Here is a 69,405-nt window from a genome sequence, read left to right as displayed (position 1 = left end):
GCATGGGCCAGAGTTTTGGCTTTCCATGGCGACATCACCATGTGTAAATTGGTTTATAGACCAACGACAAAGAGAGTGCCAATAACAGCTAGTTTTAATTTCCTCTCCACACTGACCACTCCCAGACAGTCCTAGCAAAATTATTGCTTGAGAAAGTTTTTTTTTGCAAAAAAATACATTTTTGACCATTTTCATCGTAATCTATTACAGTAAGGTACTTAATTGTTACCCAGAAATGATTTGATATTGATATAAAAACGTCTGCTTTGGGCCTTAAAAAGATATGTGCACTACATACTCAGAAATCACATATATTGACATTTTAGAATGTATTTTATCAAGAAAGTAAGTTATACATGTCTTTTTTAATCTTACTCTTAGTTGCAAATAATTAATTTGGCTGTGGTTCATTTGATTTTCAGCACAACCCTGTTTGATAACGTATAGTATTATAGTGACTTCTTGTGGTAAAATGTCAAACTCACAACTAAACTAATTAAAATTGAGGTTTTCTTTACCCTGTCTTATCAAACAGTGCAACATTTGACTGATGAAATAGCATTCTTCTAAAATTCTTACACTTCTAGATGCAAAATACAAGTCACTATTCCAATACTGTTTGATTCTGCCATTTTTTAAATACATTTAACATTTCAGTTAAAAACCCTTTGGATAATATCAACATTAATTACTTAACATCTTAACACATACACACCATGTAAATATCAATAAACAGAGGAACACATGCTACAAATAGTTAGTTACTACCTACCAGTCAATTAAATTAGATTATTCAGAAAAATAACATTGTTATAAGAGACAAATTGCCTTTAGACAACATAAATGACTGCATCTGGACACAGGTCAAAACTACTCTGCCGAGCTCAAGTTACCAGCTATGTATGGTTTCAACACTTACATTTATTGAGTTATTGAAAAGTATCCTACAAACATTGTTCGAATGTGAAAGTGATCAGGTTTTCTGAAACAGGTGTGTTTGTATTGAAGAACCCTGAGATTGTGGACAGTAGGACTTGTGTGAACAGGTGTGAACAGACTGAAGATAATGATGTTTTCCTTTCTCTGTCTTTCAAAACCCAGGAACAGTTTGAATGTTTTTTTATTGTAATTTAAACAATGGTATGGATGATTAAGCTGGATCTTTCTCTCTGAATCAGGAGTGCACTTTCATTCTCCCAATTTTTCCAAAAGCCCAATCTGAGCAACCTTTGCTATAAACCCTGTCTTTCCCATTGTTGTTTCAAAAGTGGAAAATTATCAATTCGATAATCACACATAATGGGCATTTCACAGCCAGGACTTTTGATCCTTCCCATCAAGGCCATGTTGGCCAGTTTAACCTTCACCCATTCCCTCTCTTCCGGAGTCCTCTTGGAGGTGCACTCCACAGTAGAGTCGGTCTCAAAGGAGATGGCTGGGACGTGAGTGAGCAGGTGGCCCCCAGCCTTCTCCTGGGCCATGGGCGTGGGAGTCTGCAGGACCAGCCCGTGCGTCTCTTGTTGATGTCGAAGGTAAAAGCTAAGAGGATACACACAAACATTGACCATATAATGTAATGTTGTTACATGTAACTAACTAGCTTGACTTGCCACCGTGTGAAACATGTATGCTACCATATGTTACTGAAAAGAGCTGACAATATTATAAAATGTAATCCAGGAGTTTGTTTGAATTCTGGTTCTCTCACAACACAAGTCACTCAGAAAAGCATCTGTAGGCAGAAGCATGCTACATGTACATTTGGCATTTGAAAAAACTACAGCTGTGCTATGCTACCGAATGCAAAATGTATCTATCGTAAAAGTGTAGTGCAATATTCCCTTCTCTTGCCACACACACATACTCTCTCTCTCACTAGGGACAAATGTTTTGGCTACTTGTCCAGAGAGGTTTGAGCTTTAGAAGTGGATCTGCAGCAAAAGTAGACCTTTATTGCCATCTACAGGTCAAAGGTCAGACTGGCATTCAGTAAAATGTAAACATGGGCGATCCACAGAAAATGGAAATGTGTGTGTTTGTTTGAGAAGTTAAACCAGTTAATTCCCTTATAACTGAGTGTCCTGCATCATGTATTATTTTATTGGTTGTAAATTAAATACTGTTTATTTTACAGTACATGTATTTTACACTGAATCATTGATATCTGGTTGAATGTTGGTTGTGGGTGTAACGGTGTAACTGGCGCCTCTGGGCTGAGGGGCTCTGGCGCCTCTGGGCTGAGGGGTTCTGGCGCCTCTGGGCTGAGGGGCTCTGGCGCCTCTGGGCTGAGGGGCTCTGGCGGCCCCTGGCTGACTGGCGGCCCCTGGCAGACTGGCGGCACTGGCACTCTTGAGCACCGAGCCTGCCCAACCTTACCCAGTTGAATGGTCCCGGTCGCCCTGCCAGTGCGGCGAGGTGGAATAGCCCGCACTGGGCTATGCAGGCGAACCGGGGACACCGTGCGCAAGGCTGGTGCCATGTAAGCCGGCCCAAGGAGACGCACTGGAGACCAGATGCGTAGAGCCGGCTTCATGGCACTTGGCTCGATGCCCACTCTAGCCCGGCCGATACGCGGAGCTGGAATGTACCGCACCGGGCTATGCACCCGCACTGGGGACACCGTGCGCTTCACAGCATAACACGGTGCCTGCCCGGTCTCTCCAGGCACCCGGTAAGCACAGGAAGTTGGCGCAGGTCTCCTACCTGGCTTCGCCACACTTCCTGTGTGCCCCCCCCCAAGAAATTTTTGGGGCTGACTCTCGGGCTTCCATCCACGCCGCCGTGCTGCCTCCTCATACCAGCGCCTCTCCGCCTTCGCCGCCTCCAGCTCTTCTTTGGGGCGGCGATATTCTCCAGGCTGTGCCCAGGGTCCTTTACCTTCCAATTCTTCCTCCCATGTCCATTCCTCTTTTCGCTGCTGTAGCTGTTGCCCGTTACCACGCCGCTTGGTCCTGTTGTGGTGGGTGATTCTGTAACGGTTCTCTTGCGGTGAAGGAGAGGCGGACCAAAACGCAGCATGGTGATGATTCATGTTTGTTTAATAAAGGAAAACTATACATGAATAACCTACAAAACAATGAAATGTGAAAACCTAAACAGTCCTATCTGGTGCAAACACAGAGACAGGAACAATCACCAGTCTGAAACTCAGAGACAATGACTAACACCTGCCTCTGATTGAGAACCATATCAGGCCAGACATAGAAATAGACAAACAAGACATCCAACATAGAATGCCCACTCAGATCACACCCTGACCAACCAAAACATAGAAACATACAAAGCAAACTATGGTCAGGGTGTGACAGTGGGACATATCTGAAGTACTATGTGTGTGAGCTCAATGAATAACACTGTGTGTGTGTGTGTGGGTGGGTGGGGGGGGGGGGGGGGTGCATGTTCTATACATTATTCAGGACAACATTACTTTGTTTAGCCTACACCGTGACTATGACTGCATAATAAACTAAACTAAATATACTATGTATTTTCTAATCAAATGTGTTAACAGGGCAACACTAAAGAAGACAAAGGCCATCAATTCAATGCAAATATTACTGTATTAAAGGAAATTGCTGTATTAAGCTTGCTTTGAAAACCGTTTGAATGGCTTGGATAGGCCTATGGAGATGGTGGAAAACATCCTGATTAGAAGGGGACGTTTGCGAGGCTTCTCCTGTTGAGAGGTGGAGGGAAGACCCTCTGGGAGTCCAAATGTGGCAGGATGTGCCACTATGTTGGGCGACAGAAGAGAGAGAGTTGACATGCACTTTCATTTAGAAATGATGGTATATTGTATTCTTAGTTTCAACTCATTATTACTTTCACAAATAAATGAGAACCAGAATCTTGAGATTTGGAAACTATAAATAATTTTACATAAGAGATTACTATCGATAATATATAATGTACTGTATATAGGGTTTAATATTTTTGCAATAGCAGCTTTGTACACCAATATCTCAAACAGTAAATGTCCTGCTGTATGGACTTACACATGATATCTTCAGCAGTAGTCTGGTCTTTGGATTCAGAATGGCGGGATTTCTTATTGGAATCCTTCTTGTTTCCCATCATGAATGGCTAAAACAAAAACATGTCAAAACAACTGTCACAGCAGAACAATCTCACGGTAATAACGATCACATCTTACACACCAGCACAACAAGATTTATAAATGGTTTTGGAATTAATGGATGATTTTACATTTTCTCTAAATAACAATGTTTACCTCACATTGACCAATTGTTAACTTAAATAGCTGTGAATGAAATGGCGGGAATTTCTTATTGAATCCTTCTTGTTTCCCATCATGAATGCTAAAACCAAAAACATGGCCCAGGAGAAGGCTGGGGGCCACCTGCTCACTCACGTCCCAGCCATCTCCTTTGAGACCGACTCTACTGTGGAGTGCACCTCCAGAGGACTCCGGAAGAGAGGGACGGGTGAAGGTTACTGGCCAACATGGCCTTGATGGGAAGGATCAAAGTCTTGGCTGTGAAATGCCCATTATGTGTGATTATCGAATTGATAATTTTCACTTTTGAAACAACAATGGGAAAAGACAGGGTTTATAGCAAAGGTTGCTCAGATTGGGCTTTTGGAAAAATTGGGAGAATGAAAGTGCACTCCTGATTCAGAGAGAAAGATCCAGCTTAATCATCCATACCCATTGTTTAAATTACAATAAAAAAACATTCAAACTGTTCCTGAGTTTTGAAAGACAGAGAAAGGAAAACATCATTATCTTCAGTCTGTCACACCTGTTCACACAGTCTACTGTCCACAATCTCAGGGATCTTCAATACAAACACACCTGTTTCAGAAAACCTGATCACTTTCACATTCGAACAATGTTTGTAGGATACTTTTCAATAACTCAATAAATGTAAGTGTTGAAACCATACATAGCTGGTAACTTGAGCTCGGCAGAGTAGTTTTGACCTGTGTCCAGATGCAGTCATTTATGTTGTCTAAAGGCAATTTGTCCTTCTTTATAACAATGTTTTTTTCTGATAATCTAATTTAATTGTCTGTAGGTAGTCACTAACTATTTGTAGCATGTGTTCCTCTGTTTATTGTATTTACATGGTGTGTATGTGTTAAGATGTTAAGTAATAATGTTGATATTATCCAAAGGGTTTTTAACTAATGTAAATGTTGGTGTCTGATCTCAGACATGCTCATATTTGTAAATAGTATTTCAAAAATGGCAGAATCAAACAGTATTGGAATAGTGACTTGTATTTTGCATCTAGAAGTGTAAGAATTTTAGAAGAATGCTATTTCATCAGTCAAATGTTGCACTGTTTGATAAGACAGGGTAAAAAAACCTCCATTTTAATGAGTTTAGTTGTGAGTTTGACATTTACCACAAGAAGTCACTATAATACTATACGTTATCAACAGGGTTGTGCTGAAAATCAATGAACCACAGCCAAATTAATTATTGCAACTAAGAGTAAGATTAAAAAAGACATGTATAACTTACTTTCTTGATAAAATACATTCTAAAATGTCAATATATGTGATTTCTGAGTATGTAGTGCACATATCTTTTTAAGGCCCAAAGCAGACGTTTTTATATCAATATCAAATCATTTCTGGGTAACAATTAAGTACCTTACTGTAATAGATTACGATGAAAATGGTCAAAAATGTATTTTTGTCAAAAAAAACTTTCTCAAGCAATAATTTTGCTAGGACTGTCTGGGAGTGGTCAGTGTGGAGGGGAAATTAAAACTAGCTGTTATTGGCACTCTCTTTGTCGTTGGTCTATAAACCAATTTACACATGGTGATGTCGCCATGGAAAGCCAAAACTACTCGGCCCATGCAAACCTGCTGATTAGAAGGTGCTGATAGATGTGAGAAACTCTCTTTTCATGGCACTTCAATATCGAAGTGAATTTTTCGTAGCAGGTTAGGAAACTGAGGTTAAGGTTAGGAAAGGGTTAGGGTTAGTGAAAATGCTCTCCAAACCTTCTACGAAAATTACTTTGCATTGAAGTGCTGTGAAAATATGTGTCCCTGCTCAGGTGTTGCATGCATCAACCAATGGTTGTGTGCCAAGTCATCCATTGTGTCATCGACTGACAGATTGCTATAACATATGATGTGGTTAGCTGACACACAAAATACCTATCCAGCAGTGTAAGATCTGGCAAGTGTCAGCAAGGCCTGGGCAGAGGAACATGCTCCGTATTTTCAACCAGAACTATCAGGAAGCAACCCCGATCACATTTTTGTAAAACACATTTACAGTGTTAAATTTCATAAGCTGTTGTACAATATGAAATATAATTATTTTGACTTCACAGGGCCTTTAAATGTAGGCAAACAAGTTTTCGGCATTCAAACTAATCTACCCAGCCAGATTCAGCACCATGGACAGTGAAGATCAGAATACCTGCGATCTGACGATTAGAACAACAGTGCTATTTTAAGTGATTTTCAAGACACCCAAAGTCAATTTAAATCCACAACAAAATCTGCAGGATAAAAAGCAATATAATCAAACATTCAAATAAGTAAACAGGCTATATTAAAGTGCACTAAACATAGAGACAGATTAACCATGGAGAACACGAAACATGATGACAGATTAACCAGGGAAGTGAATTTAACAGAGGTTAAAGCTAAAACAACAGAATCTGGGTACGTCTGTGTGAAGAGGTGTGGCTTTAGTGTGGATTTGAATAGTACACAAGTAGGCCTACGCTATTTTTGCACTGTAAAACTTTTTTTTTTAAGTGTTATGTTTTCCCAGATTCATAGTGTTATGCAGCCCAGGCCTATCTAGGAAGGCTGGGCATAAATTGTTTGCTCACAGCATCACATGATGACGTGGGCAACATAAACACTTAAACTCTGTAGATTAAAGTTAATAGTAATCAAAACTAATTTCACCACGAAAGGAAGTGCAATCGAAATGAATGAAGAAGACAAGGTAATTCTAGTGAGTTAATAAAATGACAAGGTGTTGCCTGTCAGCGTTGTAGACTACTGCCTCACAAGCCCGGGCTTTAGTGGCACTGGCATACGCGCTAGCCTCTGCACTGAAGGAGCCCACCGAACGCGTCCGCGTTGCAGCTCTCACTTTCTCCCGCTACAGTATGTCCTACAATGACATATTTGGTGGGGATTGGCAGCCAACAATATGATTGGATTGGGACTAAATCAAAGAATAAAACGATATTGAAATGAATATTATTAACAAATATTTCCCAGAAGATTTTGGGTTCAACCTAAGGCTGACTAGGACAGATCAATCAACTTGATCCGACACAGTAAGCCTACATGTCATACGTAAGTAAATCCACAAGAGAGACAATATTGCAAAGGCAGGACCATGTTCGATGGAAGGCGTAGGGGTAGGCAATCGAAAACGTTTGACGGGGTGAAATTTCTGTCAATATTAGCTAGTCCTACTGACGTGGGCAAGTAACCTTTCCCGCGCTCTTCCTAAAAATACTATTTGTGATGTCATAAAGGTCTAATGTTCCATGACGTAGCATGTAGCCCTAAATTACAGTCCCTGCTTGCAATATTGTCCTCACTCTCGACCTGAACTCAACTTGAATGTAACCAACACAGACAAGGACATGCTTTTTGAGATATAAAATAGCTTGAATGGATGAAGAAAGGGTAAGCTAAATTACTTCATACAATATTGGGGGAAAGTAAAAAAGGGTAAAGCAATATAAGCGGATATTTCTTGTAAAAAGCTATAACATATTGTAAAGCAAATGTACCATTCTTTATAAAGTCACCAGCTTAGCTCTGATATGGCTGTAGCTCTATTTATGATGTCCTCTGCACAGATCTACTCTGACATTGACATATTATTACTTATTGGAATGTCTGTCCTTCAGGTAGCACAGAGGGAGGATGGTGATCCTCAGAGGGAAGGAAAGGAAGTTGTTGAGGAAGAACGGTGGCCACGCCCAAAGAGGAGGCCAAGAAGGGAAGGAAGGTAAGATAGCAGTAGTGACAGAGCACATAATAGGCCTACTGGGTTACACTCTGTACCTGATAGCAGCCATACCATAGATATCTCTATATCTCAGATAACAACATACGTAGTAGCTGTTTTCAAAACGTGTTTTAAGGAGCTGCTTTGACCTGGCCCATAGCCTATTCATAAATTGTCTCAGAGTAGGAGTGCTTATCTAGGATCAGTTTTGCATTTGAGATCATAATGAATACAATTATTTGGGCAAGGTTGAGCACACACCTTATCTGATGAACTTTATGTATACGGTTCCTGGTGTTACTTGTCTGCCATCATTTGAGCTCTGGAATCTGTTCTGTTCTATCCTAGGCAAAAAGTAAGAGGAGTGGCAAGAAGTCAAGGAAGCTGGGCACTGACAACGATGCAGGTCAGAGATTTTACCTCTGTAGTACTACATTGTTTCTCTATTCTGCCTGTGATGTGCAGGTTGTATTATCCATTTCAATGAAACTGTAGTCTACTGTAATCAGTAAGAAAGGTCACATAGATAGCTTTATTAAAATAGGCCTATTCTAAAACCCTTAAACAATGAAATCAGAGTATTAAGAGATAAACGTCTGATTTCTCTTTAATTTTGTTTCTACTTCCTCTACGCAATCACATCTTAGTCTCCAGGAATAAACACCTGGATAGAGGATCTGTAATTGAGCTCCTGGAGAAGAAAGCTGTTCAGGCTGCATTTCGGCCCAGGCAACAAGGATGAGATGGAATACTCCTACCCAATCCTCATCTCATTCCTGCGCAATCTTACTGATGAGTATGTTAAAAGTTTTCCTGTAATGTTCAACATTTATGAAATATTGTGCAGTGGGAACTAAACACTAACTAAAACCCTTATTTTAAATGTCTAGGCAGTGGCAAGTGATCTACAAAGGACTAAAAAACCCTGTAAGTTTTCCTACCTGCCTTTGACCTTTGATGTGTCAATGATCTGTTGAATTCAGAGATTAGCCATCAAGTCATATTCTGTTATTCATGTTCTCTGTCAGACTTCATCAAACTTTGAATTCAGTCACAGACAAGAATAACAATGTTGATCAAATGCATTCTGTTCGATCTAGAATACTTTACATCACAGTTCCATTGAAAATACTGTTTTTGTTATGTTTGTTCAAATCAGATGACGAAGGAACAGCTTGCCAAATTGTGCAAGACAATTGTAACCTTCATCGCACAGACCACCCTGCAGATCCTGCTGCCAGCCCTGGCCCGCGTACTTGGGGTAAAGGACTTTGCTGACGACGACACTGACTCACCCAAGAGGGGTGGCAGTGCAAGATCCTTTGATGCCTTTGATCAGGAAAGACTGGAGCTCATCCAGGAAGTTAGATATCTGGCGAAGAAAATGTATAAGGGCGGCACAGGGCTCAACATCTCAGGTCCCTAACACCCTCTTCTAAGAGGTATGTTCCCCTCAAGGTTTTCATGTATGGATTTCACCGAGATCATCTATCCCAGTGTTAGCCAATGCAATTTACTCTATCTGATGTAGTTACAACATGTAATGTATCAGCCTTTGAGCATATTCAAATGAATGAGCATGTAAAGCGATCAAAAGGACATGTAGATATTTAGAATACTAAAATTACAACGCTTGACCGATTTGCCAAGTTAAGACAGGAATTATCATGCTTTGCTTGTTCGTTTTAAAGTTCCCAGACCTCAGTGAAGTCCTCCTGGGAATGACAGAGGACAGAATCATCAAAAGTGTCCAGGAGCAACTGTCTGATCATAATATCCTGTCCTCTTGCCCACCTGAGCTGACTGTGGTCTTATCAAGGTGGTGGTCGAACAGCTTAACTCTGCCCTCTCTGCGACCATCAGCAGAGCCATTTCAGGGCGGTCCTCCCCTATTTCTTCTGGTACCCAGGCCGCTGAACAAATGGTCAACATGGTCCAGAAATGTTTTGATGATCACACCACCCCAGAGGACCAGAGCTCTACCTCTGTATTAGAGTCATGCATTCCACCTGCAACAGAAGAAGTGATGACTGTTATCGCAGAGATGGTGGGTGAATTGGAAAAAGAAGATCCCGAATTGGCTAAGGTTTTTTCGAGAAGTGGCTGTGAAAGTTAAAATGTTGGCATCTGGCAGTGACCTTGTAGTGGAGCACCTGGATGTTGAAGACTCTCCTGTTCCAGAGGAGCTGAACATAATATGTACATCTTGCAAAGCAATGATGCCAAATCTTGGCACTCTGTTTAGTGTGAAGTTCAAGACCAAAGCCTCAAAGGCTGTGAGTGAAATTCTTGTGAGAAGGTTAATGAGCGATATCTCTGGTATGGTTCAACCTTCTCATTCGTTTAGTACCACTCCAAGCTTGATGAATGCATCTAGCCCATCTGACAGGATCCTTGATTCTGCGGCCCTGAGCTCATACAGACCAAAGTAGAATCTGAGACATCACAAATAATTGATAACTTTGTTGAAGATGTCAAGGACATTGTGCAGTATGCTGAATTATATCAGCCAACAAGCACCCAGAGAGATACCCAAGTGGGACACTGTACGACAAAGCGGAAACCCTTCCATGCAGCTCGTAGACTCTGCGAGAGACTTCAGGCAAAGCTGGAGACATTGTTCCTCAGAATGGGTGGAGCTCCAGTCCAAGGGGAAGAACTTATGGAAAAGCTGACTCCAGTGCTGTGCTTCTGGAGCATACTGACTCCAGTGATCTGCCTGTTTCAATCCTGAGCTTGCCTTCCCCATGTAGGAGTGAATCCCCTATATCAGAACGTAGTTCATCTTCTTTATCTGATGGATGTGATTCAACTGACTCTGTAGGAGAGAAAACACCAGAGCAACCTGAAACCAGTAAGAGTGAGGCAATACTGCAAGTGGTCAACTCAACAGGACTTGGTTCTCTCCGTAAATGCCAAAGTGAGAACTCTCAACCATTACTGTCTCTCTGTGATTCCAACATGGTGCCCTGCACCAAAGAGGTCTTGTCCCAGATTGTGACCATGTATAGGTCAGAGGTGGCAGATTTGGAATGCACATCATCTGTTGCAGAGGGTTCCTCTTACAACTCCCTTGAAGTCTGTGGCTTTTTGGACAGTGTCATGTCTTATCTAGAAGACATGCCTGTGTCTGGTTCTTCATGGTTGGAAGGATTAAGAGATACTCCAGCCTCAGTCATTGAGAAACTCTCCAGTGAGGAGTTCCAGATGAACGCTACCAACGAAGTGCGAAAAATACTGATCAAATCAGTCAGTAGCTTTCCCAGCAAAGTCAGTTCCAGCCAGACAGATTCTCAGATGTTGCCAGCAAAATCAACAATTTCCTTAAGGCATACAGATATAACTGCTTTTGAAATCGTTGGATCAATTACAAATGACATGAAGAGCCTTTTCCCACCCACAGAGTCTTCTACTACTCTATGGCAGGCAGACTCTATGCTTCAACAGAGTGATGAGAAAACCTCAGAGTACACTGAGGCCACACCCAAAGGCTCACAGTCTGGTTTGGAAGTATCTGAGAAGAAGATCTGGACAACTGCAAAGACTATTTACCACAATGTGAAGACAAAGATGAGGAATTATTTTACATGGCAAAATCAAGTCAAAGCAACAACGGCTCAAGCCAAAAAGACCCTCAGCCATATTCTGGTTTCAATTCAGAAAGAGCTGTCAAAATCTGACCAAACGGTGACTGCACTTTCACAAATAGAGAATGTGGTTGGAATGATGCTGAAGGATGTTGAAAGGGTAAGCAGTGAATGTGGTGAGGAACTGATCTATCAAGCGCCACAGCGTTCTTCCTCCTCGTTGTCATCCTCATCTGCCAGATCAAAGAAGTCAGAGTGGGAATTTTCACTCCCTGGCACTCCCATCTCTTCTGATTTACCAGAGAGTATTACTCAGCCCATTGTGAGATGCTCAGTCATCGACATGGGCAAATCTACTAAGCCAAAAACATTGGTGTGTGATGCCAGGGAAAGTATGTCTGCAATAGTGGATACCATCATAAAGGAGGTACATCCAGAGGAAGAAGGGGAGGTTGCATTCCACCCTGATCTAACAGCTGCAATAGCAAGACTGGAGGAGCTCATATCTCAGGGTAGGATTGGTGCTCTCTCACGTGATCTTACTCACCAAGTCAACCGCATCATTTCTGAGAGCAACTTGACCCCTCTGGTTCTGACAGTGGCGGCTGGAAAGAGTGCATCCGATACAGTCCTTACTGAGCTGAAGAGGAATGACAAGACGGTGGGGAAGCCCACAGCTTACAAGCTGGTTCAGCTTTTTGCAGAGGAGTCTGTGAAGCGCCTCTTGCTTCCTAGCCTTGTGCCCTCTACAGCTTCAATGAGTTTGGCTCAGGGAGTTAGTGTGCCGGCTAGCGTATCTGAAGATAGGATTTCATGTTCTTTTTCTACATCAGCATTTAGTGACACAGTCAGCCTGTTTACCAAAGTAATGGTAAGCCAGGTCATGGACTCTGTGGTTTCTGATGCACAAAGCAGAGGGTCATCTCCAACCGGAACTGTAACTGATATAGGCAGTCTACTGAGTGGTAAGTCCTACCCTCTGCCATCTTTCTCCGCCATCAGCATGACAACAAGTGGGACCTCCAATGCTGCACGAGGCTTTGAGGCCAACATAGATGCTGAGGAAAGGGATACCATCAGTTGTTTCGGTGTACCTCAGAGCATTGTTTGTGATCAGAATTCAACCAGCCCGGATGTTGCCTCGCTTTCAACCCCATCCACTGACAACTTAGTCGGTGATGATGACTTCACCGGCCTCATCAGCATGTTAGTGGTGAGACTTCTGTCAAAAATCCAAACCCAAACTGATCTGTACCCAACTGACGTCACACGCACGTCACAAGACCTGATTCCAAAAGTTATAGCTGCCTTCTGTGCATGGTCAGGCTGCTCTGAGACCCAAGCTTATCCCAAGAACCTGAAGAGTCACAAAGTATACAGCACCGTCTACAAACATCTGTTGAAGGAGTTTGGCTCAGAGAAAATACTCCAACTGGCCGTGTCGACTCAGGACTCCACTTTCAATAGGATTCTTGTGAAGTCATTGAGCAAGGAGCTTCTCCACAGTTGTAACGAGGCATCAAGAGCAGCCTCAAGAACATCTTTCGAAGCCACCAGGCCAGAAGCTCTTCTCATGGCTGAAGATGTGAAGGCTACCAGAGGGAAGCTGTCTTTCCTACAAAGGCTTGCCAGACTGAAATTCAACTTAAAGGTACATCACACTTATTTAAGTTAACAATTGTGTCAATGTGAGTAAACAATGTTATTTAGAGAAAATGTAAAATCATCCATTAATTCCAAAACCATTTATAAATCTTGTTGTGCTGGTGTGTAAGATGTGATCGTTATTACCGTGAGATTGTTCTGCTGTGACAGTTGTTTTGACATGTTTTTGTTTTAGCCATTCATGATGGGAAACAAGAAGGATTCCAATAAGAATTCCCGCCATTCTGAATCCAAAGACCAGACTACTGCTGAAGATATCATGTGTAAGTCCATACAGCGGGACATTTACTGTTTGAGATATTGGTGTACAAAGCTGCTATTGCAAAAATATTAAACCCTATATACAGTACATTATATATTATCGATAGTAATCTCTTATGTAAAATTATTTATAGTTTCCAAATCTCAAGATTCTGGTTCTCATTTATTTGTGAAAGTAATAATGAGTTGAAACTAAGAATACAATATACCATCATTTCTAAATGAAAGTGCATGTCAACTCTCTCTCTTCTGTCGCCCAACATAGTGGCACATCCTGCCACATTTGGACTCCCAGAGGGTCTTCCCTCCACCTCTCAACAGGAGAAGCCTCGCAAACGTCCCCTTCTAATCAGGATGTTTTCCACCATCTCCATAGGCCTATCCAAGCCATTCAAACGGTTTTCAAAGCAAGCTTAATACAACCATTTCCTTTAATACAGTAATATTTGCATTGAATTGATGGCCTTTGTCTTCTTTAGTGTTGCCCTGTTAACACATTTGATTAGAAAATACATAGTATATTTAGTTTAGTTATTATGCAGTCATAGTCACGGTGTAGGCTAAACAAAGTAATGTTGTCCTGAATAATGTATAGAACATGAACCCCCCCCCCCACCCACCCACACACAGTGTGATTCATTGAACACATACACATAGTACTTCAGATATGTCCCACAACCAACATTCAACCATATATCAATGATTCAGTGTAAAATACATGTACTGTAAAATAAACAGTATTTAATTTACAACCAATAAAATAATACATGATGCAGGACACTCAGTTATAAGGGAATTAACTGGTTTAACTTCTCAAACCAACACACACATTTCCATTTTCTGTGGATCGCCCATGTTTACATTTTACTGAATGCCAGTCTGACCTTTGACCTGTAGATGGCAATAAAGGTCTACTTTTGCTGCAGATCCACTTCTAAAGCTCAAACCTCTCTGGACAAGTAGCCAAAACATTTGTCCCTAGTGAGAGAGAGAGTATGTGTGTGTGGCAAAAAAAGGGAATATTGCACTACACTTTTATGATACAGATACATTTTGCATCCGGTAGCATAGCACAGCTGTAGTTTTTTCAAATGCCAAATGTACATGTAGCATGCTTCTGCCTACAGATGCTTTTCTGAGTGACTTGTGTTGTGAGAGAACCAGAATTCAAACATAAACTCCTGGATTACATTTTATAATATTGTCAGCTCTTTTTAGTAACATATGGTAGCATACATGTTTCACACGGTGGCAAGTCAAGCTAGTTAGTTACATGTAACAACATTACATTATATGGTCAATGTTTGTGTGTATCCTCTTAGCTTTTACCTTCGACATCAACAAGCGACGCACGGGCTGGTCCTGCAGACTCCCACGCCCATGGCCCAGGAGAAGGCTGGGGGCCACCTGCTCACTCACGTCCCAGCCATCTCCTTTGAGACCGACTCTACTGTGGAGTGCACCTCCAAGAGGACTCCGGAAGAGAGGGACCGGGTGAAGGTTAAACTGGCCAACATGGCCTTGATGGGAAGGATCAAAAGTCTTGGCTGTGAAATGCCCATTATGTGTGATTATCGAATTGATCATTTTCCACTTTTGAAACAACAATGGGAAAGACAGGGTTTATAGCAAAGGTTGCTCAGATTGGGCTTTTGGAAAAATTGGGAGAATGAAAGTGCACTCCTGATTCAGAGAGAAAGATCCAGCTTAATCATCCATACCATTGTTTAAATTACAATAAAAAAACATTCAAACTGTTCCTGAGTTTTGAAAGACAGAGAAAGGAAAACATCATTATCTTCAGTCTGTTCACACAAGTCCTACTGTCCACAATCTCAGGGTTCTTCAATACAAACACACCTGTTTCAGAAAACCTGATCACTTTCACATTCGAACAATGTTTGTAGGATACTTTTCAATAACTCAATAAATGTAAGTGTTGAAACCATACATAGCTGGTAACTTGAGCTCGGCAGAGTAGTTTTGACCTGTGTCCAGATGCAGTCATTTATGTTGTCTAAAGACAATTTGTCTCTTATAACAATGTTATTTTTCTGAATAATCTAATTTAATTGACTGGTAGGTAGTCACTAACTATTTGTAGCATGTGTTCCTCTGTTTATTGATATTTACATGGTGTGTATGTGTTAAGATGTTAAGTAATTAATGTTGATATTATCCAAAGGGTTTTTAACTGAAATGTTAAATGTATTTAAAAAATGGCAGAATCAAACAGTATTGGAATAGTGACTTGTATTTTGCATCTAGAAGTGTAAGAATTTTAGAAGAATGCTATTTCATCAGTCAAATGTTGCACTGTTTGATAAGACAGGGTAAAGAAAACCTCAATTTTAATTAGTTTAGTTGTGAGTTTGACATTTTACCACAAGAAGTCACTATAATACTATACGTTATCAAACAGGGTTGTGCTGAAAATCAAATGAACCACAGCCAAATTAATTATTTGCAACTGAGAGTAAGATTAAAAAAGACATGTATAACTTACTTTCTTGATAAAATACATTCTAAAATGTCAATATATGTGATTTCTGAGTATGTAGTGCACATATCTTTTTAAGGCCCAAAGCAGACGTTTTTATATCAATATCAAATCATTTCTGGGTAACAATTAAGTACCTTACTGTAATAGATTACGATGAAAATGGTCAAAAATGTCTTTTTTTGCAAAAAAAACTTTCTCAAGCAATAATTTTGCTAGGACTGTCTGGGAGTGGTCAGTGTGGAGAGGAAATTAAAACTAGCTGTTATTGGCACTCTCTTTGTCGTTGGTCTATAAACCAATTTACACATGGTGATGTCGCCATGGAAAGCCAAAACTCTCGCTCATGCAAACCTGCTGATTAGAAGGTGCTGTATAGATGTGAGAAACTCTCTTTTCATGGCACTTCAATATCGAAGTGAATTTTTCGTAGCAGGTTAGGAAACTGAGGTTAAGGTTAGGAAAAGGGTTAGGGTTAGTGAAAATGCTCTCCAAACCTTCTACGAAAATTACTTTGCATTGAAGTGCTGTGAAAAGAATGTGTCCCTGCTCAGGTGTTGCATGCATCAACCAATGGTTGTGTGCCAAGTCATCCATTGTGTCATCGACTGACAGATTGCTATAACATATGGTGTGGTTAGCTGACACACAAAATACCTATCCAGGCAGTGTAAGATCTGGCAAGTGTCAGCAAGGCCTGGGCAGAGGAACATGCTCTGTATTTTCAACCAGAACTATCAGGAAGCAACCCCGATCACATTTTTGTAAAACACATTTACAGTGTTAGTTTCATCAGCTGTTGTACAATATGAAATACAATTATTTTGACTTCACAGGGCCTTTAAATGTAGGCAAACAAGTTTTCAGCATTCAAACTAATCTACCCAGCCAGATTCAGCACCATGGACAGTGAAGATCAGAATACCTGCGATCTGATGATTAGAACAACAGTGCTATTTTTTTTTTTTTTTCAATTTAAAGTTTTATTAAGTTTTCTTGTTTTTCAATCAACCAACAAAACACATTCCACATTCACAGGCTTTAAAAAAAGAAAAATTCAAAAAATAATAATACATATGAAAAAATAAAAATACAATTAAAATGAATGATAAAGTCAAATAAAAGCATTTATTTTCCTTGGTGCACACGTACTCAAAACGAAATTAAAATAAAAACACACAAAAAAACATTTAACACTTGCAGCAGCACTATCAAGGTTCTTATCAGCTATTTCAAGCATTCGCTGAGACGACGGGCCAATAATTCGTTTTTAGGTTTTACAGTACCTTACACAACATGTATCTGCGCATTTCCCTAGTCACCCTGTTCACTCTGTCCAGTTTGAAATATAGTTGAATAGTGAAGACCAGAGTCTATCAAACTTGGGCTGTCTCTTGTGGAGGTCATAAGTGAGCTTTTCAAGAGGAAGAAAGTCAACAATCTGGTCAATCCACATTTTAAATGTAGGAGGGGTATTTGAGGCCCACAATAGAAGAATACATTTCTTAGCAGAATCTGGCAATCTCTCTACAGCTCCAAAATACATGCATATAGGTTCCACTTTCAGAGGTACATCTTTTACAGTTAGGAGACATATCTGTTTTCATTCTATGGAGTCTCAAAGGAGTATAATAAAATGTGTACAAAAATTTGTAATTAGATTCTTTCATTTTTACACTGGTAGAGGAGCAGTATACCCTGTCGCAAACCTCCGCCCATAACTCATCACTGATAGTCAGACCAAGGTCCTTTTCCCAGATTATTTTCAAAGGAGTAAAGGAGGAGCTTCCTTTCTCAGAAAGGAGTCTATAGATGTAAGATATTTTGCCTTTAATGGATTGTGCTGTGACAAGAAGGGTTTCAACTTCATTCAACTGAGTTCTAAACCTCCTCTTGGAGGTAAATGAGGAAATTACATGTCTAATTTGAAGATATTTGAAAAAATGGGATCTTGGCACATCGAATTCACTGCAGAGCTCTTGAAAGGATTTCAGTGTAGTGGTTTTCTGATGAAATAGGTCTGAAAAGGTCCTGATTCCTAGAGTATGCCAAAGATTAAAGTTGGCCTCCCTCAGGGCTTTTGGCAAGTCTGGGTTGCCCACTATAGGCGAGTGAGAACATATTTGGGAGGAAATGCCCAGGTATTTCTTACAGTCCCTCCACGCTAGTAGGGTGCTGTAAATCACAAAGGTTTTGGCTATGTTGCCCACTTCACTAAAGTTATTAATGAATATAATTGAGCTTAAGGGCAATGAACCACAGGATTGGGCTTCTATCTGAATCCACGTTGACTCTTGTCTGTTTGTGATCCATGTTTGCATGTTGCGGATTTGGGCAGACCAGTAGTACAATTGAAGGGAGGGAAGGGCAAGACCACCCTTAGATTCAGGTTTCGATAGAGTGGAAAACTTGATCCTAGGTTTTTTATTGCCCCATATAAATTTGGTGATGCTTTGGTTAGTTGTTTTGAAAAAGGAACCTACTGGGAGATAGCATGGGAGCATCTGAAATAAGTAGTTCAGTCTAGGGAGGACGTTCATACGGATTACATTAATTCTTCCTACTAAGCTAATTGGGAGGGAGATCCAGGTTTGGAGATCGTTCTTGATTCGGTCCAGGAGTGGAAGATAATTTTCCTTAAAAAGGCTATTCAGATCTGGTGTCATGAAACCCCTGTGTTTTCCATTGGAAAGGACAAAGTGTCTTCATAGAGCTGGTGAGTGTAATATTGAGAGGGCAGGCAGTGGATTTGTTCAAATTGATCTTATAACCTGAAAACTTGCCATACTGAGCAATTGTGTCTAAAATGAGAGGGAGGGATTTCTCAGGGTTGGATATGTAGAGCAAGACATCATCCGCGTAAAGCGAAATCTTGTGCTGCAGGCCGCCTGCAGAAACACCCATAATACTTGGATTGCTCCTTATCAGCTCTGCCAGAGGCTCCGCCCCCAACAAGTAGAGCAGCGGGGACAGCGAGCACCCTTGTCTTGTGCCCCGTTCCAGAGGGAATCTGTCAGAGTTCAGTCCATTAGTAGTCACCATGGCATTTGGATGAGAGTATAGTGATTTGATCCATTTAATACAATTTGGGCCCATATTGAACTTTTCTAAGACTGAAAACAGAAAGCTCCACTCCATCCTGTCAAACGCCTTCTCAGCATCCAGTGAAGCCAGTAGGACAGGGGTCTTCTGTGCGTTTACTTGATCAATAATATCAAAAAGACGGCGAATGTTATCAGAAGAGTATCTGTCTCTAATAAATCCAGTTTGGTCCGCTTTTATTATTTTGGGAAGAAGAGTGTTAAGTCTTTTGGTGAGCAATTTGGTAATTATTTTATAGTCGAAATCCAACAAGCTTATGGGCCGGAAGGACAAGCAGGATAGGGGGTCCTTGTCTTTTTTTAGCAACACTGTAATGCGAGCTGTGTGCATTGAGTCTGGGAGAACTCCGTTTTTGCAAAAATCCTCCAGCATTGGCATGAAGATAGGGCTGAGCTGGGGCCAAAAAGCTTTGTAGAACTCTCTGGGGAATCCATCTGGGCCTGGGGACTTATTAGGTGGCATGGAGGTAATTGCCTCCAGGATCTCCTCAGGAGTGAAGGGGTAGTGGAGATCTTCTTGGTCGGTCTCTGATAGTTTAGGTAGCGAGATTCCCTCTAGGAAAGAGTGGAGTTCTGCCTCCGTGTGTTTTCTCTCAGAGGTATATAGTTTGCAGTAAAAATCATGAAAAGTTAAATGGATCTTTTTTTGGGTCATATGTGACCTCGTCCTCTGCTGTTCGGATAGCCATGATTGTACGCTCTGACTGCTCCTTTTTTAATTGGTAAGCAAGCAATCTACTGGGCCTATTGCTATACTCATGGTATTTCTGTTTAGTAAAGAAAACTTTTTTTTTTATCTCCCGAGTGTAGTCCAAATTCAGTTTGGCTTTGGATGCTTTAAGATGACTCCAGGAGGTGCTGTCTAGGGATTGTTTATGTATTTTTTCACAGCATTCCAGCTCCCTCTCAAGATCTAGCCTGTGTGCTTCCATTGCTTTTTTCTTAGAGGAAGCATATGCAATTAGATGACCTCTTAGTGTGGCTTTAGCAGCGTCCCACATTGTGGCCGGAGAAACAGGAGAATCTTTATTGTCTTGTGTGTAGTTGTCTATCCATGTAGTTACCAATGTATGGAACGCTTCGTTTGATAGCATGGAGGTGTTGAATTTCCAGCTCTTTGACCTCGGGATGTTTTTGCAGAGGTCAAAGCGGAGGTGGACAAAGGCGTGATCTGAAAGTGCTATGGGTCCGATTGTACAAGTGGCTGAATTTATGAAACTCTTTGGGATAAAAATGTAATCTATACGGGAGTAGGTGTTATGGACATTAGAGTAGTATGTATAGTCCATAGATGAGCTATTAGTCTCTCTCCAGATATCTATCAGTCCCATCTCTTTAGTAAGAGAGTTCAACATCTTTGCAGATCTAGGATTTGTGGTGGGGACTTGAGATGATTTGTCTAGGGTTGGGTTAAGGGTACAATTAAAATCTCCAGCCACCACACCTATGGAGACACAATGCTCATTGAACAGGGTTATAATTTTTGACAATGAAGGCAGGCAGGAGTATCTGTGTTAGGGGCGTATATGTTTAATATAGTAATTGGTTGACCATATAGTGACCCAGTTATCAAAATAAATCTCCCCTCTGGATCAGATATGTTTTTGTCAATTATGAATGGAACATTTTTATGGATAAGTATGGCTGTGCCTCTACTGTTTGATTTGAAAGATGAGAAATACACCTGTCCCACCCAAGCTCTGCTGAGTTTGGCATGTTCAGCATCACAGAAGTGTGTCTCTTGTAATAGCGATGTCTGCTTTTTCCTTTTTTAGAGCACATAGTATCTTTTTTCGTTTTATTGCATGCCCTAGACCATGGCAGTTCCATGTCAATAGATTCAAGGTACTAGTCATCGAGCAGTAATCGAACTTTAGTGCAAGTCATCGCTGGGTAAAAATGGATGGTAATTACAGCTGCGTTCACATAAAAGGAAAATAAATGGTGTACATAAAATAATAATCTCTGAACACCCCAGCCGAGTTCCCAAACAACTCGACACATCCCGTTGGATCTATTACCCCCCCGCTCAGTCTCAATTCTGTGTTCCGAATAAAACAAAAACCGGGAACAGTTAGCAACGCACAACACCTCTCCCCACCAAAGAAATGCCACATCCTCTCCACCCCGCATTGAGTAAATAACATAGTTGCCCTCGTCCAGACCACAGTAAAAGAGGGGAGAAAAATAAAATCAATAGCCAAGCCTACATATACCTCCCCCGAGGGACATAGGGAACCCCAAGTAATAATAGCAGAAACAACAAAAAAACAGGGAAATAAAAGTAGGCTGAAACATTAGTAGGCCTAGGTTAGGCTATACAGCCCATCCCTCTCAGTTAAAGGAAAATAAATATAAATTGGACGGCTATAATGACCTTTAGGGGGTGGGTCTCTGGATATCGGCTATATGTCGTCTTACCTCCTTTAGTAATGGCATTAATCGCATTTAGTCATTGGTCTGTTTCTCATTGGCCAGGATTGTCTTTCAAAAAACGTTTTGCCTCTTCGGGAGTTTTGAAGTGTCGCAAGAAAGAATCCTGAGCTCGTTTGGGTATTTGAATCCCCTGAAGATGCCTCGGTCAATGGAGTATTTCTTCACTTCGTCAAATTCTCTGCGCTTTCGGCGTATTCCAGCTGACAGGTCCTGGTGTAAAGCGAGTTTGGCGTTTCCCACTGTGATTGTGTTGTTTTTCGCCGCCTGTAGGACTCGTTCCTTGTCGGTGAATCTCAGGAAACGTATGGTGATTGGGCGCGGTGGTTGTCTGGCTGCTGGTGGGGGCCTCAGTGCTCGGTGAGCTCTCTCGAGTTCTATGGGCCTGTCGGTGGACATGTGGAGTCACTCGGGAAGTTTGTCTTGCAGGTAGCGGATCAGTGGCATGTTTCCCTCTTCTTTTTCGCCCAGATTGAATAGAACACAATTATTCCTTAGCCCCCTGTTTTCTCTTCCAGATGCTCGATTTTCTTTTTAGCATATGCTATTGTTTCCATGGCATCTGTCAATAAGTTTTCCATGGATAGGATTCGCCCCTCTGCCTCGTCCAGGCGCCCCGCGTTTATGGTTATCTTGTTGTTGATGTCAGGCAAAGCGTTTTCCAGGATTGTCACCTTGCCCCCTATCGCACTGAGCTGAGAGTTAATGGCATCTAATTTAGTGTTTAGTTCTGTACGTTGGGATCTCAACTCAGAAAGGATGTCTTCGACAGAGTGCGAGGTTGGCATTCGTTGTGCCTCGTGGGGGAGCGGGTTCTCTTGCTCCTGGCTAATGGCGCTAGTTTTTTCTGAAGCTAGCTTCTTCTTGGAGGCTTTTTCCGTCGCTAATACTCGAGTCCGGGTAAAAATGTCACCTGTAGTGTCGCCGCCATGACTTTTTCTTACTAAAGCTAAATGAGTTTGAACTTGGAGTGGAGGTAAGATTAGGAATTGGAAACTACTTGTGCGGAGCTCTTAGTTCATGCGGCCATCTCGTCCAAGGGTCACGTGATCCCCAACAGTGCTATTTTAAGTGATTTTCAAGACACCCAAAGTCAATTTAAATCCACAACAAAATCTGCAGGATAAAAAGCAATATAATAATAAAAGCAATATAATCAAACATTCAAATAAGTAAACATAAGTAAACATATTAAAGTGCACTAAACATAGAGACAGATTAACCATGGAGAACACGAAACATGATGATAGATTAACCAGGGAAGTGAATTTAACAGAGGTTAAAGCTAAAACAACAGAATCTGGGTACGTCTGTGTGAAGAGGTGTGGCTTTAGTGTGGATTTGAATAGTACACAAGTAGGCCTACGCTATTTTTGCACTGTAAAACTTTTTTTTAAGTGTTATGTTTTCCCAGATTCATAGTGTTATGCAGCCCAGGCCTATCTAGGAAGGCTGGGCATAAATTGTTTGCTCACAGCATCCCATGATGACGTGGGCAACATAAACACTTAAACTCTGTAGATTAAAGTTAATAGTAATCAAAACTAATTTCACCACGAAAGGAAGTGCAATCGAAATGAATGAAGAAGACAAGGTAATTCTAGTGAGTTAATAAAATGACAAGGTGTTGCCTGTCAGCGTTGTAGACTACTGCCTCACAAGCCCGGGCTTTAGTGGCACTGGCATACGCGCTTGCCTCTGCACTGAAGGAGCCACCGAACGCGGCCGCGTTGCAGCTCTCACTTTCTCCCGCTGCAGTATGTCCTACAATGACATATTTGGTGGGGATTGGCAGCCAACAATAGGATTGGATTGGGACTAAATCAAAGAATACAACGATATTGAAATGAATATTATTAACAAATATTTCCCAGAAGATTTTGGGTTCAACCTAAGGCTGACTAGGACAGATCAATCAACTTGATCCGACACAGTAAGCCTACATGTCATACGTAAGTAAATCCACAAGAGAGACAATATTGCAAAGGCAGGACCATGTTCGATGGAAGGCGTAGGGGTAGGCAATCGAAAACGTTTGACGGGGAAATTTCTGTCAATATTAGCTAGTCCTACTGAGTGGGCAAGTAACCTTTCCCGCGCTCTTCCTAAAAATACTATTTGTGATGTCATAAAGGTCTAACGGTCCATGACGTAGCATGTAGCCCTAAATTACAGTCCCTGCTTGCAATATTGTCCTCACTCTCGACCTGAACTCAACTTGAATGTAACCAACACAGACAAGGACATGCTTTTTGAGATATAAAATAGCTTGAATGGATGAAGAAAGGGTAAGCTAAATTACTTCATACAATATTGGGGGAAAGTAAAAAAGGGTAAAGCAATATAAGCGGATATTTCTTGTAAAAAGCTATAACATATTGTAAAGCAAATGTACCATTCTTTATAAAGTCACCAGCTTAGCGCTGATATGGCTGTAGCTCTATTTATGATGTCCTCTGTACAGATCTACTCTGACATTGACATATTATTACTTATTGGAATGTCTGTCCTTCAGGTAGCACAGAGGGAGGATGGTGATCCTCAGAGGGAAGGAAAGGAAGTTGTTGAGGAAGAACCGGTGGCCACGCCCAAAGAGGAGGCCAAGAAGGGAAGGAAGGTAAGATGGCAGGAGTGACAGAGCACATCATAGGCCTACTGGGTTACACTCTGTACCTGATAGCAGTCATACCATAGATATCTATATATCTCAGATAACAACATACGTAGTAGCAGTTTTCAAAACGTGTTTTAAGAGCTGCTTTGACCTGGCCCATAGCCTATTCATAAATTGTCTCAGAGTAGGAGTGCTTATCTAGGATCAGTTTTGCATTTGAGATCATAATAAATACAATTATTTGGGCAAGGTTGAGCACACACCGTATCTGATGAACTTTATGTATACGGGCCCTGGTGTTACATGTCTGCTATCATTTGAGCTCTGGAATCTGTTCTGTTCTATCCTAGGCAAAAAGTAAGAGGAGTGGCAAGATGTCAAGGAAGCTGGGCACTGACAACGATGCAGGTCAGAGATTTACCTCTGTAGTACTACATTGTTTCTCTATTCTGTCTGTGATGTGCAGGTTGTGCTATCCATTTTCAATGAAACTGTAGTCTACTGTAATCAGTAAGAAAGGTCACATAGATAGCTTTATTCAAATAGGCCTATTCTAAAACCCTAAAACAATGAAATTGGAGTATTAAGAGATAAAACGTCTGATTTCTCTTTAATTTTGTTTCTACTTCCTCTATGGCAATCACATCTTTAGTCTCCAGGAATAAACACCTGGATAGAGGATCTGTAATTGAGCTCCTGGAGAAGAAAGCTGTTAAGGCTGCATTCGGCCCAGGCAACAAGGATGAGATGGAATACTCCTACCCAATCCTCATCTCATTCCTGCGCAATCTTACTGATGAGTATGTTAAAAGTTTTTCTGTAATGTTCAACATTTATGAAATATTGTGCAGTGGGAACTAAACACTAACTAAAACACTTATTTTAAATTGTCTAGGCAGTGGCAAGTGATCTACAAAGGACTAAAAAACCCTGTAAGTTTCCCTACCTGCCTTTGACCTTTGATGTGTCAATGATCTGTTGAATTCAGAGATTAGCCATCAAGTCATATTCTGTTATTCATGTTCTCTGTCAGACTTCATCAAACTTTGAATTCAGTCACAGACAAGAATAACAATGATGATCAAATGCATTATGTTCGATCTAGAATACTTTACATCACAGTTCCATTGAAAAGACTGTTTTTGTTCTGTTTGTTCAAAACAGATGACGAAGGAACAGCTTGCCAAATTGTGCAAGACAATTGTAACCTTCATCGCACAGACCACCCTGCAGATCCTGCTGCCAGCCCTGGTCCGCGTACTTGGGGTAAAGGACTTTGCTGACGACGACACTGACTCACCCAAGAGGGGTGGCAGTGCAAGATCCTTTGCTGCCTTTGATCAGGAAAGACTGGAGCTCATCCAGGAAGTTAGATATCTGGCGAAGGAAATGTATAAGGGCGGCACAGGGGCTCAACATCTCAGGTCCCTAACACCCTCTTCTAAGAGGTATGTTCCCCTCAAGGTTTTCATGTATGGATTTCACCGAGATCATCTATCCCAGTGTTAGCCAATGCAATTTACTCTATCTGATGTAGTACAAAATGTAATGTATCAGCCTTTGAGCATATTCAAATGAATGAGCATGTAAAGAGATCAAAAGGACATGTAGATATTTAGAATACTAAAATTACAACGCTTGACCGATTTGCCAAGTTAAGACAGGAATTATCATGCTTTGCTTGTTCGTTTTAAAGTTCCCAGACCTCAGTGAAAGTCCTCCTGGGAATGACAGAGGACAGAATCATCAAAAGTGTCCAGGAGCAACTGTCTGATCATAATATCCTGTCCTCTTGCCCACCTGAGCTGACTGTTGGTCTTATCAAGGTGGTGGTCGAACAGCTTAACTCTGCCCTCTCTGCGACCATCAGCAGAGCCATTTCAGGGCGGTCCTCCCCTATTTCTTCTGGTACCCAGGCCGCCAAACAAATGGTCAACATGGTCCAGAAATGTTTTGATGATCACACCACCCCAGAGGACCAGAGCTCTACCTCTGTATTAGAGTCATGCATTCCACCTGCAACAGAAGAAGTGATGACTGTTATCGCAGAGATGGTGGGTGAATTGGAAAAAGAAGATCCGGAATTGGCTAAGGTTTTTCGAGAAGTGGCTGTGAAAGTTAAAATGTTGGCATCTGGCAGTGACCTTGTAGTGGAGCACCTGGATGTTGAAGACTCTCCTGTTCCAGAGGAGCTGAACATAATATGTACATCTTGCAAAGCAATGATGCAAAATCTTGGCACTCTGTTTAGTGTGAAGTTCAAGACCAAAGCCTCAAAGGCTGTGAGTGAAATTCTTGTGAGAAGGTTAATGAGCGATATCTCTGGTATGGTTCAACCTTCTCATTCGTTTAGTACCACTCCAAGCTTGATGAATGCATCTAGCCCATCTGACAGGATCCTTGATTCTGCGGCCACTGAGCTCATACAGACCAAAGTAGAATCTGAGGCATCAAAAATAATTGATAACTTTGTTGAAGATGTCAAGGACATTGTGCAGTATGCTGAATTAGATCAGCCAACAAGCACCCAGAGAGATACCCAAGTGGGACACTGTACGACAAAGCGGAAACCCTTCCATGCAGCTCGTAGACTCTGCGAGAGACTTCAGGCAAAGCTGGAGACATTGTTCCTCAGAATGGGTGGAGCTCCAGTCCAAGGGGAAGAACTTATGGAAAAAGCTGACTCCAGTGCTGTGCTTCTGGAGCATACTGACTCCAGTGATCTGCCTGTTTCAATCCTAAGCTTGCCTTCCCCATGTAGGAGTGAATCCCCTATATCAGAACGTAGTTCATCTTCTTTATCTGATGGATGTGATTCAACTGACTCTGTAGGAGAGAAAACACCAGAGCAACCTGAAACCAGTAAGAGTGAGGCAATACTGCAAGTGGTCAACTCAACAGGACTTGGTTCTCTCCGTAAATGCCAAAGTGAGAACTCTCAACCATTACTGTCTCTCTGTGATTCCAACATGGTGCCCTGCACCAAAGAGGTCTTGTCCCAGATTGTGACCATGTATAGGTCAGAGGTGGCAGATTTGGAATGCACATCATCTGTTGCAGAGGGTTCCTCTTACAACTCCCTTGAAGTCTGTGGCTTTTTGGACAGTGTCATGTCTTATCTAGAAGACATGCCTGTGTCTGGTTCTTCATGGTTGGAAGGATTAAGAGATACTCCAGCCTCAGTCATTGAGAAACTCTCCAGTGAGGAGTTCCAGATGAACGCTACCAACGAAGTGCGAAAAATACTGATCAAATCAGTCAGTAGCTTTCCCAGCAAAGTCAGTTCCAGCCAGACAGATTCTCAGATGTTGCCAGCAAAATCAACAATTTCCTTAAGGCATACAGATATAACTGCTTTTGAAATCGTTGGATCAATTACAAATGACATGAAGAGCCTTTTCCCACCCACAGAGTCTTCTACTACTCTATGGCAGGCAGACTCTATGCTTCAACAGAGTGATGAGAAAACCTCAGAGTACACTGAGGCCACACCCAAAGGCTCACAGTCTGGTTTGGAAGTATCTGAGAAGAAGATCTGGACAACTGCAAAGACTATTTACCACAATGTGAAGACAAAGATGAGGAATTATTTTACATGGCAAAATCAAGTCAAAGCAACAACGGCTCAAGCCAAAAAGACCCTCAGCCATATTCTGGTTTCAATTCAGAAAGAGCTGTCAAAATCTGACCAAACGGTGACTGCACTTTCACAAATAGAGAATGTGGTTGGAATGATGCTGAAGGATGTTGAAAGGGTAAGCAGTGAATGTGGTGAGGAACTGATCTATCAAGCGCCACAGCGTTCTTCCTCCTCGTTGTCATCCTCATCTGCCAGATCAAAGAAGTCAGAGTGGGAATTTTCACTCCCTGGCACTCCCATCTCTTCTGATTTACCAGAGAGTATTACTCAGCCCATTGTGAGATGCTCAGTCATCGACATGGGCAAATCTACTAAGCCAAAAACATCGGTGTGTGATGCCAGGGAAAGCATGTCTGCAATAGTGGATACCATCATAAAGGAGGTACATCCAGAGGAAGAAGGGGAGGTTGCATTCCACCCTGATCTATCAGCTGCAATAGCAAGACTGGAGGAGCTCATATCTCAGGGTAGGATTGGTGCTCTCTCACGTGATCTTACTCACCAAGTCAACCGCATCATTTCTGAGAGCAACTTGACCCCTCTGGTTCTGACAGTGGCGGCTGGAAAGAGTGCATCCGATACAGTCCTTACTGAGCTGAAGAGGAATGACAAGACGGTGGGGAAGCCCACAGCTTACAAGCTGGTTCAGCTTTTTGCAGAGGAGTCTGTGAAGCGCCTCTTGCTTCCTAGCCTTGTGCCCTCTACAGCTTCAATGAGTTTGGCTCAGGGAGTTAGTGTGCCGGCTAGCGTATCTGAAGATAGGATTTCATGTTCTTTTTCTACATCAGCATTTAGTGACACAGTCAGCCTGTTTACCAAAGTAATGGTAAGCCAGGTCATGGACTCTGTGGTTTCTGATGCACAAAGCAGAGGGTCATCTCCAACCGGAACTGTAACTGATATAGGCAGTCTACTGAGTGGTAAGTCCTACCCTCTGCCATCTTTCTCCACCATCAGCATGACAACAAGTGGGACCTCCAATGCTGCACGAGGCTTTGAGGCCAACATAGATGCTGAGGAAAGGGATACCATCAGTTGTTTCGGTGTACCTCAGAGCATTGTTTGTGATCAGAATTCAACCAGCCCGGATGTTGCCTCGCTTTCAACCCCATCCACTGACAACTTAGTCGGTGATGATGACTTCACCGGCCTCATCAGCATGTTAGTGGTGAGACTTCTGTCAAAAATCCAAACCCAAACTGATCTGTACCCAACTGACGTCACACGCACGTCACAAGACCTGATTCCAAAAGTTATAGCTGCCTTCTGTGCATGGTCAGGCTGCTCTGAGACCCAAGCTTATCCCAAGAACCTGAAGAGTCACAAAGTATACAGCACCGTCTACAAACATCTGTTGAAGGAGTTTGGCTCAGAGAAAATACTCCAACTGGCCGTGTCGACTCAGGACTCCACTTTCAATAGGATTCTTGTGAAGTCATTGAGCAAGGAGCTTCTCCACAGTTGTAACGAGGCATCAAGAGCAGCCTCAAGAACATCTTTCGAAGCCACCAGGCCAGAAGCTCTTCTCATGGCTGAAGATGTGAAGGCTACCAGAGGGAAGCTGTCTTTCCTACAAAGGCTTGCCAGACTGAAATTCAACTTAAAGGTACATCACACTTATTTAAGTTAACAATTGTGTCAATGTGAGTAAACAATGTTATTTAGAGAAAATGTAAAACCATCCATTAATTCCAAAACCGTTTATAAATCTTGTTGTGCTGGTGTGTAAGATGTGATCGTTATTACCGTGAGATTGTTCTGCTTTGACAGTTGTTTTGACATGTTTTTGTTTTAGCCATTCATGATGGGAAACAAGAAGGATTCCAATAAGAAATCCCGCCATTCTGAATCCAAAGACCAGACTACTGCTGAAGATATCATGTGTAAGTCCATACAGCAGGACATTTACTGTTTGAGATATTGGTGTACAAAGCTGCTATTGCAAAAATATTAAACCCTATATACAGTACATTATATATTATCGATAGTAATCTCTTATGTAAAATTATTTATAGTTTCCAAATCTCAAGATTCTGGTTCTCATTTATTTGTGAAAGTAATAATGAGTTGAAACTAAGAATACAATATACCATAATTTCTAAATGAAAGTGCATGTCAACTCTCTCTCTCTTCTGTCGCCCAACATAGTGGCACATCCTGCCACATTTGGACTCCCAGAGGGTCTTCCCTCCACCTCTCAACAGGAGAAGCCTCGCAAACGTCCCCTTCTAATCAGGATGTTTTCCACCATCTCCATAGGCCTATCCAAGCCATTCAAACGGTTTTCAAAGCAAGCTTAATACAACAATTTCCTTTAATACAGTAATATTTGCATTGAATTGATGGCCTTTGTCTTCTTTAGTGTTGCCCTGTTAACACATTTGATTAGAAAATACATAGTATATTTAGTTTAGTTTATTATGCAGTCATAGTCACGGTGTAGGCTAAACAAAGTAATGTTGTCCTGAATAATGTATAGAACATGCACCCCCCCCCCCACCCACCCACCCACACACACACACACAGTGTGATTCATTGAACACATACACATAGTACTTCAGATATGTCCCACAACCAACATTCAACCATATATCAATGATTCAGTGTAAAATACATGTACTGTAACATAAACAGTATTTAATTTACAACCAATAAAATAATACATGATGCAGGACACTCAGTTATAAGGGAATTAACTGGTTTAACTTCTCAAACAAACACACACATTTCCATTTTCTGTGGATCGCCCATGTTTACATTTTACTGAATGCCAGTCTGACCTTTGACCTGTAGATGGCAATAAAGGTCTACTTTTGCTGCAGATCCACTTCTAAAGCTCAAACCTCTCTGGACAAGTAGCCAAAACATTTGTCCCTAGTGAGAGAGAGAATATGTGTGTGTGGCAAAAAAAGGGAATATTGCACTACACTTTTATGATACAGATACATTTTGCATCCGGTAGCATAGCACAGCTGTAGTTTTTTAAAATGCCAAATGTACATGTAGCATGCTTCTGCCTACAGATGCTTTTCTGAGTGACTTGTGTTGTGAGAGAACCAGAATTCAAACATAAACTCCTGGATTACATTTTATAATATTGTCAGCTCTTTTTAGTAATATATGGTAGCATACATGTTTCACACGGTGGCAAGTCAAGCTAGTTAGTTACATGTAACAACATTACATTATATGGTCAATGTTTGTGTGTATCCTCTTAGCTTTTACCTTCGACATCAACAAGCGACGCACGGGCTGGTCCTGCAGACTCCCACGCCCATGGCCCAGGAGAAGGCTGGGGGCCACCTGCTCACTCACGTCCCAGCCATCTCCTTTGAGACCGACTCTACTGTGGAGTGCACCTCCAAGAGGACTCCGGAAGAGAGGGACCGGGTGAAGGTTAAACTGGCCAACATGGCCTTGATGGGAAGGATCAAAAGTCTTGGCTGTGAAATGCCCATTATGTGTGATTATCGAATTGATCATTTTCCACTTTTGAAACAACAATGGGAAAGACAGGGTTTATAGCAAAGGTTGCTCAGATTGGGCTTTTGGAAAAATTGGGAGAATGAAAGTGCACTCCTGATTCAGAGAGAAAGATCCAGCTTAATCATCCATACCATTGTTTAAATTACAATAAAAAAAACATTCAAACTGTTCCTGAGTTTTGAAAGACAGAGAAAGGAAAACATCATTATCTTCAGTCTGTTCACACCTGTTCACACAAGTCCTACTGTCCACAATCTCAGGGTTCTTCAATACAAACACACCTGTTTCAGAAAACCTGATCACTTTCACATTCGAACAATGTTTGTAGGATACTTTTCAATAACTCAATAAATGTAAGTGTTGAAACCATACATAGCTGGTAACTTGAGCTCGGCAGAGTAGTTTTGACCTGTGTCCAGATGCAGTCATTTATGTTGTCTAAAGACAATTTGTCTCTTATAACAATGTTATTTTTCTGAATAATCTAATTTAATTGACTGGTGGGTAGTCACTAACTATTTGTAGCATGTGTTCCTCTGTTTATTGATATTTACATGGTGTGTATGTGTTAAGATGTTAAGTAATTAATGTTGATATTATCCAAAGGGTTTTTAACTGAAATGTTAAATGTTGGTGTCTCGATCTCAGACATTTACGCTCATATTTGTAAATAGTATTTCAAAAATGGCAGAATCAAACAGTATTGGAATAGTGACTTGTATTTTGCATCTAGAAGTGTAAGAATTTTAGAAGAATGCTATTTCATCAGTCAAATGTTGCACTGTTTGATAAGACAGGGTAAAGAAAACCTCAATTTTAATGAGTTTAGTTGTGAGTTTGACATTTTACCACAAGAAGTCACTATAATACTATACGTTATCAAACAGGGTTGTGCTGAAAATCAAATGAACTACAGTCAAATTAATTATTTGCAACTAAGAGTAAGATTAAAAAAGACATGTATAACTTACTTTCTTGATAAAATACATTCTAAAATGTCAATATATGTGATTTCTGAGTATGTAGTGCACATATCTTTTTAAGGCCCAAAGCAGACGTTTTTATATCAATATCAAATCATTTCTGGGTAACAATTAAGTACCTTACTGTAATAGATTACGATGAAAATGGTCAAAAATGTATTTTTTTGCAAAAAAAACTTTCTCAAGCAATAATTTTGCTAGGACTGTCTGGGAGTGGTCAGTGTGGAGGGGAAATTAAAACTAGCTGTTATTGGCACTCTCTTTGTCGTTGGTCTATAAACCAATTTACACATGGTGATGTCGCCATGGAAAGCCAAAACTCTGGCCCATGCAAACCTGCTGATTAGAAGGTGCTGTATAGATGTGAGAAACTCTCTTTTCATGGCACTTCAATATCGAAGTGAATTTTTCGTAGCAGGTTAGGAAACTGAGGTTAAGGTTAGGAAAAGGGTTAGGGTTAGTGAAAATGCTCTCCAAACCTTCTACGAAAATTACTTTGCATTGAAGTGCTGTGAAAATAATGTGTCCCTGCTCAGGTGTTGCATGCATCAACCAATGGTTGTGTGCCAAGTCATCCATTGTGTCATCGACTGACAGATTGCTATAACATATGATGTGGTTAGCTGACACACAAAATACCTATCCAGGCAGTGTAAGATCTGGCAAGTGTCAGCAAGGCCTGGGCAGAGGAACATGCTCCGTATTTTCAACCAGAACTATCAGGAAGCACCCCCGATCACATTTTTGTAAAACACATTTACAGTGTTAGTTTCATCAGCTGTTGTACAATATGAAATACAATTATTTTGACTTCACAGGGCCTTTAAATGTAGGCAAACAAGTTTTCAGCATTCAAACTAATCTACCCAGCCAGATTCAGCACCATGGACAGTGAAGATCAGAATACCTGCGATCTGACGATTAGAACAACAGTGCTATTTTTTTTTCACTCTGTCCAGTTTGAAATATAGTTGAATAGTGAAGACCAGAGTCTATCAAACTTGGGCTGTCTCTTGTGGAGGTCATAAGTGAGCTTTTCAAGAGGAAGAAAGTCAACAATCTGGTCAATCCACATTTTAAATGTTGGAGGGGTATTTGAGGCCCACAATAGAAGAATACATTTCTTAGCAGAATCTGGCAATCTCTCTACAGCTCCAAAATACATGCATATAGGTTCCACTTTCAGAGGTACATCTTTTACAGTTAGGAGACATATCTGTTTTCATTCTATGGAGTCTCAAAGGAGTATAATAAAATGTGTACAAAAATTTGTAATTAGATTATTTCATTTTTACACTGGTAGAGGAGCAGTATACCCTGTCGCAAACCTCCGCCCATAACTCATCACTGATAGTCAGACCAAGGTCCTTTTCCCAGATTATTTTCAAAGGAGTAAAGGAGGAGCTTCCTTTCTCAGAAAGGAGTCTATAGATGTAAGATATTTAGCCTTTAATGGATTGTGCTGTGACAAGAAGGGTTTCAACTTCATTCAACTGAGTTCTAAACCTCCTCTTGGAGGTAAATGAGGAAATTACATGTCTAATTTGAAGATATTTGAAAAAATGGGATCTTGGCACATCGAATTCACTGCAGAGCTCTTGAAAGGATTTCAGTGTAGTGGTTTTCTGATGAAATAGGTCTGAAAAGGTCCTGATTCCTAGAGTATGCCAAAGATTAAAGTTGGCCTCCCTCAGGGCTTTTGGCAAGTCTGGGTTGCCCACTATAGGCGAGTGAGAACATATTTGGGAGGAAATGCCCAGGTATTTCTTACAGTCCCTCCACGCTAGTAGGGTGCTGTAAATCACAAAGGTTTTGGCTATGTTGCCCACTTCACTAAAGTTATTAATGAATATAATTGAGCTTAAGGGCAATGAACCACAGGATTGGGCTTCTATCTGAATCCACGTTGACTCTTGTCTGTTTGTGATCCATGTTTGCATGTTGCGGATTTGGGCAGACCAGTAGTACAATTGAAGGGAGGGAAGGGCAAGACCACCCTTAGATTCAGGTTTCGATAGAGTGGAAAACTTGATCCTAGGTTTTTTATTGCCCCATATAAATTTGGTGATGCTTTGGTTAGTTGTTTTGAAAAAGGAACCTACTGGGAGATAGCATGGGAGCATCTGAAATAAGTAGTTCAGTCTAGGGAGGACGTTCATACGGATTACATGAATTCTTCCTACTAAGCTAATTGGGAGGGAGATCCAGGTTTGGAGATCGTTCTTGATTCGGTCCAGGAGTGGAAGATAATTTTCCTTAAAAAGGCTATTCAGATCTGGTGTCATGAAACCCCTGTGTTTTCCATTGGAAAGGACAAAGTGTCTTCATAGAGCTGGTGAGTGTAATATTGAGAGAGCAGGCAGTGGATTTGTTAAAATTGATCTTATAACCTGAAAACTTGCCATACTGAGCAATTGTGTCTAAAATGAGAGGGAGGGATTTCTCAGGGTTGGATATGTAGAGCAAGACATCATCCGCGTAAAGCGAAATCTTGTGCTGCAGGCCGCCTGCAGAAACACCCATAATACTTGGATTGCTCCTTATCAGCTCTGCCAGAGGCTCCGCCCCCAACAAGTAGAGCAGCGGGGACAGCGAGCACCCTTGTCTTGTGCCCCGTTCCAGAGGGAATCTGTCAGAGTTCAGTCCATTAGTAGTCACCATGGCATTTGGATGAGAGTATAGTGATTTGATCCATTTAATACAATTTGGGCCCATATTGAACTTTTCTAAGACTGAAAACAGAAAGCTCCACTCCATCCTGTCAAACGCCTTCTCAGCATCCAGTGAAGCCAGTAGGACAGGGGTCTTCTGTGCGTTTACTTGATCAATAATATCAAAAAGACGGCGAATGTTATCAGAAGAGTATCTGTCTCTAATAAATCCAGTTTGGTCCGCTTTTATTATTTTGGGAAGAAGAGTGTTAAGTCTTTTGGTGAGCAATTTGGTAATTATTTTATAGTCGAAATCCAACAAGCTTATGGGCCGGAAGGACAAGCAGGATAGGGGGTCCTTGTCTTTTTTTAGCAACACTGTAATGCGAGCTGTGTGCATTGAGTCTGGGAGAACTCCGTTTTTGCAAAAATCCTCCAGCATTGGCATGAAGATAGGGCTGAGCTGGGGCCAAAAAGCTTTGTAGAACTCTCTGGGGAATCCATCTGGGCCTGGGGACTTATTAGGTGGCATGGAGGTAATTGCCTCCAGGATCTCCTCAGGAGTGAAGGGGTAGTGGAGATCTTCTTGGTCGGTCTCTGATAGTTTAGGTAGCGAGATTCCCTCTAGGAAAGAGTGGAGTTCTGCCTCCGTGTGTTTTCTCTCAGAGGTATATAGTTTGCAGTAAAAATCATGAAAAGTTAAATGGATCTTTTTTGGGTCATATGTGACCTCGTCCTCTGCTGTTCGGATAGCCATGATTGTACGCTCTGACTGCTCCTTTTTTAATTGGTAAGCAAGCAATCTACTGGGCCTATTGCTATACTCATGGTATTTCTGTTTAGTAAAGAAAACTTTTTTTTTTATCTCCCGAGTGTAGTCCAAATTCAGTTTGGCTTTGGATGCTTTAAGATGACTCCAGGAGGTGCTGTCTAGGGATTGTTTATGTCTTTTCAGCTCCCTCTCAAGATCTAGCCTGTGTGCTTCCATTGCTTTTTTCTTAGAGGAAGCATATGCAATTAGATGACCTCTTAGTGTGGCTTTAGCAGCGTCCCACATTGTGGCCGGAGAAACAGGAGAATCTTTATTGTCTTGTGTGTAGTTGTCTATCCATGTAGTTACCAATGTATGGAACGCTTCGTTTGATAGCATGGAGGTGTTGAATTTCCAGCTCTTTGACCTTGGGATGTTTTTGCAGAGGTCAAAGCGGAGGTGGACAAAGGCGTGATCTGAAAGTGCTATGGGTCCGAATGTACAAGTGGCTGAATTTATGAAACTCTTTGGGATAAAAATGTAATCTATACGGGAGTAGGTGTTATGGACATTAGAGTAGTATGTATAGTCCATAGATGAGCTATTAGTCTCTCTCCAGATATCTATCAGTCCCATCTCTTTAGTAAGAGAGTTCAACATCTTTGCAGATCTAGGATTTGTGGTGGGGACTTGAGATGATTTGTCTAGGGTTGGGTTAAGGGTACAATTAAAATCTCCAGCCACCACGCCTATGGAGACACAATGCTCATTGAACAGGGTTATAATTTTTGACAATGAAGGCAGGCAGGAGTATCTGTGTTAGGGGCGTATATGTTTAATATAGTAATTGGTTGACCATATAGTGACCCAGTTATCAAAATAAATCTCCCCTCTGGATCAGATATGTTTTTGTCAATTATGAATGGAACATTTTTATGGATAAGTATGGCTGTGCCTCTACTGTTTGATTTGAAAGATGAGAAATACACCTGTCCCACCCAAGCTCTGCTGAGTTTGGCATGTTCAGCATCACAGAAGTGTGTCTCTTGTAATAGCGATGTCTGCTTTTTCCTTTTTTAGAGCACATAGTATCTTTTTTCGTTTTATTGCATGCCCTAGACCATGGCAGTTCCATGTCAATAGATTCAAGGTACTAGTCATCGAGCAGTAATCGAACTTTAGTGCAAGTCATCGCTGGGTAAAAATGGATGGTAATTACAGCTGCGTTCACATAAAAGGAAAATAAATGGTGTACATAAAATAATAATCTCTGAACACCCCAGCCGAGTTCCCAAACAACTCGACACATCCCGTTGGATCTATTACCCCCCCCCCGCTCAGTCTCAATTCTGTGTTCCGAATAAAACAAAAACCGGGAACAGTTAGCAACGCACAACACCTCTCCCCACCAAAGAAATGCCACATCCTCTCCACCCCGCATTGAGTAAATAACATAGTTGCCCTCGTCCAGACCACAGTAAAAGAGGGGAGAAAAATAAAATCAATAGCCAAGCCTACATATACCTCCCCCGAGGGACATAGGGAACCCCAAGTAATAATAGCAGAAACAATAAAAAAACAGGGAAATAAAAGTAGGCTGAAACATTAGTAGGCCTAGGTTAGGCTATACAGCCCATCCCTCTCAGTTAAAGGAAAATAAATATAAATTGGACGGCTATAATGACCTTTAGGGGGTGGGTCTCTGGATATCGGCTATATGTCGTTTTACCTCCTTTAGTAATGGCATTAATCGCATTTAGTCATTGGTCTGTTTCTCATTGGCCAGGATTGTCTTTCAAAAAACGTTTTGCCTCTTCGGGAGTTTTGAAGTGTCGCAAGGCTCCTTGGTGAAGAATCCTGAGCTCGTTTGGGTATTTGAATCCCCTGAAGATGCCTCGGTCAATGGAGTATTTCTTCACTTCGTCAAATTCTCGGCGCTTTCGGCGTATTCCAGCTGACAGGTCCTGGTGTAAAGCGAGTTTGGCGTTTCCCACTGTGATTGTGTTGTTTTTCGCCGCCTGTAGGACTCGTTCCTTGTCGGTGAATCTCAGGAAACGTATGGTGATTGGGCGCGGTGGTTGTCTGGCTGCTGGTGGGGGCCTCAGTGCTCGGTGAGCTCTCTCGAGTTCTATGGGCCTGTCGGTGGACATGTGGAGTCACTCGGGAAGTTTGTCTTGCAGGTAGCGGATCAGTGGCATGTTTCCCTCTTCTTTTTCGCCCAGATTGAATAGAACACAATTATTCCTTAGCCCCCTGTTTTCTCTTCCAGATGCTCGACTTTCTTTTTAGCATATGCTATTGTTTCCATGGCATCTGTCTAAGTTTTCCATGGATAGGATTCGCCCCTCTGCCTCGTCCTGGCGCCCCGCGTTTATGGTTATCTTGTTGTTGATGTCAGGCAAAGCGTTTTCCAGGATTGTCAACTTGCCCCCTATCGCACTGAGCTGAGAGTAAATGGCATCTAATTTAGTGTTTAGTTCTGTACGTTGGGATCTCAACTCAGAAAGGATGTCTTCGACAGAGTGCGAGGTTGGCATTCGTTGTGCCTCGTGGGGGAGCGGGTTCTCTTGCTCCTGGCTAATGGCGCTAGTTTTTTCTGAAGCTAGCTTCTTCTTGGAGGCTTTCTCCGTCGCTAATACTCGAGTCCGGGTAAAAATGTCACCTGTAGTGTCGCCGCCATGACTTTTTCTTACTAAAGCTAAATGAGTTTGAACTTGGAGTGGAGGTAAGATTAGGAATTGGAAACTACTTGTGCGGAGCTCTTAGTTCATGCGGCCATCTCGTCCAAGGGTCACGTGATCCCCAACAGTGCTATTTTAAGTGATTTTCAAGACACCCAAAGTCAATTTAAATCCACAACAAAATCTGCAGGATAAAAAGCAATATAATCAAACATTCAAATAAGTAAACAGGCTATATTAAAGTGCACTAAACATAGAGACAGATTAACCATGGAGAACACGAAACATGATGATAGATTAACCAGGGAAGTGAATTTAACAGAGGTTAAAGCTAAAACAACAGAATCTGGGTACGTCTGTGTGAAGAGGTGTGGCTTTAGTGTGGATTTGAATAGTACACAAGTAGGCCTACGCTATTTTTGCACTGTAAAACTTTTTTTTAAGTGTTATGTTTTCCCAGATTCATAGTGTTATGCAGCCCAGGCCTATCTAGGAAGGCTGGGGATAAATTGTTTGCTCACAGCATCACATGATGACGTGGGCAACATAAACACTTAAACTCTGTAGATTAAAGTTAATAGTAATCAAAACTAATTTCACCACGAAAGGAAGTGCAATCGAAATGAATGAAGAAGACAAGGTAATTCTAGTGAGTTAATAAAATGACAAGGTGTTGCCTGTCAGCGTTGTAGACTACTGCCTCACAAGCCCGGGCTTTATTGGCACTGGCATACGCGCTTGCCTCTGCACTGAAGGAGCCACCGAACGCGGCCGCGTTGCAGCTCTCACTTTCTCCCGCTGCAGTATGTCCTACAATGACATATTTGGTGGGGATTGGCAGCCAACAATAGGATTGGATTGGGACTAAATCAAAGAATAAAACGATATTGAAATGAATATTATTAACAAATATTTCCCAGAAGATTTTGGGTTCAACCTAAGGCTGACTAGGACAGATCAATCAACTTGATCCGACACAGTAAGCCTACATGTCATACGTAAGTAAATCCACAAGAGAGACAATATTGCAAAGGCAGGACCATGTTCGATGGAAGGCAATCGAAAACGTTTGACGGGGAAATTTCTGTCAATATTAGCTAGTCCTACTGAGTGGGCAAGTAACCTTTCCCGCGCTCTTCCTAAAAATACTATTTGTGATGTCATAAAGGTCTAACGTTCCATGACGTAGCATGTAGCCCTAAATTACAGTCCCTGCTTGCAATATTGTCCTCACTCTCGACCTGAACTCAACTTGAATGTAACCAACACAGACAAGGACATGCTTTTTGAGATATAAAATAGCTTGAATGAATGAAGAAAGGGTAAGCTAAATTACTTCATACAATATTGGGGGAAAGTAAAAAAGGGTAAAGCAATATAAGCGGATATTTCTTGTAAAAAGCTATAACATATTGTAAAGCAAATGTACCATTCTTTATAAAGTCACCAGCTTAGCGCTGATATGGCTGTAGCTCTATTTATGATGTCCTCTGTACAGATCTACTCTGACATTGACATATTATTACTTATTGGAATGTCTGTCCTTCAGGTAGCACAGAGGGAGGATGGTGATCCTCAGAGGGAAGGAAAGGAAGTTGTTGAGGAAGAACCGGTGGCCACGCCCAAAGAGGAGGCCAAGAAGGGAAGGAAGGTAAGATGGCAGGAGTGACAGAGCACATCATAGGCCTACTGGGTTACACTCTGTACCTGATAGCAGTCATACCATAGATATCTATATATCTCAGATAACAACATACGTAGTAGCAGTTTTCAAAACGTGTTTTAAGAGCTGCTTTGACCTGGCCCATAGCCTATTCATAAATTGTCTCAGAGTAGGAGTGCTTATCTAGGATCAGTTTTGCATTTGAGATCATAATGAATACAATTATTTGGGCAAGGTTGAGCACACACCGTATCTGATGAACTTTATGTATACGGGCCCTGGTGTTACATGTCTGCTATCATTTGAGCTCTGGAATCTGTTCTGTTCTATCCTAGGCAAAAAGTAAGAGGAGTGGCAAGATGTCAAGGAAGCTGGGCACTGACAACGATGCAGGTCAGAGATTTACCTCTGTAGTACTACATTGTTTCTCTATTCTGTCTGTGATGTGCAGGTTGTGCTATCCATTTTCAATGAAACTGTAGTCTACTGTAATCAGTAAGAAAGGTCACATAGATAGCTTTATTCAAATAGGCCTATTCTAAAACCCTAAAACAATGAAATCGGAGTATTAAGAGATAAAACGTCTGATTTCTCTTTAATTTTGTTTCTACTTCCTCTATGGCAATCACATCTTTAGTCTCCAGGAATAAACACCTGGATAGAGGATCTGTAATTGAGCTCCTGGAGAAGAAAGCTGTTCAGGCTGCATTCGGCCCAGGCAACAAGGATGAGATGGAATACTCCTACCCAATCCTCATCTCATTCCTGCGCAATCTTACTGATGAGTATGTTAAAAGTTTTTCTGTAATGTTCAACATTTATGAAATATTGTGCAGTGGGAACTAAACACTAACTAAAACACTTATTTTAAATTGTCTAGGCAGTGGCAAGTGATCTACAAAGGACTAAAAAACCCTGTAAGTTTCCCTACCTGCCTTTGACCTTTGATGTGTCAATGATCTGTTGAATTCAGAGATTAGCCATCAAGTCATATTCTGTTATTCATGTTCTCTGTCAGACTTCATCAAACTTTGAATTCAGTCACAGACAAGAATAACAATGTTGATCAAATGCATTCTGTTCGATCTAGAATACTTTACATCACAGTTCCATTGAAAATACTGTTTTTGTTATGTTTGTTCAAATCAGATGACGAAGGAACAGCTTGCCAAATTGTGCAAGACAATTGTAACCTTCATCGCACAGACCACCCTGCAGATCCTGCTGCCAGCCCTGGCCCGCGTACTTGGGGTAAAGGACTTTGCTGACGACGACACTGACTCACCCAAGAGGGGTGGCAGTGCAAGATCCTTTGATGCCTTTGATCAGGAAAGACTGGAGCTCATCCAGGAAGTTAGATATCTGGCGAAGAAAATGTATAAGGGCGGCACAGGGGCTCAACATCTCAGGTCCCTAACACCCTCTTCTAAGAGGTATGTTCCCCTCAAGGTTTTCATGTATGGATTTCACCGAGATCATCTATCCCAGTGTTAGCCAATGCAATTTACTCTATCTGATGTAGTACAACATGTAATGTGTCAGCCTTTGAGCATATTCAAATGAATGAGCATGTAAAGCGATCAAAAGGACATGTAGATATTTAGAATACTAAAATTACAACGCTTGACCGATTTGCCAAGTTAAGACAGGAATTATCATGCTTTGCTTGTTCGTTTTAAAGTTCCCAGACCTCAGTGAAAGTCCTCCTGGGAATGACAGAGGACAGAATCATCAAAAGTGTCCAGGAGCAACTGTCTGATCATAATATCCTGTCCTCTTGCCCACCTGAGCTGACTGTTGGTCTTATCAAGGTGGTGGTCGAACAGCTTAACTCTGCCCTCTCTGCGACCATCAGCAGAGCCATTTCAGGGCGGTCCTCCCCTATTTCTTCTGGTACCCAGGCCGCTGAACAAATGGTCAACATGGTCCAGAAATGTTTTGATGATCACACCACCCCAGAGGACCAGAGCTCTACCTCTGTATTAGAGTCATGCATTCCACCTGCAACAGAAGAAGTGATGACTGTTATCGCAGAGATGGTGGGTGAATTGGAAAAAGAAGATCCGGAATTGGCTAAGGTTTTTCGAGAAGTGGCTGTGAAAGTTAAAATGTTGGCATCTGGCAGTGACCTTGTAGTGGAGCACCTGGATGTTGAAGACTCTCCTGTTCCAGAGGAGCTGAACATAATATGTACATCTTGCAAAGCAATGATGCAAAATCTTGGCACTCTGTTTAGTGTGAAGTTCAAGACCAAAGCCTCAAAGGCTGTGAGTGAAATTCTTGTGAGAAGGTTAATGAGCGATATCTCTGGTATGGTTCAACCTTCTCATTCGTTTAGTACCACTCCAAGCTTGATGAATGCATCTAGCCCATCTGACAGGATCCTTGATTCTGCGGCCACTGAGCTCATACAGACCAAAGTAGAATCTGAGTCATCAAAAATAATTGATAACTTTGTTGAAGATGTCAAGGACATTGTGCAGTATGCTGAATTAGATCAGCCAACAAGCACCCAGAGAGATACCCAAGTGGGACACTGTACGACAAAGCGGAAACCCTTCCATGCAGCTCGTAGACTCTGCGAGAGACTTCAGGCAAAGCTGGAGACATTGTTCCTCAGAATGGGTGGAGCTCCAGTCCAAGGGGAAGAACTTATGGAAAAAGCTGACTCCAGTGCTGTGCTTCTGGAGCATACTGACTCCAGTGATCTGCCTGTTTCAATCCTGAGCTTGCCTTCCCCATGTAGGAGTGAATCCCCTATATCAGAACGTAGTTCATCTTCTTTATCTGATGGATGTGATTCAACTGACTCTGTAGGAGAGAAAACACCAGAGCAACCTGAAACCAGTAAGATTGAGGCAATACTGCAAGTGGTCAACTCAACAGGACTTGGTTCTCTCCGTAAATGCCAAAGTGAGAACTCTCAACCATTACTGTCTCTCTGTGATTCCAACATGGTGCCCTGCACCAAAGAGGTCTTGTCCCAGATTGTGACCATGTATAGGTCAGAGGTGGCAGATTTGGAATGCACATCATCTGTTGCAGAGGGTTCCTCTTACAACTCCCTTGAAGTCTGTGGCTTTTTGGACAGTGTCATGTCTTATCTAGAAGACATGCCTGTGTCTGGTTCTTCATGGTTGGAAGGATTAAGAGATACTCCAGCCTCAGTCATTGAGAAACTCTCCAGTGAGGAGTTCCAGAAGAACGCTACCAACGAAGTGCGAAAAATACTGATCAAATCAGTCAGTAGCTTTCCCAGCAAAGTCAGTTCCAGCCAGACAGATTCTCAGATGTTGCCAGCAAAATCAACAATTTCCTTAAGGCATACAGATATAACTGCTTTTGAAATCGTTGGATCAATTACAAATGACATGAAGAGCCTTTTCCCACCCACAGAGTCTTCTACTACTCTATGGCAGGCAGACTCTATGCTTCAACAGAGTGATGAGAAAACCTCAGAGTACACTGAGGCCACACCCAAAGGCTCACAGTCTGGTTTGGAAGTATCTGAGAAGAAGATCTGGACAACTGCAAAGACTATTTACCACAATGTGAAGACAAAGATGAGGAATTATTTTACATGGCAAAATCAAGTCAAAGCAACAACGGCTCAAGCCAAAAAGACCCTCAGCCATATTCTGGTTTCAATTCAGAAAGAGCTGTCAAAATCTGACCAAACGGTGACTGCGCTTTCACAAATAGAGAATGTGGTTGGAATGATGCTGAAGGATGTTGAAAGGGTAAGCAGTGAATGTGGTGAGGAACTGATCTATCAAGCGCCACAGCGTTCTTCCTCCTCGTTGTCATCCTCATCTGCCAGATCAAAGAAATCAGAGTGGGAATTTTCACTCCCTGGCACTCCCATCTCTTCTGATTTACCAGAGAGTATTACTCAGCCCATTGTGAGATGCTCAGTCATCGACATGGGCAAATCTACTAAGCCAAAAACATCAGTGTGTGATGCCAGGGAAAGCATGTCTGCAATAGTGGATACCATCATAAAGGAGGTACATCCAGAGGAAGAAGGGGAGGTTGCATTCCACCCTGATCTATCAGCTGCAATAGCAAGACTGGAGGAGCTCATATCTCAGGGTAGGATTGGTGCTCTCTCACGTGATCTTACTCACCAAGTCAACCGCATCATTTCTGAGAGCAACTTGACCCCTCTGGTTCTGACAGTGGCGGCTGGAAAGAGTGCATCCGATACAGTCCTTACTGAGCTGAAGAGGAATGACAAGACGGTGGGGAAGCCCACAGCTTACAAGCTGGTTCAGCTTTTTGCAGAGGAGTCTGTGAAGCGCCTCTTGCTTCCTAGCCTTGTGCCCTCTACAGCTTCAATGAGTTTGGCTCAGGGAGTTAGTGTGCCGGCTAGCGTATCTGAAGATAGGATTTCATGTTCTTTTTCTACATCAGCATTTAGTGACACAGTCAGCCTGTTTACCAAAGTAATGGTAAGCCAGGTCATGGACTCTGTGGTTTCTGATGCACAAAGCATAGGGGCATCTCCAACCGGAACTTTAACTGATATAGGCAGTCTACTGAGTGGTAAGTCCTACCCTCTGCCATCTTTCTCCGCCATCAGCATGACAACAAGTGGGACCTCCAATGCTGCACGAGGCTTTGAGGCCAACATAGATGCTGAGGAAAGGGATACCATCAGTTGTTTCGGTGTACCTCAGAGCATTGTTTGTGATCAGAATTCAACCAGCCCGGATGTTGCTTCGCTTTCAACCCCATCCACTGACAACTTAGTCGGTGATGATGACTTCACCGGCCTCATCAGCATGTTAGTGGTGAGACTTCTGTCAAAAATCCAAACCCAAACTGATCTGTACCCAACTGACGTCACACGCACGTCACAAGACCTGATTCCAAAAGTTATAGCTGCCTTCTGTGCATGGTCAGGCTGCTCTGAGACCCAAGCTTATCCCAAGAACCTGAAGAGTCACAAAGTATACAGCACCGTCTACAAACATCTGTTGAAGGAGTTTGGCTCAGAGAAAATACTCCAACTGGCCGTGTCGACTCAGGACTCCACTTTCAATAGGATTCTTGTGAAGTCATTGAGCAAGGAGCTTCTCCACAGTTGTAACGAGGCATCAAGAGCAGCCTCAAGAACATCTTTCGATGCCACCAGGCCAGAAGCTCTTCTCATGGCTGAAGATGTGAAGGCTACCAGAGGGAAGCTGTCTTTCCTACAAAGGCTTGCCAGACTGAAATTCAACTTAAAGGTACATCACACTTATTTAAGTTAACAATTGTGTCAATGTGAGTAAACAATGTTATTTAGAGAAAATGTAAAACCATCCATTAATTCCAAAACCATTTATAAATCTTGTTGTGCTGGTGTGTAAGATGTGATCGTTATTACCGTGAGATTGTTCTGCTGTGACAGTTGTTTTGACATGTTTTTGTTTTAGCCATTCATGATGGGAAACAAGAAGGATTCCAATAAGAATTCCCGCCATTCTGAATCCAAAGACCAGACTACTGCTGAAGATATCATGTGTAAGTCCATACAGCAGGACATTTACTGTTTGAGATATTGGTGTACAAAGCTGCTATTGCAAAAATATTAAACCCTATATACAGTACATTATATATTATCGATAGTAATCTCTTATGTAAAATTATTTATAGTTTCCAAATCTCAAGATTCTGGTTCTCATTTATTTGTGAAAGTAATAATGAGTTGAAACTAAGAATACAATATACCATCATTTCTAAATGAAAGTGCATGTCAACTCTCTCTCTCTTCTGTCGCCCAACATAGTGGCACATCCTGCCACATTTGGACTCCCAGAGGGTCTTCCCTCCACCTCTCAACAGGAGAAGCCTCGCAAACGTCCCCTTCTAATCAGGATGTTTTCCACCATCTCCATAGGCCTATCCAAGCCATTCAAACGGTTTTCAAAGCAAGCTTAATACAACCATTTCCTTTAATACAGTAATATTTGCATTGAATTGATGGCCTTTGTCTTCTTTATTGTTGCCCTGTTAACACATTTGATTAGAAAATACATAGTATATTTAGTTTAGTTTATTATGCAGTCATAGTCACGGTGTAGGCTTAACAAAGTAATGTTGTCCTGAATAATGTATAGAACATGCACCCTCCCACCCCCCCACCCACACACACACACACACACACACAGTGTGATTCATTGAACATAGTACTTCAGATATGTCCCACAACCAACATTCAACCAGATATCAATGATTCAGTGTAAAATACATGTACTGTAACATAAACAGTATTTAATTTACAACCAATAAAATAATACATGATGCAGGACACTCAGTTATAAGGGAATTAACTGGTTTAACTTCTCAAACAAACACACACATTTCCATTTTCTGTGGATCGCCCATGTTTACATTTTACTGAATTCCAGTCTGACCTTTGACCTGTAGATGGCAATAAAGGTCTACTTTTGCTGCAGATCCACTTCTAAAGCTCAAACCTCTCTGGACAAGTAGCCAAAACATTTGTCCCTAGTGAGAGAGAGAGTATGTGTGTGTGGCAAGAAAAGGGAATATTGCACTACACTTTTATGATACAGATACATTTTGCATCCGGTAGCATAGCACAGCTGTAGTTTTTTCAAATGCCAAATGTACATGTAGCATGCTTCTGCCTACAGATGCTTTTCTGAGTGACTTGTGTTGTGAGAGAACCAGAATTCAAACATAAACTCCTGGATTACATTTTATAATATTGTCAGCTCTTTTTAGTAACATATGGTAGCATACATGTTTCACACGGTGGCAAGTCAAGCTAGTTAGTTACATGTAACAACATTACATTATATGGTCAATGTTTGTGTGTATCCTCTTAGCTTTTACCTTCGACATCAACAAGCGACGCACGGGCTGGTCCTGCAGACTCCCACGCCCATGGCCCAGGAGAAGGCTGGGGGCCACCTGCTCACTCACGTCCCAGCCATCTCCTTTGAGACCGACTCTACTGTGGAGTGCACCTCCAAGAGGACTCCGGAAGAGAGGGACCGGGTGAAGGTTAAACTGGCCAACATGGCCTTGATGGGAAGGATCAAAAGTCTTGGCTGTGAAATGCCCATTATGTGTGATTATCGAATTGATCATTTTCCACTTTTGAAACAACAATGGGAAAGACAGGGTTTATAGCAAAGGTTGCTCAGATTGGGCTTTTGGAAAAATTGGGAGAATGAAAGTGCACTCCTGATTCAGAGAGAAAGATCCAGCTTAATCATCCATACCATTGTTTAAATTACAATAAAAAAACATTCAAACTGTTCCTGAGTTTTGAAAGACAGAGAAAGGAAAACATCATTATCTTCAGTCTGTTCACACCTGTTCACACAAGTCCTACTGTCCACAATCTCAGGGTTCTTCAATACAAACACACCTGTTTCAGAAAACCTGATCACTTTCACATTCGAACAATGTTTGTAGGATACTTTTCAATAACTCAATAAATGTAAGTGTTGAAACCATACATAGCTGGTAACTTGAGCTCGGCAGAGTAGTTTTGACCTGTGTCCAGATGCAGTCATTTATGTTGTCTAAAGACAATTTGTCTCTTATAACAATGTTATTTTTCTGAATAATCTAATTTAATTGACTGGTAGGTAGTCACTAACTATTTGTAGCATGTGTTCCTCTGTTTATTGATATTTACATGGTGTGTATGTGTTAAGATGTTAAGTAATTAATGTTGATATTATCCAAAGGGTTTTTAACTGAAATGTTAAATGTATTTAAAAAATGGCAGAATCAAACAGTATTGGAATAGTGACTTGTATTTTGCATCTAGAAGTGTAAGAATTTTAGAAGAATGCTATTTCATCAGTCAAATGTTGCACTGTTTGATAAGACAGGGTAAAGAAAACCTCAATTTTAATTAGTTTAGTTGTGAGTTTGACATTTTACCACAAGAAGTCACTATAATACTATACGTTATCAAACAGGGTTGTGCTGAAAATCAAATGAACCACAGCCAAATTAATTATTTGCAACTGAGAGTAAGATTAAAAAAGACATGTATAACTTACTTTCTTGATAAAATACATTCTAAAATGTCAATATATGTGATTTCTGAGTATGTAGTGCACATATCTTTTTAAGGCCCAAAGCAGACGTTTTTATATCAATATCAAATCATTTCTGGGTAACAATTAAGTACCTTACTGTAATAGATTACGATGAAAATGGTCAAAAATGTCTTTTTTGCAAAAAAAACTTTCTCAAGCAATAATTTTGCTAGGACTGTCTGGGAGTGGTCAGTGTGGAGAGGAAATTAAAACTAGCTGTTATTGGCACTCTCTTTGTCGTTGGTCTATAAACCAATTTACACATGGTGATGTCGCCATGGAAAGCCAAAACTCTCGCCCATGCAAACCTGCTGATTAGAAGGTGCTGTATAGATGTGAGAAACTCTCTTTTCATGGCACTTCAATATCGAAGTGAATTTTTCGTAGCAGGTTAGGAAACTGAGGTTAAGGTTAGGAAAAGGGTTAGGGTTAGTGAAAATGCTCTCCAAACCTTCTACGAAAATGACTTTGCATTGAAGTGCTGTGAAAAGAATGTGTCCCTGCTCAGGTGTTGCATGCATCAACCAATGGTTGTGTGCCAAGTCATCCATTGTGTCATCGACTGACAGATTGCTATAACATATGGTGTGGTTAGCTGACACACAAAATACCTATCCAGGCAGTGTAAGATCTGGCAAGTGTCAGCAAGGCCTGGGCAGAGGAACATGCTCTGTATTTTCAACCAGAACTATCAGGAAGCAACCCCGATCACATTTTTGTAAAACACATTTACAGTGTTAGTTTCATCAGCTGTTGTACAATATGAAATACAATTATTTTGACTTCACAGGGCCTTTAAATGTAGGCAAACAAGTTTTCAGCATTCAAACTAATCTACCCAGCCAGATTCAGCACCATGGACAGTGAAGATCAGAATACCTGCGATCTGATGATTAGAACAACAGTGCTATTTTTTTTTTTTTCAATTTAAAGTTTTATTAAGTTTTCTTGTTTTTCAATCAACCAACAAAACACATTCCACATTCACAGGCTTTAAAAAAAGAAAAATTCAAAAAATAATAATACATATGAAAAAATAAAAATACAATTAAAATGAATGATAAAGTCAAATAAAAGCATTTATTTTCCTTGGTGCACACGTACTCAAAAACGAAATTAAAATAAAAACACACAAAAAAACATTTAACACTTGCAGCAGCACTATCAAGGTTCTTATCAGCTATTTCAAGCATTCGCTGAGACGACGGGCCAATAATTCGTTTTTAGGTTTTACAGTACCTTACACAACATGTATCTGCGCATTTCCCTAGTCACCCTGTTCACTCTGTCCAGTTTGAAATATAGTTGAATAGTGAAGACCAGAGTCTATCAAACTTGGGCTGTCTCTTGTGGAGGTCATAAGTGAGCTTTTCAAGAGGAAGAAAGTCAACAATCTGGTCAATCCACATTTTAAATGTAGGAGGGGTATTTGAGGCCCACAATAGAAGAATACATTTCTTAGCAGAATCTGGCAATCTCTCTACAGCTCCAAAATACATGCATATAGGTTCCACTTTCAGAGGTACATCTTTTACAGTTAGGAGACATATCTGTTTTCATTCTATGGAGTCTCAAAGGAGTATAATAAAATGTGTAAAAAAATTTGTAATTAGATTCTTTCATTTTTACACTGGTAGAGGAGCAGTATACCCTGTCGCAAACCTCCGCCCATAACTCATCACTGATAGTCAGACCAAGGTCCTTTTCCCAGATTATTTTCAAAGGAGTAAAGGAGGAGCTTCCTTTCTCAGAAAGGAGTCTATAGATGTAAGATATTTTGCCTTTAATGGATTGTGCTGTGACAAGAAGGGTTTCAACTTCATTCAACTGAGTTCTAAACCTCCTCTTGGAGGTAAATGAGGAAATTACATGTCTAATTTGAAGATATTTGAAAAAATGGGATCTTGGCACATCGAATTCACTGCAGAGCTCTTGAAAGGATTTCAGTGTAGTGGTTTTCTGATGAAATAGGTCTGAAAAGGTCCTGATTCCTAGAGTATGCCAAAGATTAAAGTTGGCCTCCCTCAGGGCTTTTGGCAAGTCTGGGTTGCCCACTATAGGCGAGTGAGAACATATTTGGGAGGAAATGCCCAGGTATTTCTTACAGTCCCTCCACGCTAGTAGGGTGCTGTAAATCACAAAGGTTTTGGCTATGTTGCCCACTTCACTAAAGTTATTAATGAATATAATTGAGCTTAAGGGCAATGAACCACAGGATTGGGCTTCTATCTGAATCCACGTTGACTCTTGTCTGTTTGTGATCCATGTTTGCATGTTGCGGATTTGGGCAGACCAGTAGTACAATTGAAGGGAGGGAAGGGCAAGACCACCCTTAGATTCAGGTTTCGATAGAGTGGAAAACTTGATCCTAGGTTTTTTATTGCCCCATATAAATTTGGTGATGCTTTGGTTAGTTGTTTTGAAAAAGGAACCTACTGGGAGATAGCATGGGAGCATCTGAAATAAGTAGTTCAGTCTAGGGAGGACGTTCATACGGATTACATTAATTCTTCCTACTAAGCTAATTGGGAGGGAGATCCAGGTTTGGAGATCGTTCTTGATTCGGTCCAGGAGTGGAAGATAATTTTCCTTAAAAAGGCTATTCAGATCTGGTGTCATGAAACCCCTGTGTTTTCCATTGGAAAGGACAAAGTGTCTTCATAGAGCTGGTGAGTGTAATATTGAGAGGGCAGGCAGTGGATTTGTTAAAATTGATCTTATAACCTGAAAACTTGCCATACTGAGCAATTGTGTCTAAAATGAGAGGGAGGGATTTCTCAGGGTTGGATATGTAGAGCAAGACATCATCCGCGTAAAGCGAAATCTTGTGCTGCAGGCCGCCTGCAGAAACACCCATAATACTTGGATTGCTCCTTATCAGCTCTGCCAGAGGCTCCGCCCCCAACAAGTAGAGCAGCGGGGACAGCGAGCACCCTTGTCTTGTGCCCCGTTCCAGAGGGAATCTGTCAGAGTTCAGTCCATTAGTAGTCACCATGGCATTTGGATGAGAGTATAGTGATTTGATCCATTTAATAAAATTTGGGCCCATATTGAACTTTTCTAAGACTGAAAACAGAAAGCTCCACTCCATCCTGTCAAACGCCTTCTCAGCATCCAGTGAAGCCAGTAGGACAGGGGTCTTCTGTGCGTTTACTTGATCAATAATATCAAAAAGACGGCGAATGTTATCAGAAGAGTATCTGTCTCTAATAAATCCAGTTTGGTCCGCTTTTATTATTTTGGGAAGAAGAGTGTTAAGTCTTTTGGCGAGCAATTTGGTAATTATTTTATAGTCGAAATCCAACAAGCTTATGGGCCGGAAGGACGAGCAGGATAGGGGGTCCTTGTCTTTTTTTAGCAACACTGTAATGCGAGCTGTGTGCATTGAGTCTGAGAGAACTCCGTTTTTGCCTCCAGGATCTCCTCAGGAGTGAAGGGGTAGTGGAGATCTTCTTGGTCGGTCTCTGATAGTTTAGGTAGCGAGATTCCCTCTAGGAAAGAGTGGAGTTCTGCCTCCGTGTGTTTTCTCTCAGAGGTATATAGTTTGCAGTAAAAATCATGAAAAGTTAAATGGATCTTTTTTGGGTCATATGTGACCTCGTCCTCTGCTGTTCGGATAGCCATGATTGTACGCTCTGACTGCTCCTTTTTTAATTGGTAAGCAAGTAATCTACTGGGCCTATTGCTATACTCATGGTATTTCTGTTTAGTAAAGAAAACTTTTTTTTTTATCTCCCGAGTGTAGTCCAAATTCAGTTTGGCTTTGGATGCTTTAAGATGACTCCAGGAGGTGCTGTCTAGGGATTGTTTATGTATTTTTTCACAGCATTCCAGCTCCCTCTCAAGATCTAGCCTGTGTGCTTCCATTGCTTTTTTCTTAGAGGAAGCATATGCAATTAGATGACCTCTTAGTGTGGCTTTAGCAGCGTCCCACATTGTGGCCGGAGAAACAGGAGAATCTTTATTGTCTTGTGTGTAGTTGTCTATCCATGTAGTTACCAATGTATGGAACGCTTCGTTTGATAGCATGGAGGTGTTGAATTTCCAGCTCTTTGACCTTGGGATGTTTTTGCAGAGGTCAAAGCGGAGGTGGACAAAGGCGTGATCTGAAAGTGCTATGGGTCCGATTGTACAAGTGGCTGAATTTATGAAACTCTTTGGGATAAAAATGTAATCTATACGGGAGTAGGTGTTATGGACATTAGAGTAGTATGTATAGTCCATAGATGAGCTATTAGTCTCTCTCCAGATATCTATCAGTCCCATCTCTTTAGTAAGAGAGTTCAACATCTTTGCAGATCTAGGATTTGTGGTGGGGACTTGAGATGATTTGTCTAGGGTTGGGTTAAGGGTACAATTAAAATCTCCAGCCACCACGCCTATGGAGACACAATGCTCATTGAACAGGGTTATAATTTTTGACAATGAAGGCAGGCAGGAGTATCTGTGTTAGGGGCGTATATGTTTAATATAGTAATTGGTTGACCATATAGTGACCCAGTTATCAAAATAAATCTCCCCTCTGGATCAGATATGTTTTTGTCAATTATGAATGGAACATTTTTATGGATAAGTATGGCTGTGCCTCTACTGTTTGATTTGAAAGATGAGAAATACACCTGTCCCACCCAAGCTCTGCTGAGTTTGGCATGTTCAGCATCACAGAAGTGTGTCTCTTGTAATAGCGATGTCTGCTTTTTCCTTTTTTAGAGCACATAGTATCTTTTTTCGTTTTATTGCATGCCCTAGACCATGGCAGTTCCATGTCAATAGATTCAAGGTACTAGTCATCGAGCAGTAATCGAACTTTAGTGCAAGTCATCGCTGGGTAAAAATGGATGGTAATTACAGCTGCGTTCACAAAAGGAAAATAAATGGTGTACATAAAATAATAATCTCTGAACACCCCAGCCGAGTTCCCAAACAACTCGACACATCCCGTTGGATCTATTACCCCCCGCTCAGTCTCAATTCTGTGTTCCGAATAAAACAAAAACCGGGAACAGTTAGCAACGCACAACACCTCTCCCCACCAAAGAAATGCCACATCCTCTCCACCCCGCATTGAGTAAATAACATAGTTGCCCTCGTCCAGACCACAGTAAAAGAGGGGAGAAAAATAAAATCAATAGCCAAGCCTACATATACCTCCCCCGAGGGACATAGGGAACCCCAAGTAATAATAGCAACAACAACAAAAGAACAGGGAAATAAAAGTAGGCTGAAACATTTGTAGGCCTAGGTTAGGCTATACAGCCCATCCCTCTCAGTTAAAGGAAAATAAATATAAATTGGACGGCTATAATGACCTTTAGGGGGTGGGTCTCTGGATATCGGCTATATGTCGTCTTACCTCCTTTAGTAATGGCATTAATCGCATTTAGTCATTGGTCTGTTTCTCATTGGCCAGGATTGTCTTTCAAAAAACGTTTTGCCTCTTCGGGAGTTTTGAAGTGTCGCAAGGCTCCTTGGTGAAGAATCCTGAGCTCGTTTGGGTATTTGAATCCCCTGAAGATGCCTCGGTCAATGGAGTATTTCTTCACTTCGTCAAATTCTCGGCGCATTCCAGCTGACAGGTCCTGGTGTAAAGCGAGTTTGGCGTTTCCCACTGTGATGGTGTTGTTTTTCGCCGCCTGTAGGACTCGTTCCTTGTCGGTGAATCTCAGGAAACGTATGGTGATTGGGCGCGGTGGTTGTCTGGCTGCTGGTGGGGGCCTCAGTGCTCGGTGAGCTCTCTCGAGTTCTATGGGCCTGTCGGTGGACATGTGGAGCCACTCGGGAAGTTTGTCTTGCAGGTAGCGGATCAGTGGCATGTTTCCCTCTTCTTTTTCGCCCAGATTGAATAGAACACAATTATTCCTTCGCCCCCTGTTTTCCAGGTCCTCTGTTTTCTCTTCCAGATGCTCGATTTTCTTTTTAGCATATGCTATTGTTTCCATGGCATCTGTCAATAAGTTTTCCATGGATAGGATTCGCCCCTCTGCCTCGTCCAGGCGCCCCGCCCCGCGTTTATGGTTATCTTGTTGTCGATGTCAGGCAAAGCGTTTTCCAGGATTGTCACCATGCCCCCTATCGCACTGAGCTGAGAGTTAATGGCATCTAATTTAGTGTTTAGTTCTGTACGTTGGGATCTCAACTCAGAAAGGATGTCTTCGACAGAGTGCGAGGTTGGCATTCGTTGTGCCTCGTGGGGGAGCGGGTTCTCTTGCTCCTGGCTAATGGCGCTAGTTTTTTCTGAAGCTAGCTTCTTCTTGGAGGCTTTTTCCGTCGCTAATACTCGAGTCCGGGTAAAAATGTCACCTGTAGTGTCGCCGCCATGACTTTTTCTTACTAAAGCTAAATGAGTTTGAACTTGGAGTGGAGGTAAGATTAGGAATTGGAAACTACTTGTGCGGAGCTCTTAGTTCATGCGGCCATCTCGTCCAAGGGTCACGTGATCCCCAACAGTGCTATTTTAAGTGATTTTCAAGACACCCAAAGTCAATTTAAATCCACAACAAAATCTGCAGGATAAAAAGCAATATAATCAAACATTCAAATAAGTAAACAGGCTATATTAAAGTGCACTAAACATAGAGACAGATTAACCATGGAGAACACGAAACATGATGACAGATTAACCAGGGAAGTGAATTTAACAGAGGTTAAAGCTAAAACAACAGAATCTGGGTACGTCTGTGTGAAGAGGTGTGGCTTTAGTGTGGATTTGAATAGTACACAAGTAGGCCTACGCTATTTTTGCACTGTAAAACTTTTTTTTTAAGTGTTATGTCTTCCCAGATTCATAGTGTTATGCAGCCCAGGCCTATCTAGGAAGGCTGGGCATAAATTGTTTGCTCACAGCATCACATGATGACGTGGGCAACATAAACACTTAAACTCTGTAGATTAAAGTTAATAGTAATCAAAACTAATTTCACCACGAAAGGAAGTGCAATCGAAATGAATGAAGAAGACAAGGTAATTCTAGTGAGTTAATAAAATGACAAGGTGTTGCCTGTCAGCGTTGTAGACTACTGCCTCACAAGCCCGGGCTTTAGTGGCACTGGCATACGCGCTTGCCTCTGCACTGAAGGAGCCACCGAACGCGTCCGCGTTGCAGCTCTCACTTTCTCCCGCTACAGTATGTCCTACAATGACATATTTGGTGGGGATTGGCAGCCAACAATAGGATTGGATTGGGACTAAATCAAAGAATAAAACGATATTGAAATGAATATTATTAACAAATATTTCCCAGAAGATTTTGGGTTCAACCTAAGGCTGACTAGGACAGATCAATCAACTTGATCCGACACAGTAAGCCTACATGTCATACGTAAGTAAACCCACAAGAGAGACAATATTGCAAAGGCAGGACCATGTTCGATGGAAGGCAATCGAAAACGTTTGACGGGGAAATTTCTGTCAATATTAGCTAGTCCTACTGAGTAGGCAAGTAACCTTTCCCGCGCTCTTCCTAAAAATACTATTTGTGATGTCATAAAGGTCTAACGTTCCATGACGTAGCATGTAGCCCTAAATTACAGTCCCTGCCTGCAATATTGTCCTCACTCTCGACCTGAACTCAACTTGAATGTAACCAACACAGACAAGGACATGCTTTTTGAGATATAAAATAGCTTGAATGGATGAAGAAAGGGTAAGCTAAATTACTTCATACAATATTGGGGGAAAGTAAAAAAGGGTAAAGCAATATAAGCGGATATTTCTTGTAAAAAGCTATAACATATTGTAAAGCAAATGTACCATTCTTTATAAAGTCACCAGCTTAGCGCTGATATGGCTGTAGCTCTATTTATGATGTCCTCTGCACAGATCTACTCTGACAGTGACATATTATTACTTATTGGAATGTCTGTCCTTCAGGTAGCACAGAGGGAGGATGGTGATCCTCAGAGGGAAGGAAAGGAAGTTGTTGAGGAAGAACCGGTGGCCACGCCCAAAGAGGAGGCCAAGAAGGGAAGGAAGGTAAGATGGCAGGAGTGACAGAGCACATAATAGGCCTACTGGGTTACACTCTGTACCTGATAGCAGCCATACCATAGATATCTATATATCTCAGATAACAACATATGTAGTAGCTGTTTTCAAAACGTGTTTTAAGAGCTGCTTTGACCTGGCCCATAGCCTATTCATAAATTGTCTCAGAGTAGGAGTGCTTATCTAGGATCAGTTTTGCATTTGAGATCATAATGAATACAATTATTTGGGCAAGGTTGAGCACACTCCGTATCTGATGAACTTTATGTATACGGGCCCTGGTGTTACATGTCTGCCATCATTTGAGCTCTGGAATCTGTTCTGTTCTATCCTAGGCAAAAAGTAAGAGGAGTGGCAAGAAGTCAAGGAAGCTGGGCACTGACAACGATGCAGGTCAGAGATTTACCTCTGTAGTACTACATTGTTTCTCTATTCTGTCTGTGATGTGCAGGTTGTGCTATCCATTTTCAATGAAACTGTAGTCTACTGTAATCAGTAAGAAAGGTCACATAGATAGCTTTATTCAAATAGGCCTATTCTAAAACCCTTAAACAATGAAATCAGAGTATTAAGAGATAAAACGTCTGATTTCTCTTTAATTTTGTTTCTACTTCCTCTACGGCAATCACATCTTTAGTCTCCAGGAATAAACACCTGGATAGAGGATCTGTAATTGAGCTCCTGGAGAAGAAAGCTGTTCAGGCTGCATTCGGCCCAGGCAACAAGGATGAGATGGAATACTCCTACCCAATCCTCATCTCATTCCTGCGCAATCTTACTGATGAGTATGTTAAAGGTTTTTCTGTAATGTTCAACATTTATGAAATATTGTGCAGTGGGAACTAAACACTAACTAAAACACTTATTTTAAATTTTCTAGGCAGTGGCAAGTGATCTACAAAGGACTAAAAAACCCTGTAAGTTTCCCTACCTGCCTTTGACCTTTGACGTGTCAATGATCTGTTGAATTCAGAGATTAGCCATCAAGTCATATTCTGTTATTCATGTTCTCTGTCAGACTTCATCAAACTTTGAATTCAGTCACAGACAAGAATAACAATGTTGATCAAATGCATTCTGTTCGATCTAGAATACTTTACATCACAGTTCCATTGAAAAGACTGTTTTTGTTCTGTTTGTTCAAAACAGATGACGAAGGAACAGCTTGCCAAATTGTGCAAGACAATTGTAACCTTCATCGCACAGACCACCCTGCAGATCCTGCTGCCAGCCCTGGCCCGCGTACTTGGGGTAAAGGACTTTGCTGACGACGACACTGACTCACCCAAGAGGGATGGCAGTGCAAGATCCTTTGCTGCCTTTGATCAGGAAAGACTGGAGCTCATCCAGGAAGTTAGATATCTGGCGAAGAAAATGTATAATGCTCAACATCTCAGGTCCCTAACACCCTCTTCTAAGAGGTATGTTCCCCTCAAGGTTTTCATGTATGGATTTCACCGAGATCATCTATCCCAGTGTTAGCCAATGCAATTTACTCTATCTGATGTAGTACAAAATGTAATGTATCAGCCTTTGAGCATATTCAAATGAATGAGCATGTAAAGCGATCAAAAGGACATGTAGATATTTAGAATACTAAAATTACAACTCTTGACCGATTTGCCAAGTTAAGACAGGAATTATCATGCTTTGCTTGTTCGTTTTAAAGTTCCCAGACCTCAGTGAAAGTCCTCCTGGGAATGACAGAGGACAGAATCATCAAAAGTGTCCAGGAGCAACTGTCTGATCATAATATCCTGTCCTCTTGCCCACCTGAGCTGACTGTTGGTCTTATCAAGGTGGTGGTCGAACAGCTTAACTCTGCCCTCTCTGCGACCATCAGCAGAGCCATTTCAGGGCGGTCCTCCCCTATTTCTTCTGGTACCCAGGCCGCTGAACAAATGGTCAACATGGTCCAGAAATGTTTTGATGATCACACCACCCCAGAGGACCAGAGCTCTACCTCTGTATTAGAGTCATGCATTCCACCTGCAACAGAAGAAGTGATGACTGTTATCGCAGAGATGGTGGGTGAATTGGAAAAAGAAGATCCGGAATTGGCTAAGGTTTTTCGAGAAGTGGCTGTGAAAGTTAAAATGTTGGCATCTGGCAGTGACCTTGTAGTGGAGCACCTGGATGTTGAAGACTCTCCTGTTCCAGAGGAGCTGAACATAATATGTACATCTTGCAAAGCAATGATGCAAAATCTTGGCACTCTGTTTAGTGTGAAGTACAAGACCAAAGCCTCAAAGGCTGTGAGTGAAATTCTTGTGAGAAGGTTAATGAGCGATATCTCTGGTATGGTTCAACCTTCTCATTCGTTTAGTACCACTCCAAGCTTGATGAATGCATCTAGCCCATCTGACAGGATCCTTGATTCTGCGGCCACTGAGCTCATACAGACCAAAGTAGAATCTGAGGCATCAAAAATAATTGATAACTTTGTTGAAGATGTCAAGGACATTGTGCAGTATGCTGAATTAGATCAGCCAACAAGCACCCAGAGAGATACCCAAGTGGGACACTGTACGACAAAGCGGAAACCCTTCCATGCAGCTCGTAGACTCTGCGAGAGACTTCAGGCAAAGCTGGAGACATTGTTCCTCAGAATGGGTGGAGCTCCAGTCCAAGGGGAAGAACTTATGGAAAAAGCTGACTCCAGTGCTGTGCTTCTGGAGCATACTGACTCCAGTGATCTGCCTGTTTCAATCCTGAGCTTGCCTTCCCCATGTAGGAGTGAATCCCCTATATCAGAACGTAGTTCATCTTCTTTATCTGATGGATGTGATTCAACTGACTCTGTAGGAGAGAAAACACCAGAGCAACCTGAAACCAGTAAGAGTGAGGCAATACTGCAAGTGGTCAACTCAACAGGACTTGGTTCTCTCCGTAAATGCCAAAGTGAGAACTCTCAACCATTACTGTCTCTCTGTGATTCCAACATGGTGCCCTGCACCAAAGAGGTCTTGTCCCAGATTGTGACCATGTATAGGTCAGAGGTGGCAGATTTGGAATGCACATCATCTGTTGCAGAGGGTTCCTCTTACAACTCCCTTGAAGTCTGTGGCTTTTTGGACAGTGTCATGTCTTATCTAGAAGACATGCCTGTGTCTGGTTCTTCATGGTTGGAAGGATTAAGAGATACTCCAGCCTCAGTCATTGAGAAACTCTCCAGTGAGGAGTTCCAGATGAACGCTACCAACGAAGTGCGAAAAATACTGATCAAATCAGTCAGTAGCTTTCCCAGCAAAGTCAGTTCCAGCCAGACAGATTCTCAGATGTTGCCAGCAAAATCAACAATTTCCTTAAGGCATACAGATATAACTGCTTTTGAAATCGTTGGATCAATTACAAATGACATGAAGAGCCTTTTCCCACCCACAGAGTCTTCTACTACTCTATGGCAGGCAGACTCTATGCTTCAACAGAGTGATGAGAAAACCTCAGAGTACACTGAGGCCACACCCAAAGGCTCACAGTCTGGTTTGGAAGTATCTGAGAAGAAGATCTGGACAACTGCAAAGACTATTTACCACAATGTGAAGACAAAGATGAGGAATTATTTTACATGGCAAAATCAAGTCAAAGCAACAACGGCTCAAGCCAAAAAGACCCTCAGCCATATTCTGGTTTCAATTCAGAAAGAGCTGTCAAAATCTGACCAAACGGTGACTGCGCTTTCACAAATAGAGAATGTGGTTGGAATGATGCTGAAGGATGTTGAAAGGGTAAGCAGTGAATGTGGTGAGGAACTGATCTATCAAGCGCCACAGCGTTCTTCCTCCTCGTTGTCATCCTCATCTGCCAGATCAAAGAAGTCAGAGTGGGAATTTTCACTCCCTGGCACTCCCATCTCTTCTGATTTACCAGAGAGTATTACTCAGCCCATTGTGAGATGCTCAGTCATCGACATGGGCAAATCTACTAAGCCAAAAACATCGGTGTGTGATGCCAGGGAAAGCATGTCTGCAATAGTGGATACCATCATAAAGGAGGTACATCCAGAGGAAGAAGGGGAGGTTGCATTCCACCCTGATCTATCAGCTGCAATAGCAAGACTGGAGGAGCTCATATCTCAGGGTAGGATTGGTGCTCTCTCACGTGATCTTACTCACCAAGTCAACCGCATCATTTCTGAGAGCAACTTGACCCCTCTGGTTCTGACAGTGGTGGCTGGAAAGAGTGCATCCGATACAGTCCTTACTGAGCTGAAGAGGAATGACAAGACGGTGGGGAAGCCCACAGCTTACAAGCTGGTTCAGCTTTTTGCAGAGGAGTCTGTGAAGCGCCTCTTGCTTCCTAGCCTTGTGCCCTCTACAGCTTCAATGAGTTTGGCTCAGGGAGTTAGTGTGCCGGCTAGCGTATCTGAAGATAGGATTTCATGCTCTTTTTCTACATCAGCATTTAGTGACACAGTCAGCCTGTTTACCAAAGTAATGGTAAGCCAGGTCATGGACTCTGTGGTTTCTGATGCACAAAGCAGAGGGTCATCTCCAACCGGAACTGTAACTGATATAGGCAGTCTACTGAGTGGTAAGTCCTACCCTCTGCCATCTTTCTCCGCCATCAGCATGACAACAAGTGGGACCTCCAATGCTGCACGAGGCTTTGAGGCCAACATAGATGCTGAGGAAAGGGATACCATCAGTTGTTTCGGTGTACCTCAGAGCATTGTTTGTGATCAGAATTCAACCAGCCCGGATGTTGCCTCGCTTTCAACCCCATCCACTGACAACTTAGTCGGTGATGATGACTTCACCGGCCTCATCAGCATGTTAGTGGTGAGACTTCTGTCAAAAATCCAAACCCAAACTGATCTGTACCCAACTGAGGTCACACGCACGTCACAAGACCTGATTCCAAAAGTTATAGCTGCCTTCTGTGCATGGTCAGGCTGCTCTGAGACCCAAGCTTATCCCAAGAACCTGAAGAGTCACAAAGTATACAGCACCGTCTACAAACATCTGTTGAAGGAGTTTGGCTCAGAGAAAATACTCCAACTGGCCGTGTCGACTCAGGACTCCACTTTCAATAGGATTCTTGTGAAGTCATTGAGCAAGGAGCTTCTCCACAGTTGTAACGAGGCATCAAGAGCAGCCTCAAGAACATCTTTTGAAACCACCAGGCCAGAAGCTCTTCTCATGGCTGAAGATGTGAAGGCTACCAGAGGGAAGCTGTCTTTCCTACAAAGGCTTGCCAGACTGAAATTCAACTTAAAGGTACATCACACTTATTTAAGTTAACAATTGTGTCAATGTGAGTAAACAATGTTATTTAGAGAAAATGTAAAACCATCCATTAATTCCAAAACCATTTATAAATCTTGTTGTGCTGGTGTGTAAGATGTGATCGTTATTACCGTGAGATTGTTCTGCTGTGACAGTTGTTTTGACATGTTTTTGTTTTAGCCATTCATGATGGGAAACAAGAAGGATTCCAATAAGAATTCCCGCCATTCTGAATCCAAAGACCAGACTACTGCTGAAGATATCATGTGTAAGTCCATACAGCAGGACATTTACTGTTTGAGATATTGGTGTACAAAGCTGCTATTGCAAAAATATTAAACCCTATATACAGTACATTATATATTATCGATAGTAATCTCTTATGTAAAATTATTTATAGTTTCCAAATCTCAAGATTCTGGTTCTCATTTATTTGTGAAAGTAATAATGAGTTGAAACTAAGAATACAATATACCATCATTTCTAAATGAAGGTGCATGTCAACTCTCTCTCTCTTCTGTCGCCCAACATAGTGGCACATCCTGCCACATTTGGACTCCCAGAGGGTCTTCCCTCCACCTCTCAACAGGAGAAGCCTCGCAAACGTCCCCTTCTAATCAGGATGTTTTCCACCATCTCCATAGGCTTATCCAAGCCATTCAAACGGTTTTCAAAGCAAGCTTAATACAACAATTTCCTTTAATACAGTAATATTTGCATTGAATTGATGGCCTTTGTCTTCTTTAGTGTTGCCCTGTTAACACATTTGATTAGAAAATACATAGTATATTTAGTTTAGTTTATTATGCAGTCATAGTCACGGTGTAGGCTTAACAAAGTAATGTTGTCCTGAATAATGTATAGAACATGCACCCATTGAACACATACACATAGTACTTCAGATATGTCCCACAACCAACATTCAACCATATATCAATGATTCAGTGTAAAATACATGTACTGTAAAATAAACAGTATTTAATTTACAACCAATAAAATAATACATGATGCAGGACACTCAGTTATAAGGGAATTAACTGGTTTAACTTCTCAAACAAACACACACATTTCCATTTTCTGTGGATCGCCCATGTTTACATTTTACTGAATTCCAGTCTGACCTTTGACCTGTAGATGGCAATAAAGGTCTACTTTTGCTGCAGATCCACTTCTAAAGCTCAAACCTCTCTGGACAAGTAGCCAAAACATTTGTCCCTAGTGAGAGAGAGAGTATGTGTGTGTGGCAAGAAAAGGGAATATTGCACTACACTTTTATGATACAGATACATTTTGCATCCGGTAGCATAGCACAGCTGTAGTTTTTTCAAATGCCAAATGTACATGTAGCATGCTTCTGCCTACAGATGCTTTTCTGAGTGACTTGTGTTGTGAGAGAACCAGAATTCAAACATAAACTCCTGGATTACATTTTATAATATTGTCAGCTCTTTTTAGTAACATATGGTAGCATACATGTTTCACACGGTGGCAAGTCAAGCTAGTTAGTTACATGTAACAACATTACATTATATGGTCAATGTTTGTGTGTATCCTCTTAGCTTTTACCTTCGACCTCAACAAGCGACGCACGGGTGAATGAAAGTGCACTCCTGATTCAGAGAGAAAGATCCAGCTTAATCATCCATACCATTGTTTAAATTACAATAAAAAAACATTCAAACTGTTCCTGAGTTTTGAAAGACAGAGAAAGGAAAACATCATTATCTTCAGTCTGTTCACACCTGTTCACACAAGTCCTACTGTCCACAATCTCAGGGTTCTTCAATACAAACACACCTGTTTCAGAAAACCTGATCACTTTCACATTCGAACAATGTTTGTAGGATACTTTTCAATAACTCAATAAATGTAAGTGTTGAAACCATACATAGCTGGTAACTTGAGCTCGTCAGAGTAGTTTTGACCTGTGTCCAGATGCAGTCATTTATGTTGTCTAAAGGCAATTTGTCTCTTATAACAATGTTATTTTTCTGAATAATCTAATTTAATTGACTGGTAGGTAGTCACTAACTATTTGTAGCATGTGTTCCTCTGTTTATTGATATTTACATGGTGTGTATGTTTATTTTATTTATTTATTTTACCTTTATTTAACCAGGTAGGCAAGTTGAGAACAAGTTCTCATTTACAATTGCGACCTGGCCAAGATAAAGCAAAGCAGTTCGACAGATACAACAACACAGAGTTACACATGGAGTAAAACAAACATACAGTCAATAATAAAGTATAAACAAGTCTATATACAATGTGAGCAAATGAGGTGAGAAGGGAGGTAAAGGCAAAAAAGGCCTTGGTGGCAAGGTAAATACAATATAGCAAGTAAAACACTGGAATGGTAGTTTTGCAATGGAAGAATGTGCAAAGTAGAAATAAAAATAATGGGGTGCAAAGGAGCAAAATAAATAAATAAATTAAATACAGTTGGGAAAGAGGTAGTTGATAGGGCTAAATTATAGGTGGGCTATGTACAGGTGCAGTAATCTGTGAGCTGCTCTGACAGTTGGTGCTTAAAGCTAGTGAGGGAGATAAGTGTTTCCAGTTTCAGAGATTTTTGTAGTTCGTTCCAGTCATTGGCAGCAGAGAACTGGAAAGAGAGGCGGCCAAAGAAAGAATTGGTTTTGGGGGTGACTAGAGAGATATACCTGCTGGAGCGTGTGCTACAGGTGGGAAATTCTAGATTTAACTTTGGATTGGAGATGTTTGATATGGGTCTGGAAGGAGAGTTTACAGTCTAACCAGACACCTAAGTATTTGTAGTTGTCCACGTATTCTAAGTCAGAGCCGTCCAGAGTAGTGATGTTGGACAGGCGGGTAGGTGCAGGTAGCGATCGGTTGAAGAGCATGCATTTAGTTTTACTTGTATTTAAGAGCAATTGGAGGCCACGGAAGGAGAGTTGTATGGCATTGAAGCTTGCCTGGAGGGTTGTTAACACAGTGTCCAAAGAAGGGCCGGAAGTATACAGAATGGTGTCGTCTGCGTAGAGGTGGATCAGAGACTCACCAGCAGCAAGAGCGACCTCATTGATGTATACAGAGAAGAGAGTCGGTCCAAGAATTGAACCCTGTGGCACCCCCATAGAGACTGCCAGAGGTCCGGACAACAGACCCTCCGATTTGACACACTGAACTCTATCAGAGAAGTAGTTGGTGAACCAGGCGAGGCAATCATTTGAGAAACCAAGGCTGTTGAGTCTGCCGATGAGGATGTGGTGATTGACAGAGTCGAAAGCCTTGGCCAGATCAATGAATACGGCTGCACAGTAATGTTTCTTATCGATGGCGGTTAAGATATCGTTTAGGACCTTGAGCGTGGCTGAGGTGCACCCATGACCAGCTCTGAAACCAGATTGCATAGCAGAGAAGGTATGGTGAGATTCAAAATGGTCGGTAATCTGTTTGTTGACTTGGCTTTCGAAGACCTTAGAAAGGCATGGTAGGATAGATATAGGTCTGTAGCAGTTTGGGTCTAGAGTGTCCCCCCCTTTGAAGAGGGGGATGACCGCAGCTGCTTTCCAATCTTTGGGAATCTCAGACGACACGAAAGAGAGGTTGAACAGGCTAGTAATAGGGGTGGCAACAATTTCGGCAGATAATTTTAGAAAGAAAGGGTCCAGATTGTCTAGCCCGGCTGATTTGTAGGGGTCCAGATTTTGCAGCTCTTTCAGAACATCAGCTGAATGGATTTGGGAGAAGGAGAAATGGGGAAGGCTTGGGCGAGTTGCTGTTGGGGGCGCAGTGCTGTTGACAGGGGTAGGAGTAGCCAGGTGGAAAGCATGGCCAGCAGTAGAAAAATGCTTATTGAAATTTTCAATTATGGTGGATTTATCAGTGGTGACAGTGTTTCCTATCTTCAGTGCAGTGGGCAGCTGGGAGGAGGTGTTCTTATTCTCCATGGACTTTACAGTGTCCCAGAACTTTTTTGAGTTAGTGTTGCAAGAAGCAAATTTCTGCTTGAAAAAGCTAGCCTTGGCTTTTCTAACTGCCTGTGTATAATGGTTTCTAGCTTCCCTGAACAGCTGCATATCACGGGGGCTGTTCGATGCTAATGCAGAACACCATAGGATGTTTTTGTGTTGGTTAAGGGCAGTCAGGTCTGGGGAGAACCAAGGGCTGTATCTGTTCCTGGTTCTAAATTTCTTGAATGGGGCATGTTTATTTAAGATGGTTAGGAAGGCATTTTTTTAAAAATATCCAGGCATCCTCTACTGACGGGATGAGGTCAATATCCTTCCAGGATACCCCGGCCAGGTCGATTAGAAAGGCCTGCTCGCTGAAGTGTTTCAGGGAGCGTTTTACAGTGATGAGAGGAGGTCGTTTGACCGCTGACCCATTACGGATGCAGGCAATGAGGCAGTGATCGCTGAGATCTTGGTTGAAGACAGCAGAGGTGTATTTAGAGGGGAAGTTGGTTAGGATGATATCTATGAGGGTGCCCATGTTTAAGGCTTTGGGGAGGTACCTGGTATGTTCATTGATAATTTGTGTGAGATTGAGGGCATCAAGTTTAGATTGTAGGATGGCTGGGGTGTTAAGCATGTTCCAGTTTAGGTTGCCTAGCAGCACGAGCTCTGAAGATAGATGGGGGGCAATCAGTTCACATATGGTGTCCAGAGCACAGCTGGGGGCAGAGGGTGGTCTATAGCAGGCGGCAACGGTGAGAGACTTGTTTTTAGAGAGGTGGATTTTTAAAAGTAGAAGTTCAAATTGTTTGGGTACAGACCTGGATAGTAGGACAGAACTCTGCAGGCTATCTTTGCAGTAGATTGCAACACCGCCCCCTTTGGCAGTTCTATCTTGTCTGAAAATATTGTAGTTTGGAATTAAAATGTCTGAATTTTTGGTGGTCTTCCTAAGCCAGGATTCAGACACAGCTAGAACATCCGGGTTGGCAGAGTGTGCTAAAGCAGTGAATAGAACAAACTTAGGGAGGAGGCTTCTAATGTTAACATGCATGAAACCAAGGCTATTACGGTTACAGAAGTCGTCAAAAGAGAGCGCCTGGGGAATAGGAGTGGAGCTAGGCACTGCAGGGCCTGGATTCACCTCTACATCGCCAGAGGAACATAGGAGGAGTAGAATAAGGGTGTGACTAAAAGCAATAAGAATTGGTCGTCTAGAACGTCTGGAACAGAGAGTAAAAGGAGGTTTCTGGGGGCGATAAAATAGCATCAAGGTATAATGTACAGACAAAGGTAAGGTAGGATGTGAATACAGTGGAGGTAAACCTAGGTATTGAGTGATGAAGAGAGAGATATTGTCTCTAGAAACATCATTGAAACCAGGAGATGTCATTGCATGTGTGGGTGGTGGAACTAATAGGTTGGATAAGGTATAGTGAGCAGGACTAGAGGCTCTACAGTGAAATAAGCCAATAAACACTAACCAGAACAGCAATGGACAAGACATATTGACATTAAGGAGAGGCATGCTTAGTCGAGTGATCAAAAGGGTCCAGTGAGTGGAGAGGTTGGTTGAGGGTCACGGCGATTTAGACAGCTAGCCAAGCCAACCGGTAGCAAGCTAGCATAGGATGGAGTCTGTTGTTAGCCACCTCTTGCATTCGGTCAGTAGATTAGTGGGGTTCCGTGAGGTAGAGGGGATTAATCCAAATCACACAACAACAACAAAAATAAGAACAATAGATATAGTTATAGAGGCCCGAGAAGAAAACATAATAATAATAAAAATAAATAAATTGTCCGATTGTCTATTCAGATAGCAGCCGGTAAGACAGCTAACGGTTAGCGGGCCGCAGATGGGCGTTCAGGTAACGTCGCGACAGAGGAGCCAGCCGGATCTCCTTCAGGTAGATAACGTCGGCAGTCCAGTTGTGAAGGCCCGGTGGGGCTCCGCGTAGGCAGTGAAACGGGTCCGGATAGGTGACTGCAGCCCAGGAGTGAATGATGGAACTCAGGAGTGATTGACGGAGCTGGCTAGCACCGGAACAATCGATGTTTGCTCCGGAATCGACGAAAGCCGACTGTCACACGGATAGCAGCTAGCTAGCTGTGAGATCCGGGTATGAATGTCCAGAGAGCAGTTGAAATCCAGGGACATGGAGAGAAAAATTGGTCCGGTATGTTCCGTTCCGAGCCGCGCTGAGCCGTACAAAACTGGCGATAGATTTTCGAGCTAAAGGATAGCTGATGACCACAAACCGTGGTTAGCTGAATACTAACGATTTGCCAGTAAAGAAGCTAACTAGCTTCTGGATTAGCTACTGGGCTAGCTCCTGGCTAGCTTCTGGCTAGTTTCTGGCTAGCTTCTTGGAGTTTCTGGCTAGCTTCTTGGAGGATTACAGATCTGAGGTAAATAATATTTTTTTATAAATATAAATTGGTGAGGCTGGTTGCAGGAGAGTGTTTAGAAGATGAGTTGATGGAAAATGAAAATAAAATGTATGTGAAAAAAGTTGTAAATATATATATATACAGGACACGACAAGACGAGGACAAAAGACGTCTGAACTGCTATGCGATCTTGGAGAAAGTGTGTTAAAGATGTTAAGTAATTAATGTTGATATTATCCAAAGGGTTTTTAACTGAAATGTTAAATGTTGGTGTCTCGATCTCAGACATTTACGCTCATATTTGTAAATAGTATTTCAAAAATGGCAGAATCAAACAGTATTGGAATAGTGACTTGTATTTTGCATCTAGAAGTGTAAGAATTTTAGAAGAATGCTATTTCATCAGTCAAATGTTGCACTGTTTGATAAGACAGGGTAAAGAAAACCTCCATTTTAATGAGTTTAGTTGTGAGTTTGACATTTTACCACAAGAAGTCACTATAATACTATACGTTATCAAACAGGGTTGTGCTGAATATCAAATGAACCACAGTCAAATTAATTATTTGCAACTAAGAGTAAGATTAAAAAAGACATGTATAACTTACTTTCTTGATAAAATACATTCTAAAATGTCAATATATGTGATTTCTGAGTATGTAGTGCACATATCTTTTTAAGGCCCAAAGCAGACGTTTTTATATCAATATCAAATCATTTCTGGGTAACAATTAAGTACCTTACTGTAATAGATTACGATGAAAATGGTCAAAAATGTATTTTTTGCAAAAAAAATCTTTCTCAAGCAATAATTTTGCTAGAACTGTCTGGGAGTGGTCAGTGTGGAGGGGAAATTAAAACTAGCTGTTATTGGCACTCTCTTTGTCGTTGGTCTATAAACCAATTTACACATGGTGATGTCGCCATGGAAAGCCAAAACTCTCGCCCATGCAAACCTGCTGATTAGAAGGTGCTGTATAGATGTGAGAAAATCTCTTTTCATGGCACTTCAATATCGAAGTTAATTTTTCGTAGCAGGTTAGGAAACTGAGGTTAAGGTTAGGAAAAGGGTTAGGGTTAGTGAAAATGCTCTCCAAACCTTCTGCGAAAATTACTTTGCATTGAAGTGCTATGAAAAGAATGTGTCCCTGCTCAGGTGTTGCATGCATCAACCAATGGTTGTGTGCCAAGTCATCCATTGTGTCATCGACTGACAGATTGCTATAACATATGGTGTGGTTAGCTGACACACAAAATACCTATCCAGGCAGTGTAAGATCTGGCAAGTGTCAGCAAGGCCTGGGCAGAGGAACATGCTCTGTATTTTCAACCAGAACTATCAGGAAGCAACCCCGATCACATTTTTGTAAAACACATTTACATTGTTTATTTTCATCAGCTGTTGTACAATATGAAATAAAATTATTTTGACTTCACAGGGCCTTTAAATGTAGGCAAACAAGTTTTCGGCATTCAAACTAATCTACCCAGCCAGATTCAGCACCATGGACAGTGAAGATCAGAATACCTGCGATCTGACGATTAGAACAACAGTGCTATTTTTTATTTTTTCAATTTAAAGTTTTATCAAGTTTTCTTGTTTTTCAATCAACCAACAAAACACATTCCACATTCACAGGCTTTAAAAAAAGAAAAAGTCAAAAAATAATAATACATATGAAAAAATAAAAATACAATTAAAATGAATGATAAAGTCAAATAAAAGAATTTATTTTCCTTGGTGCACACGTACTCAAAAACGAAATTAAAATAAAAACACACAAAAAAACATTTAACACTTGCAGCAGCACTATCAAGGTT

The 69,405-nt window shown here is 41.6% G+C and overlaps 7 protein-coding genes and 1 long non-coding RNA gene across 11 annotated transcripts; all 8 read left to right on the top strand.

The window, feature by feature from the left end:
• Window positions 1–7,933: 7,933 nt before the first annotated feature.
• On the top strand, window positions 7,934–8,694 carry LOC118944711. The gene is made up of 3 exons (XR_005039999.1): window positions 7,934–7,974; window positions 8,323–8,380; window positions 8,622–8,694. It is a non-coding gene; the product is annotated as an uncharacterized LOC118944711 (long non-coding RNA).
• Window positions 8,695–12,468: 3,774 nt separating this feature from the next.
• Window positions 12,469–15,858, top strand: LOC118944700. 2 transcript variants are annotated; one of them, XM_036965075.1, is made up of 4 exons: window positions 12,469–13,212; window positions 13,402–13,489; window positions 13,753–13,885; window positions 14,810–15,858. In XM_036965075.1, the coding sequence occupies exons 1-4, from the start codon at window positions 12,565–12,567 to the stop codon at window positions 15,114–15,116; spliced, it is 1,176 nt and encodes a 391-aa protein (XP_036820970.1). In that variant the 5' UTR covers window positions 12,469–12,564; the 3' UTR covers window positions 15,117–15,858. The 2 variants fall into 2 exon arrangements, with proteins under 2 accessions (XP_036820970.1, XP_036820969.1); XM_036965074.1 differs by having other exon boundaries at window positions 13,753–13,894.
• A 7,168-nt stretch (window positions 15,859–23,026) lies between these two features.
• LOC118944653 lies at window positions 23,027–26,331 on the top strand. Its single transcript, XM_036964658.1, has 8 exons — window positions 23,027–23,473; window positions 24,037–24,138; window positions 24,486–24,543; window positions 24,788–24,935; window positions 25,031–25,067; window positions 25,300–25,583; window positions 25,832–26,189; window positions 26,323–26,331. Exons 1-8 carry the CDS (start codon window positions 23,465–23,467, stop codon window positions 26,329–26,331), a joined length of 1,005 nt encoding a protein of 334 aa, XP_036820553.1. The 5' UTR covers window positions 23,027–23,464.
• A 1,410-nt stretch (window positions 26,332–27,741) lies between these two features.
• LOC118944698 lies at window positions 27,742–33,261 on the top strand. The gene is made up of 4 exons (XM_036965072.1): window positions 27,742–29,381; window positions 29,571–29,658; window positions 29,924–30,056; window positions 30,994–33,261. Exons 1-4 carry the CDS (start codon window positions 27,867–27,869, stop codon window positions 31,298–31,300), a joined length of 2,043 nt encoding a protein of 680 aa, XP_036820967.1. The 5' UTR covers window positions 27,742–27,866; the 3' UTR covers window positions 31,301–33,261.
• A 5,841-nt stretch (window positions 33,262–39,102) lies between these two features.
• Window positions 39,103–42,742, top strand: LOC118944652. The gene is made up of 8 exons (XM_036964657.1): window positions 39,103–39,325; window positions 39,877–39,978; window positions 40,326–40,383; window positions 40,628–40,775; window positions 40,871–40,907; window positions 41,140–41,423; window positions 41,672–42,518; window positions 42,737–42,742. The coding sequence occupies exons 1-8, from the start codon at window positions 39,317–39,319 to the stop codon at window positions 42,740–42,742; spliced, it is 1,491 nt and encodes a 496-aa protein (XP_036820552.1). The 5' UTR covers window positions 39,103–39,316.
• A 1,213-nt stretch (window positions 42,743–43,955) lies between these two features.
• On the top strand, window positions 43,956–47,938 carry LOC118944703. 3 transcript variants are annotated; one of them, XM_036965079.1, is made up of 4 exons: window positions 43,956–45,221; window positions 45,411–45,498; window positions 45,764–45,905; window positions 46,830–47,934. In XM_036965079.1, exons 1-4 carry the CDS (start codon window positions 43,965–43,967, stop codon window positions 47,134–47,136), a joined length of 1,794 nt encoding a protein of 597 aa, XP_036820974.1. In that variant the 5' UTR covers window positions 43,956–43,964; the 3' UTR covers window positions 47,137–47,934. The 3 variants fall into 3 exon arrangements, with proteins under 3 accessions (XP_036820974.1, XP_036820975.1, XP_036820976.1); XM_036965080.1 differs by having other exon boundaries at window positions 45,764–45,896; window positions 46,830–47,933; XM_036965081.1 differs by lacking the exon at window positions 45,764–45,905 and having other exon boundaries at window positions 46,830–47,938.
• A 6,908-nt stretch (window positions 47,939–54,846) lies between these two features.
• On the top strand, window positions 54,847–59,706 carry LOC118944651. The gene is made up of 8 exons (XM_036964656.1): window positions 54,847–55,380; window positions 55,932–56,033; window positions 56,381–56,438; window positions 56,683–56,830; window positions 56,926–56,962; window positions 57,195–57,466; window positions 57,715–59,516; window positions 59,687–59,706. Exons 1-8 carry the CDS (start codon window positions 55,372–55,374, stop codon window positions 59,704–59,706), a joined length of 2,448 nt encoding a protein of 815 aa, XP_036820551.1. The 5' UTR covers window positions 54,847–55,371.
• Window positions 59,707–60,244: 538 nt separating this feature from the next.
• On the top strand, window positions 60,245–62,110 carry LOC118944702. Its single transcript, XM_036965078.1, has 3 exons — window positions 60,245–61,264; window positions 61,454–61,541; window positions 61,807–62,110. The coding sequence occupies exons 1-3, from the start codon at window positions 60,371–60,373 to the stop codon at window positions 61,956–61,958; spliced, it is 1,134 nt and encodes a 377-aa protein (XP_036820973.1). The 5' UTR covers window positions 60,245–60,370; the 3' UTR covers window positions 61,959–62,110.
• The last annotated feature ends 7,295 nt before the right edge of the window (window positions 62,111–69,405 follow it).

Source organism: Oncorhynchus mykiss, chromosome 27, assembly GCF_013265735.2.
Source record: "Oncorhynchus mykiss isolate Arlee chromosome 27, USDA_OmykA_1.1, whole genome shotgun sequence".
NCBI classification, from domain to species: Eukaryota; Metazoa; Chordata; class Actinopteri; order Salmoniformes; family Salmonidae; genus Oncorhynchus; species Oncorhynchus mykiss.
Note: the sequence above shows the minus strand (reverse complement) of the source record. Positions and strands in the feature narration are given on the sequence as shown.

Excerpts from the sequence above, each read along its gene's own strand:
- LOC118944653 (XM_036964658.1), top strand. Across the intron at positions 24,544-24,787 it reads GGGCACTGACAACGATGCAG|TCTCCAGGAATAAACACCTG; the intron begins GTCAGAGATTTA and ends TCACATCTTTAG. Across the intron at positions 25,068-25,299 it reads ACAAAGGACTAAAAAACCCT|ATGACGAAGGAACAGCTTGC; the intron begins GTAAGTTTCCCT and ends TGTTCAAAACAG.
- LOC118944652 (XM_036964657.1), top strand. Across the intron at positions 40,776-40,870 it reads CTGCGCAATCTTACTGATGA|GCAGTGGCAAGTGATCTACA; the intron begins GTATGTTAAAAG and ends TAAATTGTCTAG. Across the intron at positions 40,908-41,139 it reads ACAAAGGACTAAAAAACCCT|ATGACGAAGGAACAGCTTGC; the intron begins GTAAGTTTCCCT and ends TGTTCAAATCAG.
- LOC118944651 (XM_036964656.1), top strand. Across the intron at positions 56,439-56,682 it reads GGGCACTGACAACGATGCAG|TCTCCAGGAATAAACACCTG; the intron begins GTCAGAGATTTA and ends TCACATCTTTAG. Across the intron at positions 59,517-59,686 it reads CACTGAGGCCACACCCAAAG|AAAGAGCTGTCAAAATCTGA; the intron begins GCTCACAGTCTG and ends GTTTCAATTCAG.
- LOC118944702 (XM_036965078.1), top strand. The coding sequence starts at position 60,371 with ATGAGTTTGGCTCAGGGAGTTAGTGTGCCGGCTAGCGTATCTGAAGAT. Across the intron at positions 61,265-61,453 it reads GACTGAAATTCAACTTAAAG|CCATTCATGATGGGAAACAA; the intron begins GTACATCACACT and ends TTTTTGTTTTAG. Across the intron at positions 61,542-61,806 it reads TACTGCTGAAGATATCATGT|TGGCACATCCTGCCACATTT; the intron begins GTAAGTCCATAC and ends CGCCCAACATAG.
- LOC118944698 (XM_036965072.1), top strand. The coding sequence starts at position 27,867 with ATGATGCTGAAGGATGTTGAAAGGGTAAGCAGTGAATGTGGTGAGGAA. Across the intron at positions 29,382-29,570 it reads GACTGAAATTCAACTTAAAG|CCATTCATGATGGGAAACAA; the intron begins GTACATCACACT and ends TTTTTGTTTTAG. Across the intron at positions 29,659-29,923 it reads TACTGCTGAAGATATCATGT|TGGCACATCCTGCCACATTT; the intron begins GTAAGTCCATAC and ends CGCCCAACATAG.
- LOC118944703 (XM_036965079.1), top strand. The coding sequence starts at position 43,965 with ATGTCTGCAATAGTGGATACCATCATAAAGGAGGTACATCCAGAGGAA. Across the intron at positions 45,499-45,763 it reads TACTGCTGAAGATATCATGT|TGGCACATCCTGCCACATTT; the intron begins GTAAGTCCATAC and ends CGCCCAACATAG. Across the intron at positions 45,906-46,829 it reads CCATTCAAACGGTTTTCAAA|CTTTTACCTTCGACATCAAC; the intron begins GCAAGCTTAATA and ends GTATCCTCTTAG.
- LOC118944700 (XM_036965074.1), top strand. The coding sequence starts at position 12,565 with ATGACAACAAGTGGGACCTCCAATGCTGCACGAGGCTTTGAGGCCAAC. Across the intron at positions 13,213-13,401 it reads GACTGAAATTCAACTTAAAG|CCATTCATGATGGGAAACAA; the intron begins GTACATCACACT and ends TTTTTGTTTTAG. Across the intron at positions 13,895-14,809 it reads CCATTCAAACGGTTTTCAAA|CTTTTACCTTCGACATCAAC; the intron begins GCAAGCTTAATA and ends GTATCCTCTTAG.